This window comes from Rhinolophus sinicus, chromosome 2 (assembly GCF_057876585.1).
Source record: "Rhinolophus sinicus isolate RSI-liver-muscle chromosome 2, RSI-T2T, whole genome shotgun sequence".
In the NCBI taxonomy this organism is placed as follows: domain Eukaryota; kingdom Metazoa; phylum Chordata; class Mammalia; order Chiroptera; family Rhinolophidae; genus Rhinolophus; species Rhinolophus sinicus.
Window position 1 is genome coordinate 102,394,842 of NC_142502.1, and position 71,593 is coordinate 102,466,434.

A 71,593-nucleotide genomic window follows, 5' to 3' on the forward strand; every position below is an offset into this window, starting at 1 on the left:
AATTATCCCAGCACAACCAGGAAGAAAATGGCAGAGCTAACATTTCACCTTCTCCTTTTTCAGCCCTTTGTCAAACACAATGCCTTAGAAAACCTGGTCTACTAAGTCAGAAAACGCATTTCCACTATTGTTCATGATTAAACCCCACGATGAAGATGAAAGGTACTTGAATCAGCAACTAAGAGCAATACAAGTATATAGTTTTTCAGTAAATTTAACAGGTACCAAGGGTACATGCAATTTTACTAGTAGGAGACAGTTGAAAAAAGCAACTGTTTAGCAATAAGGTTCTTTGATTATCTCTAGGCCAGCCAAGTCCAACACAATTTTCTGCAATGATGGAAATGCGCTATAGTTGCAGGGCCACTAGTCACAAGTGGCTATTTCATGAAATGTGACTAGCGCAACTGGGAAATAGCCACATGTGCTGTATTAGTGAAGATCTAGAATTTGCATTAGGAAAAGACTGGAATTCCACTGGGCTCCTCAGGCCATATCTTGTCCACAGGACTGGCCCTCCATTCTTTGGCCATACATTCATTTCAGAAAAGTGACTATCCCAGAAGTCCTACGGAAGGGAACCAGATTTAGGCTGAAAGTTCCTTTTTCCTCCTAAGATAGGATTTGGACACATACAAGTGATCAATAAATGCAATTAGCATGCCTCTGCATGGACAACACTTAGAAACCACAAGTTAAGACAAAAGGTTTTTATTCAAAAAACGCCAAGTATAAAAAAAAAAAAAAATAAGATCTCTTTTATTCCCCTGTACAGTATTTCACTCAGGTAAAACCAGCAGGCTACATGCTGCTCAAAACAGCCCCAGAGAGGATCCGGAAGGCACACCATCCAGAACTGGTTTTCATATATCTATCCTATATACACAAGTGAGTGACACCCCTCCCCCATCACCCTGGGAACCCATGCCCACACTTGGGTAAGCAGACAGGGCCCCTCCCACCCCCACCCCACAGCAGTCAGGGAGCTGCAGCAGCTGTCCTGCCTGAGTCCCATCACCCTAAGAACAGAGCAAGTGTCACAGCCCTCCCCAAAAGGTCCCCAAGTCAGAGGAGGAAAGAAGGAAAGAAAACTATGGCGGCAGCCGTGGAAGCTTGGAGCTGGAAGGGAACCAAATAAATAAATAAATAAATACATAATGTTGACCTCCAGGTTAGAATGCGCATCTTTCAAAAAGAAAAAAAAAAAAAACAGGTAAAATAACTTAAAGGCAAAATTTTTAAAAATTAGACCAACTACAATCCTTTTGTACACTACCGTGCCAACTGTACACACATTTACAGTTTTTCTGTTGATTTGCATTGTTTGTGCATTTTTTGTGTGAGGTCTTGGCTTTGAAACAGTTACGTAAAAACCAAAAAGGAAGACCAGTTCACTGTTTTACTAAAGGAGGCAGAAAAAGGGCAGGTGGCTCAGCGTTTGGCCCTGTAGCCTCTTCCATGGCACCTTTCATATGAAGGATGGGGGGAGGGGAGGGAGAGAAAAATAGGGAACCAAACCCAGGCAGATTTTTGGAGAAGCAGCAGGTAAAAGAGGCAAGTTCAAGTATTTCTCCCAGCACAGCCGGAGTCCCCACAGAAGGCACTCAGAAGAGTCGGAAGAGGTGACAGGGACTTAAAATGGTACTAGTCCTATCCCACCCCAACCCGTTTTCCCCCTACCTGACCCATCGCGCATTCATCAGAACTCATGATGAAGGGAACAGTTCCATGGCAGGGTTCTGACCCACTCCCACCCCCCCACCCCAGGATTTTGCAGAGTCCAACAATGCTGGCTGGACACCTATGAGGAGAGAGCATCTACAAGGAGTTGAGGCCTAGGACACCGAGAGTAGAGTCTCTTCCCCTGTCGGGAGGCACCCTCCAGGGGCCTGGGGTCTGGAATGAGTTGTAAATGTTGTTCCTGTATCAAGCACTGTCCTGCTTGGCGAGAAGTGTCACTGGTACTCGGGAAGCTGGAAACAGAAGCTTCCTCCCCCAACATCTGACAGGAGGGGAGGACCTACTGGAAAAGCTGTTATTTGCTGGGCCCTGGCGACAGGCTGTGGAGATGGATCTCAGCGGTTTCCTGGGGCAGGAGGACATCTTGCATCCATGGATGATTCTGGATTTCTTCGAAGGATGGCCGATCTGATGGTCTCAAGGCCAAGCACCATCTAATGAGATGCTGACATTCTGCAGAAAACAAGACAGAGGTTATGAGTGATTCAACTTGTTTGTGTAATGCAAAGGTCTTCCCAATTTGCTTCCCAGGGGCTCACAAGTCTGGGGTCCAGAGACCACATACTTTCTAGAACTCATATTCTTTAATGAGAAGGTATTAACATCTGGAGTCTGCTTTCAGCTTAAAAAAAAAAAAAAAACCCCAGCTCCCCTCTTAAACCTGTGGTTTTCAAACTTCAATAGCTGGGGCCTTTCCCACGACACCCACTCACCAGAAATAGGAAAGATGATGACAAGGGATTTTGATGAGACATCAGTGAGCATGATGAGGTGATTCAATTCACCTACCAACTTACAAATACGAACACCACCCACAATGAGGTCACTGGAACCGCAATATTTAGAGCCTGCCTTAAGGGAGAAAGAAGGCTCAAAGAGCCCTCAACTTTTCACTCCCTGGCAAAACAGCCAGGGGCTGTGAAGCACCAGGATGGCTCTGTTGGTACTTTAAAGAACCTTTCATCAAAACTAAATGGTCTTTTTTTCTTAACACTCTCCACTTGCTCTTCCTACGACCTCCCAAGGAATGCTCAAATGCTAACTATTAGATTGCTAGGGGCCAGCTCTCCAGGGTGAATCACTGGCCGAGGATTCTGCTAAGCCAAAGGTCGGCTGGCATCTCCTGGAGTCAAGCTCTCCAGAATTCAAAGACTGTCCTCAAAGGACTAACCGCCTTGTGATTCCTGCTTTCTCACCAAGGGGCTTCCCAGAAGTTACCTGAAGAGACCCTCTGCCTGAAGAAGACTTGGCCCCTGATGATCTCCTCATCATGCTCAAAAGGAATATCTCCACAGACCATATCATACAGCAGGATCCCCAGAGACCAGACAGCCGCAGACCTGCCATGGTAGCGATGGTAGCGGATCCACTCTGGAGGACTATACACTCGGGTCCCTGAGGCGGGGGAATAGGAAGGAAAACAAGCTTTTAGAGAAAATAAGACACAAAGCAACTTAGTGGTAAGCTGAGTAACTCAAAAAGCATCACCTCCCTTCTCTCAGGAGCTGGGTGAACTCCATTTTCCCTCCTAGGCTCAAAAGAGTGGATAAGCAGCTTATGGCATCTCTCCAACCCAAAGCATTACCCACCGCTCTACCAGGCCAACCATAAACCGAATTTTTTTACAAACTGCTCCAAGAAACAAACATGGGTGGCCACAGACCCAAAGCCTGAGGCCTGTATGTGGCAGGACCACCCACAATGGGATGAAGAGATGAATGTCTGAACAATCAAGGGAGGTATTCCAGACTATCCTTAAACTGCATTAAAGGTTGCCCAGGAGCTGGGGTGGGATTCTCATCTATGAGCTAGGTGGGGACTGTTGCACAATACCCTAAGTCAGGGTGCCCTTTGGGAGGCCTTCCTCCCCGCCCTCTGAGTGCAGGGGGAAGACACCCACAACCTTTCCTCCCCACACTGGAAAGGTAGACAGAGCTGCAGAGCTGGTTTCAGACCACGTGATTCCTGTTTACAAACTTTGGGTTGTAAAAAAAAAGGGGAGGCCATCCCTCTGGTGCTCACCAGGGGGCAGCAAAGACTCAAAGGAAAAAACATGGGAGGACCCGGCCAGCCATTAACTGTTAAATACAAAAAAATGCAGCCCAACCCAGCGTCCTCCAAGGGCAAATAAACACAAACCACAAGCCCCAGTCACAAGTTTTGAAAGGCTGTCGTTTGTTAGGTTAAGCCGCTCAGATGATGACCCGCCCTACTTTGCTTTGATGTCAGGCTCTCCATTCCATCTTTTCTGAAAGAACCCGCTCCAAGCCCCTCCCTAGGATAGGTTTTCATCCTCTCTGCGGAGACACCCAACTAATTTTCAAACCAGCAAGAGATCTTATTTCACAACATTCATTCTCGACTCCCTCACCGCACAACACACACACAAATTCAACAAAATGAATTATTTAGTGAAACTACTGTTTCTATTTCTTATCCGTCCGTAGATCAAAGGGGTGAAAAAAACTGCAGCTCTAGAAACTACCTTACAGAAAACTCTTAAAAAAAAAAAAAATCACAAAACAGGCATCAATTTTCATCTCTCCCGCTCTCTCCTCCCTCTTCCCCCTCCCGTCCTTTTACTGGCGGGGAAACTGGGTCAGACTTCAGAAATCTGGGCTACGGCCGGTTGCCCACAACCTCTTATTCATCGGGAAAGCTTGGAACCCACTGAATTCCACTTAAAATATAAAATCATGCCAGAAACACTACGGGTTCAGCTGGCTTGAAATACCCGGGTTTACTACGCGGGGAAGCTCTCTTCGCCCCACCCCTGCTAGCATGGAGCCAGGCGGCCCAATGACCTTTACAAAGGGCCGGAGAGGGAAGCTGGCCGGGGCCTCCAGGCCAGGCCGAGTCACCTGGGCAGCTCCCTCCCAGCCTTGGCTCACCATCAAAGTCCGTGTAGACGGTGTCCTTGAGCAGCGCCCCCGACCCGAAGTCGATGAGCTTGAGCTCGCCGCGATTGAGGTCGATGAGGATGTTCTCGTCCTTGATGTCGCGGTGGAGCACCCCGCAGTTGTGGCAGTGCCGCACGGCCTCCAGCACCTGCCAGAAGAAGCTGCGGGCCAGCTCCTCCTGCAGGGCCCCCCTTTCCGTGATAAAGTCGAAGAGGTCTTGCACCGGTTCCGGCCTCTCCAGGATCAGGACGAAACTGTCGGGCCTCTCGAACCAGTCCAGGAGCCTAATGACGCCGGAGAAGCCTGAGCTCACCTTCTTCAGCAGGACGACTTCCATGGGCACTCGGGTGCCATTGGGCTGCGGAGATGAGGGAGCTGCATTAGGGCGGGAGTCGGAGGGCGCCCCCCAACCCACCCACACTGGGGGTCGCTCCCTCCTGGGCACTCACCAGCTCTCCCCAGTCGGAAATCCGGTCCTTCTCCACGTGCTTGATAGCCACCTGAAAATCACCCCAGGAGAGTATCCGTTAGATCCTCCTCGCCGGGGCCAAAACACACCCGTGCGCCCCCCAACAGAGCGCCCTCCCCACAGCGGGGCGCCCACTCACCGGCAAGTTGTCGGCGACACGGATGCCTGAGTAGACCGAGCCGAAGCCGCCGCTGCCCAGTAGCGGGCCCACCTGGTACTGAGACTCCAGGGGCTCCTTCTCCTTGCCTAATAAAGGGGGAAACACAGAGGACTTAGTGCCGGCCCGCGAGCCCCCAGCTCCCACCCTGGGGGCTCAGCCTTCCACCATCCCCGGGTTGGGGGGGACGCTCACCGGGCGCCAGCTTGGTGGCGTGCAGGTCGTTGCAGGGCGCGGCGCGCAGGTGGGCAAGCGAGTTGATTTTGGACAAGAGCATCCCAACCTCCAGGGTGTCGGCGTAGGGGCTGTGTCTGGAGGAGCTGCGGCAGGAGCTGGGGCTGGGGCTGTGCCGGTGGCTGTGCCTACGGCTGGGGCTGGGGCTGCGGGTGGCGTTGCGGCTGTGGCTGCGGCTGGCGCGGAAGGCCGAGGGCGAGTCGGAGGACAACTGGGGGCGCAGCCGAGGCTGGCGGCTGGCCGACTGGCCGGCGAGGTCAGGCAGCGCCGAGAGCGACAGAGTAGGAGGCTCGTGGGACTCGTGTGGCAGGGCCGCGGCACAGGGGGCTTGTAGCTGCTGCTGCTGCTGCTGCTGGTCCCGCCGCCGCTGCCGCCAAGTCCTCTCGGGCCTCCTCCGCCACCGCGGCCGCTGCAGCAGACACCCGGCTCGCCCCGCCGCCAGGAGTAAAGGGGCGGAGCGCGCCGGCGGGGGGGGCGCGCGGGCGGGCGGGGATGAGGCGGGGCCTCTCTGGGAGGCCTAGGCGGGGAGCCGGGCTGCTGGGCCTGCAGAGGGAGGAGAGGGGGTGGGGAAGCGGCGGGATCCGGCAACTCCCCCGGGCCCCCCCCCGCGCGCTCGGTCGCCGCGCCCTGGCCCCGCCCCCGCCGGCGCATCTCCAGCCAACCAGAAGCCGACTGATCTGCATAACACGGCGTGCCCCGCCCACGCCCCGCCCAGCTCTCGCGGTCAGAATGGTCTGACGCCGCCACGACGTGGCGGGAAGGAAAAGGCGCCAAAATGGAGGGGGAGGGGCGCGGGGTGTGAGGGGAGGCGGGAGCTGGGTGTCGAGCCGCGAGGGAGGAAGGATGGGGAGGGGCGTATCGATTCAAACCCAAACAATAACAAAGCCTTCAAAGGCCGCCAGAGGCCGGCTCTGCGGTTCTCCGTTTCTCGGAGGTTTTTGGGTCAAGGGCTCGAGCTGGAGCATAACAAGTTACGCAGAGACGACGGGCGTTGGCGTGTCAGGCGGGGAGGCCCGGCGGCCGGCGCGTCAGGGTGTGAGGGACTGTGTGTGGGGGGATGCCGACGAGGGTGGTCTTTCTGTGTGACTCAGACCCGAGACCTCCAAGTCGGCTTGGGCGGGTTGACGACACACTGTGGGCTCGAGTTGGGTCCTCGGGGGTTGGTGTGTTGGGGGCGCGTGGGGGGCGAAGGATCCGCAAGATGTGAGTCACGGCGTTTCACGGAGGGAGTGGAGGTGGCACAGGCCTGGAATAAAACTGGGCGAGAACTCCGCTTGTTCGGAGGAGGGGTCCAGATCGCGAATGTCACGGCCAGTAAAAAGAATCAGCCCCCAGATTCTCAAGCAGATTTTTATTTTAAAAGTGCAGAAAGGAATCCCGATTCCTAAGAAGTGATGTGTGTCTGAGTACCCGGTGAAGAGGAAATCACGAAACAAATGTTAGTATTGTGATGCCAGATGCTGTCTCAGCCCTTTGCGTAAGGGCGGGAGAGAGGAAAATTCCTCATCTAAAACGAGGGTGGGAGGGTGCGCTTTATTTAATCAGTTTCACGTTATATTGATTCACCTTTTCATCAGCCTGTTGTTACCAGTCAGGCAATACTAGAAATTGTTGGCTACCCAGCCTTGTCTCAAAGGAAATCTCTCTCCCTGTCCCCCCTGGAAATAACACGGAAAACTGACCAATTCGACTTTCATCCTTTGTCCTTTAAACTATGTAGAATTGATAACGACGTGTGAAATGAGTAAATTAAAATTCTATGTAATCCATAAATTGAATTGTCAGTGAAAGCCAACTACATCCCACTTTAATTTTTTTTCAAGTTCTTGCCACTTAAAAAAATAGGCGGTTGAAGGATCTGTGTACCTACAAATCATTAATGAATTTAAATGTTTCATTAAAAGTTTTCTACAGTGCTTATTTTATAAAAATGCCCAGATATTTCACAACTTTTTTTATCTTATAAAATATTACATATTTTCCCTTTGTTTGTGTACTGTGACCTAACTCATTCATTTTTGATGACTAGGACCCAAGGAAACAAGAATTATTCCCTTTTTACAGATAGGAAAATGAAACATAAGTAGAATGACACAGGGTCATACAACAGCTAAGGGAGGAAGAGATGAAATGACCCAAATTCAACTCCAGAGTATTCAAACATTTCCTCTTATCAGGATCTAAAACTGTCCTTGGTATTAAGACATCAAATATAAATGTATGTGAACCCCATTTCCATCTCCTCTGCTCTTTCTTTTCTCAAGCCCTGGTGGACTCTTCCCACCTGTTCCCACTCACTTAGCACTTTCCAGACTTTCTGCCTTTACAGAAGCAGTCAACCTGTCTTGAGAATGCCCTCTCCTCTACTTTATTTAAAGCTTTTATGGCCACCAGGATACAATGGTAGTTCCACCCAGATTGCTAAACAAACTCCAAGTATTCGTTCACTGTCCACTCCACTCCCCTGACAATCATGTATTTGGCAGTTTTTTAATCTTTGTGTTAATGAACTTTTCAATTATTTATAGGTTGTCTCCCTATTCCTTGAATGTATACTTAATCCAACGTTTGGTGATGAAGGGGAAGAGCAAAATGGGTCCCAACAAAAAGGTCATGATTAAAGTCAAATTAAAGTCCAATTTAAATTATACTAAATTTAAGTGAATTAAGCAGGCTTAGACAAAATAAAATAAAGATTAGAAGCAAGGGCTTCAAAAACTAATTTAGCTTGCTTTCAAATCTGGGATCTGGCACCTACTGGTTATGTGATATTCGTCAGGATACTTAACCTTTCTCAGCTTTAGACTAAATGGAGATAATAATAGCACCTACTTCATAGGGCTGTTATAAGAAACAAAATTCTGCATGTAAAGCAAAATTATGCTCATCATAGCTTAGCACAGAGTGAACTTATAAATATTAGCTATATGGCAATAATGCTGATTCTGATTATGACGATGATAAAAGGGAAGAATTTTGGAATAGTCTTGCACTTTGGAGGTTCCAAAGGTGGAATTCAGGATAAATGGTTTGATTTTTAATCATCTCTGGAGAGAATATAATTCAAAATAATTGTCTACATTAAATCAAGTTCAACCTTTTTCACTTTCTCTAGATCTTTGCAGGCCTAAATATTTAATTAGTTAGAGCTAAAGTGATTAACATTTAATATGCCTGCTTTATATGGTGGGTGCTTCACAGCTGGAAGTTGCAAAACATGGACCTTGTTTGGAAAAGAGCTTTTACTTACTTAAAACCGCTTTTAAAGATAATTATTAAACCTTCAAGTATGTTTTGCATTAAAAGTTATTTTTTGAGGGCAGGGAACTTGATGTTTTGATTCACCAAAATATAGTTTAAATAATAAAAACAATCACTACCTGTGCTGTCTCAAAGACTCAGAAAAATCATGCTAATTATTAAATGACAAGTGCTTTTGGTAAGATAAAGGCCATGATTATGCTAACAATTCTCTGGAAAGGGGAGAATGTTATTGTTAACTTGAACAATAGCCAAATTAATCCTTAGATGGTTTCCATATTCTACCTGCTATGGATTTAATCAAGCCATTGTCAAAGGAATGACTTCAGCAATTTCTGTAATCACAGAAGTTTAGAATAAGTTTGAATGGGGTGCCTGTACATTGTTTTTTAAAGTATCTCTGAGTCTAGTTGATACATTTATATAACTAGGTCTGCACTTTAAGTCCTCGTGTAACATCATGGACAGGTTCATGGAATTGCAGTGAAAGGACCGCATAATGAAATCAATTTTACCATAGGTTAATTGATATAAACAAGAGTTAAGTTTAAGAGATAAGTTTTTTAAGGTATCACATCAACGTTATAACAAAACAGCATTGAAGGAAACAATCTTATTGGAGGGCCTGCTGTATAGCTTTTTCTGTGTAAGTCTGTGTAAGCTATTTGCAATTAAGTGGGTAGAAATAATTTGGGTCTGCAGCTCTTATTTCGCTCCGAAAAAAAAAAGAATTAGTAAATTTTTTAAGTTTAAAGTTTAATTTTTAAAAATTCACCATTGGGGTGGCCAGTTGGCTCAGTTGGTTGGAGCGTGGTGCTGATGACACCAGGGTTGCCAGTTCGGTCCCTACATGGGTCACTGTGAGCTGTGCCCTCCTTAAAAAAAAACACACACACAAAAAAAACCACCATTATTTTTTTAATTCTTTCGTTTGGTGAAATAAAGGGAAATTTGGAGAAAGCCAATTGCAATATACTTCTTTCTATATCTTAAAATATTTCCAATTACTTCAACAGTTTAAAAATGTTGGAAAAATTTAAATTTCACATATATTCCATATTCACATATATCACTACAGACTGGAAGACGTGAAACAGTCTAACTCTAAAAAGACTAATGCCTCCTTTTTAAGTTGTAGCAATTGTGGTAGTGATGGACAGCTAGGAAATTCAGAGTGTCAACTTCAGAATGGTCGGGGAATCTGTGCAGTCAAGTTAGAACTGGTTCTTGTCCTTGATAACATGTGACATTTGTTTCAAGTTTATAAATCTCTTTTAATCAGCTTTCAGTTTCCTCAGCAAGGTTGGAGTTTTTATCCAGTAAAGTATATTTAAATTCATTTCCAATTCATTTTTTTTTAAAGAAATAAAAATAACCTAGATTTTTTTTGGAATTTTACACATTCAGTACTGACAATTTGAGTAAAAATAATCAATATTTATTGAAGGCACTGTACACAAAGATTTTATAGCTCCTGAATATTAGTGGATAGGTAAAAACAAAAAGGAGTGGTTTAGGATGTATAAAGGCTACAGGAAACCTGGAAACTTATAAAATATCTTATTAGAAGACTAGGAAAATGTATGCCTCAGATCAAAAAGACCAGGCACATAAACAAAAACCCTGAGAGAAAGAAAGGAATAGAAAGGATATCATCTGCCATCTTTTAAAAAATAAAAATAAAATTGCTTCTATAGATTCGAAAAGCCACAAAGTGCATCTAGGTAAAAGGGGGGAAAAATGCTCAAAAAGATTTTGTGGTACATCTTTCTAGGCACTAAAAAGATGCTAATGAAAACATTTGTTTATTGTGTATCTTGTTTGTCATTTAATAGTATACAGCCTTACTTTTCTGTATTTATTTACTTTCTACAACTAAATCATAAATGTATTGAGGGTACAAACCATCCTTTCATTGAGCATACAGGCTAAGTGCTGAAAATGATTGAGTGAAAGGGGCAAAAGAGACACACTGATAGCACCCAACATTGACTGAGCATCAAAAATGTGCTAGGCATTTTCCTAAGCACTTTATATGGGTCCTCATATAAATTCTATGACATGGGCAGTTTTACTATCCTCACTGATTTACAGATAAATAAAGAGAAACAGAAGTAATTTGCCCCAGGCTATGTAAGTGGCAGAGCTACCTCCTACCCACCATGCCATTCTTCTTTTCCAAGGAACACAAGATGAGTTTAAGGAATTTAACAAGGTATTCGATGATTAAGTTTTAACTGAGAGTATCATCCACAAGGACAGGGTTCAGAGGAGGCTGAAGAAGTCAGGGAAGGATGGAGGATTAGAACTTAGCATGAATCTTAAAGGATGAGTAAGAGATAGGTAGGTAGAAAGGAGAGAGGGAACGCAGTGAGAAATGTCAGGAATTGAAGCAAAAGATGCTCTGTGTTATGTTCTTTGTATTGCCCAATACATGGGAAATGAATGAATAAAGTTTCTTTAGCTATACCAAGACATGGGAACAACCTAACTGTCCATCGACAGATGTATGAAGAATTTGTGGGATGTATAAAAAATGGAATATTATACAGCCATAAAAAGGAAATCCTTCCAATTGCAACAATATGGATGGACCTTGAGGGCATTATGCTAAATGAAATAAGTCAGAGAAAGAAAAATACACTATGATCCCACTTATATGTGGGATCTAAAAACCAACCAACAAACAAAACAAACTCAGAAAAAGAGATCAGAACTGTGGTTACCAAAGGCAGGGGGAGGGGGAATTGTATGACAGTCATCAAAAGGTATAAACTTCCAGTTATAGATAAGTAAGTACTGGGGATATAATGTACAATATAATGACTATAGTTAACACTGCTGTATATATGAAAGTTGTTAAGAATGTAGATCCTGGGGCCGGCCCGGTGGCTCAGGCAGTTAGAGCTGCATGCTCCTAACTCCAAAGGCTGCCGGTTTGATTCCCACATGGGCCAGTGGGCTCCCAACCACAAGGTTGACAGTTCAATTCCTCGAGTCCCGGAAGGGATGGTGGGCAGCGCCCCTTGCAACTAAGCTTGAACACAGCACCTTAAGCTGAGCTGCCGCTGAGCTCCTGGATGGCTCAGTTGGTTGGAGCGCGTCCTCTCAACCACAAGGTTGCCAGTTCGATGGGCTACGCCCCCTGCAACTAGCAACAGCAACTGGACCTGGAGCTGAGCTGCGCCCTCCACAACTAAGACTGAAAGGACAACTTGACTTGGAAAAAAGGCCTGGAAGTACACACTGTTCCCCAATAAAGTCCTGTTCCCCTTCCCCAATTAAAAAAAAGTATATATATATATATATATATATATATATATATATATATATATATATGTATATATATGTATATATATATATATATATGTATATATATGTATATATATATATACATATATATATATAAAAAGAGTGTAGATCCTAAGAGTTCTCATTACAAAACATTTTTTTTTGTATCTATATGAGATGATGGATGTTAACTAAACTTACTGTGGTAATCATTTCACGATATATGAAAGTCAAATCATTATGTTGTACACCTTAAACTTAATCAGTGTCGTATGTCAATTACACCTTGGTGAAACTGGGGTGGGGGAAATGTTTCTTTAAATACATCCAAAGCAGAAAGCTAGAAAGAGAAATCAGTAGGACCTCCAGATGTCATGATGTAAAAGGTAAAGGAAAGAGATGGAAAAGATGATAGACTTTATATCAGTCTTCATTAAAGAAAAAATTAGGAAGGTTGTCTATTCAAATCATCTCTTGAAGCATATGGTTTAGGAATAGTAGCTAACACTGTGGTTAAAACATAGGGTGTTCAGGATTCAAATGACAAAGACATGCATTAACATGATTGGATGAACTCCACTCAATAGTTTGGAAAAACTTCTATTTTCAACATATACTTCCTCTTTCCAACTCTGTTTTAGTTCTCTTTTTAGGTTGGGTGCTGCTAAAACAAACATGGACAGCTCACCACAGCCAGAACTAGAACAACCATACTACAAATACGGAACCACTCGTTATGGTCTTCAGTGTATAACTTTGTCAAAGATTCTTTGAATGTACAATCTTGCTCACTTACAACAACTCGAGAGCCGTGTTGTCCTCTTTATAGAAATGGTGTTAGTTTTCCCTGGATAGGTTAAGCTTGCTTCTGTGTTCAGTGACACTGCTTCATTAGAGACGCCCACTCACTAGATGAGAATCAAATTGTATCATTAGCAGTCATCAAAATTGTCTCCAAGTCACTCTTATGAATGAAAGTTATGCTGGCAAATAGCCAGTCCTCTTGTGCAGGATTGTAAAGACAACACAGATTATATACTTTAGCCCAAATTACATATGTATCACCACATTCAGTCTATTTTTTCAGACCAACTCAAGGCCAAGGCCATTTGGACTTCTTGCAGCGTTCCCTGATCACTCCAGCCAATAACTCACAATAATAATTTATACTAGTACCTGACACAATCATATTCTTTTTGTTAGATCTAAGTGTTCACTGCCATCATAGCATCATCTTTAAGAGCAGCAAGCATTAATTGTTTGCCATAGAAGGACCCATGTTTCCCCAATGAGACCATAAGCTCTTCAAGTACAGAGACTATATTGTGAATTTTTTAAGACCATATAGCTCCCTTTGGGAAGTACTAAACAGATAATTATCTTTAAAAAACTGAATTGAATTAAGTCCAAGAAAGAACATGTCTAAGACCCTGTGAATTTCCCCTGCCTAATCTTTGCCCTTGCCACTTTTATTATATATTATAATGAAGAAAAAAACAAAACAGGTGGCTGTTTGCTCTTTAAAAAATACAGACTGCAGAGCAAAATTTTGCCTTTCTCAGAAAAGCACTTTTATAAATTAAGATTGCCAGGTTCTTAAATCAAAGGCTTAGAGAGGTAGGTACAGTCTAATTTATAGAAATAATATCTCATATTAATTGAGCACTTACTATGTGCTAAGTACTATTCTAATTAATCACATTATGTGCCATATGTATGGCACATACGTATTACATATATGATAGACATTCATATGGCACATACATTTATATATTTTTTTCTTTAATCCCCTTAATTGTTATTATATCCAGGAAGGTAAATAACTTGCCCAAGGTCCACAGGTGAGAGAGGCACAAGCCCTAATACCTGGAACACAGGCTGATTAAGAGATAGACAATGTATGGAGTAGCTCTTTGCACGTTAGAGGTCACACTCAGAGCACAGAGGGCCAAGAGCCAGATTAAATAAAATCAGGAAGCAAGGTAATGAATGGAAAGACAATAGAGTCAGTGGATAATTTCCTTCAGCATTGTGCCCAAGAGAAATGAATGGGGATTGGAACAATGGTAAAAGTTAACTGTGTGAGTGAGTGGTGGTAAAGAGGAATGGTTGCTGAACATGAGAGCTTCTGGCAGCTAAGCATGTGGGGTAAGGATTAGCCTTAGTGTGAGGGGAAGCTATAATCTTTATAGCAATGAGATGTCTTGCATTTGTATTGACTGATTAAGTCAATCAATCAATAAACATTTGCTGGGGTGGCCGGTTAGCTCAGTTGGTTAGAGTGTGGTGCTAATAACACCAAGGTTGCCAGTTGCATTCCCACAAGGGCCACTGTGAGCTGCACCCTCCTTTAAAAAAACAACAACAAAACATTTGCTGAACAGCTATTCTGTTTAAGGCACTGTGTTAAGTACCACAGAGATACACAGAGGCAAAAGATATGGTCTCAGTTTCTGCTTAAAAATCTTTTTATCCTGATAAGACAGGATATATAAAATCAGAAAGATTGAGCTGGAAGGAAATTTAAAGATCTTCTCATCTAATTTCTTTAGTTTTATAGATGACCAAAATCAAATCTCAGAGACAGGAAGTGATTCAACCAAGTTCCCATAGCATTTTCAGAGCAAGGATAGAACCCAGAATTTACTGCTAACAGGCTCTTTATATTTTCTTACATAGATGTAATTAATACCAAAGATAGTATTTGCCAACTAGCAAAGTAATGGTATAGGCAATGCAGTGCTTTTTACCGTAACATGTTTACAAAGTCAAGGTCTCAATGCTAAAACTTTCTGGGGAATTTTCAGGTGCAGAGGGACTTTCCCAGTTGTCTCCTCAGCTGCTTTAGCATGAAAACAGAAAATGGCCCCTCCTCTGTGCTCTCCAAGCACCTGTGTCACCTCAATCATACACGTCACATGTGACTTTGATATGTCTAGCTCACTAGTTCCGAAAGTGTGTGATCTCCAGACCATCAGCACCTGGAAACTTGTTAGAAATGCAAATTCTTGGGCCCACTCCCGATCCACTGAATCGGAAACTCTGGGGGGAGGGCCCAGTGATCTGTGTTTTAAGAAGCCTTCCAGGTGACACTGATGTATTTTTGAGCTTGAGGACCTCTGGTCTCTCTAAACGGCTCTCCAGAGAGATTGTGAGCTCTTGAAGACAGGGACCGCGTCCTCCACAGTTTTCATTTCCTTCGCTTAGTACCAAACCTTGAACAGTAGATATTCATAAATGTTTCTGAGACAACTATAGATGTGAACATGGTAAGGCAAAGCATCTCATTATCCAACTTTCTTAGGTAATGAGTAACACCTGTAGGTTCACTGTAAGTTATGGACTGGATAGTGCCACCCGCACCCGAAAATTAATATGTTTAGGTCCTAACCCCCAGTACTTTAGAATATGTACTTGGAAATAGGACCTTTAAAGAAGTAATTAAGATAAAATGCAGTCATCTGGGTGGGCCTAGATCCTATATGACTGGTATCCTTATAAGGAGATCAGGACCTACGCACAGAGGACGACTATATGAAGACAAAGAACACACAAATCAAGAAGAGAGGCTTCAGAAGAAACCAACCAAGTCGACACCTTGATCTTGGACTTCTAGTCCCCAGAATTGTGAGAAAAATAAATTTCCATTGTTTAAACCACCAGACCGTGGGACTTTGTTAGGACAGCCCCAGCAAACAAACATACCTTGGAAAAATTTTACAAAAATACTGGCTCTGAAATTCAGAAATTCCCATTCAAGTCTATACAAGACAATCCTATTTTTAGATGACTCTATAACCATTTATCGATGTTAACCATTAAAGTGTTTGTTTAAGAAATTATGTTTTCATGTTCAATATGGGCACAGATTTTGAAGTCAGACCGAGGTGGGTGGGTTTGAATCCTGACTCAGGCACTTAGAAGGTATGAAATCTTAACCTTTAAAGACTCAGTTTCCTTGTTTGTAATTTGGGGCTAATAATAGCTGCCTCCTAGACACAACTCAATAATTGGGGAGTAGATCACAGGGCCTCTGTGTCTGGTGACTTAAAAATGATAATTAACCAAATTATTCAGATTGGCCTTCTTGGGAAGATGGAATTACAGCAAAATTTTACTGAAACACTTGCATCAGTTTGACAAACATAGTACTATGGTAACTGTTTAAAAGACTATATAGGGCGGCCAGATGGCTCAGTTGGTTGGAAGGCAAGCTCTGAACAATGGGGTTGCCAGTTTGATTCCCACCTGGGCCAGTGAGCTGCACCCTCCGCAACTAGATTGAAGGACAATGACTTGGAGCTGATGGCCCCTGGAGAAACACACTGTTCCTCAATATTCCCCAATAAAATTTATTTTTTTAAAAAAAGACTATATAAAATGACAACAGGTATTTTTCAGGAGAAAGGAACTGAAGAGTCAAGAGGAAAAAAAAAAAAGAATGTCAGGAATGTAGACTGACTCCACATTCTACAAGATACAACACTCAAGAATAGTTAAATTGTCTCAAATTGATGAATAATTAGTCTGTATGAAGTTAGGGATTGCTGATTTCGTCTTGTATCCCCAGAGCTTAATATGGCACCTGGCACTTACAATAAGCTCAATAACTTTTGGTTGAATGAAAGAATGAATGGCCATCTGCAAGAACAATTATACAAATTATACAAAGAGTGGGTTGGATTTCAATCCAAGTATTCTTACATCAAACTGGTAGCTCTATAGCATTTGCCCATTGTGCAATCAAAACTTTAATTTTAACCTGGGAATTTCACTTTGGGGAAGTAATCTAAGAAAATACCCCAAAGGGGAGGGGAGTATTATTTTTTAAATGTCTTCAATTATAGTAATATTTAAAATAGAGAAATCCTGGAATAGCGTTCAGAGGCTTTCCAACCCACTTTTACATCTCCCCTCTCCTGCTTTGGGCGCTTCGTGCTCTCCCCAAACTGTCCTAACCATCCACACAGCCCCTCACCTCAGTGGCCCAGTGCCCCATATTTCTAACCCTTGGGAATCAGTTTCCCTCATTAAAACTTATTTGTCTTGTGTCTGCTTATCTTTGGGACTCTACTCAATCAAATGACAATTTAATCTGATCATTTGAACTGAGGTGCTAATGAATGCAAATGGCTGAAAATGAGCCCATTCCTGGATAACAACTGTATTTCAGCAGCATCTTATTGTGAAGAATAAATAATACATTTCAGGCATGTGTCCCGGCCATTGGAGGAAGATATTTTAAGCAGGGGGATTTCCTCAAACCCCTCAAATTACACCATGTAGACAGCTGCCTATCCCACATGATCTGGCCAACTCCTCGGCATCCAGTTATCAGCACTCAGGGGACACTAGAGGAAACAGGTCTGTTCCTCTTCTTAATAGAGCTTGGAAGCAATGACTGGATTATTTATGTCACTTAAAGGAAAAGGGCATTTACTCTGGAACCTACCCAGAAAGCACGCACTCCCTGGGCTTAAAGGAAAATACTTCTCTACCAAATCTCTGGGGATGGCTGAGTGACTAGTGCCTAGATTAACCAAAATGAGTGAGCTGGAACGTGTGAACACTGAGAAAGGACTGGTAATATACAGTTGAGCTTTACAGGTGAAAAGATCCTAGGCATAGATATGAATTTATATGAGCACACACATGAGAGCATTGAACCTGATAAAAATAGTTGCCTTTTATTGGGTGTTAACTATATTAACTGTGCTAAAGTATATACCTATTTTTAAAAATCAATCTTCTGATACTGAGGAAACTAGATGTTTCAGATAAGGAAACTGAGGCAAAGATAGGTTAAGTGATTACCCCACAGTCAAAGGGCAAATCTGGGATTCGAAGTCAAGTCTTTGAATTCCCAAGTTCACGGTTTTAACACAAGCTTAACAGCCTTTCATATTTCAGAATCAAGAATCTTAAAGCTGAAGATCCTAGAACATCCATTTTAATTACCTGATTATCACTACTAGAAAGTTTACTACAGGCGGGGGGCCCTGGCCCGGTGGCTCAGGCGATTAGAGCTCCGTGCTCCTAACTCCAAAGGCTGCCAGTTCGATTCCCACATGGGCCAGTGGGCTCTCAACCACAAGGTTGCAGTTCAATTCCTCCAGTCCTGCAAGGGATGGTGGGCTCCGCCCCCTGCAACTGAGATTGAACATGGCACCTTGAGCTGAGCTTCCTCCCGAATGGCTCAGTTGGTTGGAGAGCATCCTCTCAACCACAAGGTTGCCAGTTCAATTCCTCAACTCCCGCAAGGGATGGTGGCTGCGCCTTCTGCAACCAACAATGGCAACTGGACCTGGAGCTGAGCTGCGCCCTCCACAACTAAGATTGCAAGGACAACAACTTGACTTGGAAAAAGCCCTGGAAGTACAAACTGTTCCCCAATAAAGTTCTGTTCCCCTTCCCCAATAAAATCTTTATAGATAAATAAATAAATAAACAAACAAATAGTTTACTACCTTATGAGGCAGCCTGTTCCATACAGTTATACTTGTTGGGAAACTTTTAAATGGTAAATTAAAATCTGTTTCTCTGTCACCTCCCTTCATTTGGTCTTAATCATGCCCTCTGGAGAACTCAAAACAAAGCTACTTCTCTCCATGAAGCCATTTTGATACGGAGACAGAGATCTTGCACTCCCTCTTCCCCCATCTCAGTCCCAGGAGATCTCACTGTTCAGCTCAACTGTTCAACTGTTTGAGTCATCAGTAACACAGAAAAACCTCAAAGTACCACCTATATCTTTCAGAGATCTTGTGTCTAAATTTTAGTAATTGGTTTGATCCCAATTACTTACTCAGGTACCTGTGAAACATCACCTTAGTAAGTCATACGATGCCCCCATAAAAGCATGGAATTAATCTACTGTAGCAAATAATGGCTAACATTTATTAAGCCCTTTTCTGTGTGCCAAAAAGAATGCTCAGTGCCTTATATAACACTCCCCCCACCACACTATGAGGCAGGTACTGTCATTATTCCCAATTTTACAGATAAGGAAACTAAGACCCAGTTATTTAGAGGTCTTCTGCTGATAATTGCATGTCTTTCTTTCCTTATGAGTGAGGACAGCGTAAGGGCAAGATAGAACTTGCCGTCCCCAGAGTGAAACTTACATTTTCCCATCTCTCTTTGCTTTTGTTTCCTTTCCATTTTCTCTCCTTTCTTCATAAACATTTAATGAGCACCTCTCACACAGTTAAACACTTACTCTACAGTGAATATAGTTAGGACAAACTATGCAAAGCAAGCTATGACACCCTCTGAATCTGATCTCCAGGGTCCAGGAAGGCCTCAGAGATGAGGTAGCACCTGATGTGGGTCTTGAAACACAAATAGAAAGACAGGAATCAACCAAAGGATAGGACGGGGAAATTCAAATTTCAGCAAGAAGGAACAGCATGTGTAAACACCCAGAGGCAAGAATTCGCATGGACAGAAAAACCTATCTTATGGTAGTAAGTAGGGTCCAAAAATCTTATAAGCACAAAATAGAGGAAAAGGTCGCATTTTTGTGACGTTAAAGAAAAATTGTTATTTTTCAGTTGTTTCATGCTGTCACAAAAGCACTCAAATTAAGGACAATGAAACTCATCATGTACACAACTGACTGCTCACCTCACGGAAGTGAAGTTCAAATAATCACGAGGCAGTCCTTCTCAGTTGCCCCGCACAAGACCCCCTCCAAAGAGATCTTCCGTTTGCCCCCATTTGAGAAAGGGAGCCGGTGCTCGGTAGAGGATTAATGGTCAATTGTATTACATGTGAAATTCACATAATCACAGACTTTAACCTTGTTGCTGAGTATGGCCCTGTGGTAAAAAAGGAGTGGGGAGAAATCCAATTGAACAGGTAAACATAAATGATCACAAAGAGCTGTGTGTGTCATTCTGACAAGTATGAATTTTATCTGAAGGGTGACAAGAAGCCATAGAAGGATTTTTGAACAGACCCAACTCAAGTACCACCTTCTGTAAAAGCAATCCATGGCCACCATTTGCTGGGGAATTTCTCCAACTCATGTGGTTTATATTATTTGGTCTCATCTCCTCTTAGAGTCAACGCCCTGTCTTATACAGAGGGTGCCAAAAGAAAAAAATCTATACGCATTTGAAAAAAGAAAAAACTATTAAAATTGTAATATTCAATATATACTTATAACAAAAGATGAACACAAGTCACGTTTGACTTCTGCAATTACAAGAGGTGCTCAAAGTGGTTGCCATCAGCATCCAGACTTCTGATTATGGGGAACTACTGCTTGAGCAACGTTGACCAAAGTGTCCACTTGTACATATTTTGGGTAAACCCCCAGTATATTTTTGTACGTTATCCATATATACAATATGTGCTCTAAATACACTTGTTGTTTGAAGAAAAGAAATGGAAGGGACCAAAAAGCCACCCTAAAGCTGCCTTTTGGGATATTGATTTTAAGCTGATTATTAAGAAACAAAAGACTCAGAAAGGACCATTGACCTTTTCCCTTCGCTTCCTAAGAGATTCAGGAGGAAAAACCCGCTTCATGAAGGGAACATTAATAGAATCACCTTAGCACTAGACAGGAAGACTCCAAGCAGGAGCCTGTTGACTAAACCCTGACTTCCCCCCTTTGTTTTCTGGGTTGCCTAGCAAAAATTTACCTGCCACCTGTTTTCTGCTCTTCCTCAATTACCTGCAAATAACCCATTTTCACATTGAGAATCTAAGACCCCACTCTACACCTTTTCTCCTTTGTCCAAAGTTACATATATACCCAATTTTACTTCACTGTCTTTGGAATGTTCATGCTTATGTGAATTCCCCGTACACATGTATTACAATTTGATTTTCTCCTGTTAATCTGTCCCTGTTCGTTTGATTATTAGCCCAGCTAGAAGAACTTAGTAGGCAGGAAGAAAAGCATTTTATTATTTTAGCTCCCACAATAGCAAAGGGAAAGGAATCATTTGGGTTCCTCTTATTTCACAATTCAATTCATCAAAGTGGAGTCCACAGTATGCGTGAACTAATGAAGTTGTATACAGGCAAAACAAAAAATGTGATGTGTTTATAAACGTGAATGTGACTTGTCCAAACACTTATTCACTTATTCAAATGAAACCTTTACGTTTCTATTTGCTTAATTCTATTGAACTCAAAAGTGGAACTATGGAGACATAAAACACATGTATGTGTTCTAAGTATAACGTTAAACACGGATGGACTTGATTTATCAAGTTCGTATTTTTTGTAAAATTGGTGAAAATGTTAAGATTAATTTCTAGGGCTAATTTTACTGTCAAAATCCGAATCATAGCCATTAAACCTCCAAATCTCCATTCTTCATCCTGAGGGAGGGAGCTTAGATTCTACAGAAATCGAACCAAATTGTAGAAAGACTCCACTCTCAAGGCCAGTGGTTATCACAGTGTGGTCCGTGAGCCACCAACAGCAGCACCTGAGAGCTTGTTCAAAACGCTGAGGTGCAAATGATCAGGCCCCGCCCCTACAAGCCTACATAGTCAGAAATTGTGAGGGTGAGGCCCAGCAAAAGCCCTCCAGGTGATTTTGATGCAAGAAGCTCAGGTTTCAGAACCACTGTTTCCGGTTACTCTGGCTGGCTGCCCTTTGCAAGGGAACAGTGGAGATGGGGAGTGCTGGAACCTATTCCCAGCTCTTCAGGGATCCTTATTATCTATGGGTTTGCTTTGCCATTACCCTAATACGGATGGAACGTAAGGTCCATCAGAAAAAACATGAACCAGATCTGTTCCACAGAACTGTGAAGTCAGTTTTCCTTGGCTTTGCCTTTGGTCATTTAAAAAAAATTATTGCTTCATGAATCTCTGGTCTCTGAACTTTTCCCTTTTCTAGTAAAAGTACAAATTCCAGCTGGAGTTCTTGACCAACATCTTTCTACAGAAGTTGCTGTCTCCGATGCTTTGCTGAGTTCCAGAGATAAGATAAATAATTTACCAAATGTAGGTTTCTGATTACTCACTCTATTAGCATTTAGAGCAGAGAGCTCTGGCCCCTAGGGAGTTTGATTCGTTCAGATGCAGCCCATCTGCTTTTGTTTTTTTGTGGGGAGTTTTCTTTTGGGGGGGGTTGAGGGGGTTAGGGTTGCCTGGAAAAGCCAAGGAGCTCCCAGCATCCCACACATACTTTAGGGATGAACTGCCTAAATCTTACGGGTTTTACTGGAAATTCTGGGGAATGCTACTTTCTTGTTATTAAAAAAAAAAAAATACGCAGCTGTTAAGACTTTTTTCCTCTTTCTTGCCTCTTTCTTTTAGAGCTGAGTGAAAACAAAACACAATTCATTTTCAAATATTATATAAGATAACTGAAAGGGTATTTTCAATCTTGTGCAATGTATCCTAAATTCATGCTTCACACTACAAGAGTAATTTCAGGGAATTTTATAGAAGGGATCAAGTAGAGTTTCTCCTAAACCAAGTGACACTGGGGGGAAAAACAGCCTATTACATCAAAGCATCATTCTTCACTCACGTAATTTCTTGTAGTAGCAGTATCAGTAGTGATAGATATAATAGGTTTGTATGTGTAGTTATTCTATGGGCTCTTCGCTTTATGGTAAATATGTCATTATTATTTTATACACATCTTAAGGGTAAACTGCAGTACAGAAGAAATCACTGCAAAAATAGCTGATTCTGTGGATGGTCCATTGCAAACTCAGAGGAAAAGGCTAAAATAAACCCAAGAAGTGATGTGTTGGATATGTAATAAATGTTCTTTTATTTCCTTCAAGATAATGTGATCAACAACGTACATCATCTTTTTTGAAAAGAAATGAACTATGCGTCTGGATGGTATTGCAGAGTGGTGAGTGGGTCTTCTTTTGGTCATCCCTAAGAAACAGAAATTGCGTTTAGTCTCCCACGTAAGATTTTTGTATTTTCATGGACTTTCTTAATGCAAAATCAAGACTGCACACCCTGCTTTCCATGGTGAGCACCCTGTGAATAAATGAAACAATAACATGACATTTTACTACAAACCTATTGTTCTGCTGTCAGTGGTTTAGTAAAAAGTTGATCGTGTCCCAATACCAAGTCACTTGCATGGAAATGAACCTTTGGGAATGTACCTTGCTGAGCAATTAACTTAGATACAAAAACAATATATTAGAACAGGCAATACCCCTAAGAGACTGAGAGGTAAGATGAGGATACACAAGGAATTCCTCGTGCTTCGCAGCGCTGGGCCTGAAGCAATTAAAGAGTGAAAGGTGTAAAAAGGTTACTTGCTACCTATTTTATGTTTCTCTGAGAGATTAGCCTACTTTCTTGGCTCATTTTCTTCTTCCTGTGTCAGTAGGTATAAAAGCTTTGGTCGCTGGCAGCCTCACATGACTTCATCTGCATCTGTTATCATAGTTCCAGGCCTCCCAGGGCACACACAGTCATTTACCTCCATTTCCTTTGCTTTCTCCCCACAGCAGGTAAAAAAGCTGCCCCGAGCTGAGATATGTTCTCCCTTGTCATAAGAATCTGCTAAGCCACGGATGGTGAGTTCATAGTCGAGCGTGCTCTCCTTCTCTCGTTTCCTGTCTTCTGACAGATCCTAGAGGCTGGAGCAGTAAATCTGAGAAAAGCAGCATATAAGTACACAAACACACACTCACAAGGAGACCTCGGACCCAGCCACTTGCTCTCATTTCAGCTTGCCTTATGCTGCATTTTAGAAGGTTTCATATTGCTCTTGCAACATTTTTTTGGTTGGCTGGATGGCTGAATGAAACACAACCTTCCCTGCAGACATCAAAGCCTGTCTCCAGCGCAGCAAACTCTCCATCCAGCCTTTCGTCTCTCCGGCTACATTCCAGTTTCACTGGGGCTGCCTTGCATGATAATCAGGCCTAATTACTGCTTTCTCCCTTGATTGTTGTTCTGAGTTTTGGAACTGCAGAGTTCTTTTCTCAGTTTGGTCCTGCCTTCCCTCCCTTTCCCTCCTATTATTTAGCATACTCATCCAAATTCTCAGATTTTGCCTTTGTAATTAGCAAGTAGGTGAAAAGGGCTGGACTGTGCCTTTGGGATATCAGCGCTCTGCCCACTTAGTAAACTTGAATTCTTTTCACAACTGTGGGAAGACCTTGCCGGGTACAGGATATTCCGAATACCACAGGAGCTTTAAGAGATTTATTACTCGGTTAAAGACTAAAACAAAGGCCGTGAGACAATATCCTCATTCCCCAGAGGTATTTTCCTACCTTCTCTTACCACATATTCACAGACACAAAATCTTTTATAAAATGTTAAGACCAGAAGGAAAGGAATGTAAACTAGGACTTCTGGAAATTTTTTGCCAATTCTTTCACTTGGTAAGATGTTTTTTGATGCCTTGATCTCTTTAACTGAAAAAGGAATCACAGGCAAAGAATTTTAAAAATGAGAGATCAGATAATCTTGTTTACCTCCAGTTTAAGCCATCCAGGTAGATGATAATTTATGTTTTCCTTTAAAATTCTTTAAAATGTACTATTGTACTCATTTACCGAGTGCCTCTGTGTGCCAGGCACAGCGTTGCTACTGGGGATTCCAAGACAATAGGACACGCCCTCAAGGAGAACAAGCTGAACCTTAACAGACTAGCAACAGACGAAGGGAACCGGGAACCAAGAATGGGAGGGTCTAGATGTGAAGGTTTTTTGTTTGTTTTTTGGGGGTGGGTGGGTGGGATGGGAGCTAAACAGCAGACATTCATTTCTCACCGTTCTGGAGTCTGGAAGTCCGAGATCAGGGTACTGCGTGGTCAGTTGTTTGTCTCTCAGGCTTGCAGATATGCAGATGCCTTCTCACTATGTTCTCCTATGGGGAAAAGCTAGATGTGAAGGATTTTTTAAAAAATATAATCTAAGTGAAATAAAATTGGCCTTGAGTTGATAATTGTTGAAGGTGTGTATTGAAACATAATTGCTCATTATTACTATTTTGTATATGTTTGAAATTTTCTATAATACAAAGTTAAAGGAAACACAAATGTGATCTGGGGACCATGATCTGTAGAACCATGGGAGAGAGCTGGCTGAAATGCAGATTCTCAGGCCCCACTCCAGTCCAACTCAGTGCGTTTCTTGATTGGGTTCAGTATTTTTTTTCTCCCCCCACACCCCGCTTCTCCAGCATCCCCCACTTGGGGACAGAGTCCCAGAGAGCAGTTTCCATGCTCTTTGCCTCACGTAGAAAGGTGCTGGCTTAGTTATTAGATGACCATCCGCTGTGGCTGGGTGGCCATCAGCTGTTACCGGTTAGCCATTAGCCACTAATATAACTGCCATGGCTGTGGTGGCAAGGGGGTTGGCAGAAAAGCAGATGGCGGATTGCGGCTAGTAAATGCAGTTAGCAAGTAGATTGCAGCTAGCGAGTGGGGTTGGTTGGTTGGCAGAGAAGCAGACTGCGGATTGCGGCTAACAAGTGGGGTTAGCAAGCACGGATGGCAGTTGCAGATCATGTGGATCCCACTTCCTGTGTCTTGCCCAGCCGCCAGCAAGAAGACCCCTTGTTGGGGTACTGGCTGATGTTTGCTTTTGTGTCTCGACCAGCCTCCATCAAGAATATAGTGGTATGAACCCCCTATCCATGGCTCCTCTGGTATTCCTTTCTGGGCATATCCTGCGTTCTTGTGCGGGGAGCAGGAACTGAGTCACTGTATGACACCCCTCCCCCCACTCCAGTTCAAGCGTTGTTTCTCAGTCTAGTTGTGTAGGACACAGCTCCCTGGCCCATGCTCATATTATGAGCCTTGCGCTCCCCCAGGCTGAGGCAGTCGGTCACCAGTCGTTGGTCCACCGCCCACAGCAACTCATGCGGGCTGCCGGCCACTCACGCCGACCTCCGGCTGCTCACGGCAGCCCAGCCCCAGGGAGAGCTGTTGTTCACAATCTTAGCTGTAGAGGATGCAGCTCACTGGCCCATGTGGGAATCGAACCCGCAACCTCGGCTTTAGGAGCACCGTGCTCCAACCACCTGAGCCAACAGGCCATCCTGAGTTCAGTATTTTAAACAAGTTCCTCATGCAAATCCGAGGTCTATTGAAACTTGAGTTCCTTTGCAGGGGAGAGAGAATGTGCCAAGACTGGAGGTGGAAGAAAGAAGGAAAACCATTTATCAGAGAAGAAAAATTTCCTTGGAAACCACTTAATGAGATCAGCCAATTTCAGAACTCAAAAGAGGACTAGAGATCCCGAGTCTAGGCCAGAGCATCTCCAATTGGAATGTGCACAAGAATCGTCTGGGGATCCTGTTCCTACACAGGAGGTTGGGGTGTGGGACCTGAAATGCTGCGTTTCTAGCTAGCTCCCAAGTGAAGCCTTGCCGCCAGTCTCAGGATCACACTTTGATTAGCAAGGGTTAGTTAGTATTTTATAGGTAAGGAAACTGAGGCCCAGAGAGAATATCTGTCCCAAATTGCAGTCATAAAACCAACACTTTGTGGGGCTTTTGTCTAAGGATGAGGAGCTTATGGAGGAGCCCATTACCAGGTGGCAACCGAGAGCAGGCTGCACTCACTCCCATGAGGACCGCAGATGGCGGCCAGTCCTGGAGCGGAGCTGCAGTAGACTTCTCAGCACCATTGGGATGACCTGGGAGCTGCCATGTGGCCGTTTTCCCACAGTCTTATTTCTTATCACCACTACTGCATCTTCCAGGTCAAGTCTCTTGAATTCTTCTTGGAATTCCATGAGACTTCTTGGGCAATACCGTGTTTGCCCGAAAATAAGACCTAGCTGGACAATCAGCTCTAATGCGTCTTTTGGAGCAAAAATTAATATAAGACCCAGTATTATATTATATTATATTATATTATATTATATTATATTATAGCCAGTATTACATTATATATATAGTATTATATTATATTATATTATAGCCAGTATTACATTATATATATAGTATTATATTATTATATTATATTATATTATATTATATTATATTATATTATATTATATTATATTATATTATATTATACTGGGTCTTACATTACATAAGACCCCGTCTTATTTTACTATAAGATGGGGTCTTATATTAATTTTTGCTCTAAAAGATGCATTAAAGCTGATTGTCTGGCTGGGTCTTATTTTCGGGGAAACACGGTAGTATGACCCAGTGCACTAACATATGCCCAGAGTTGAGCATAGTTTTGGTCCAATGCTAGTGCGTTAAACAAGTTAGCTAAGTATCCTGGTTTGCAAGAACAATATGGATTAGTAATCTATTAAATATACTCCTCAGTATCAGGCTGGGGAGCACTTCTTCATACAAGAAATCCTGTTTCACGCAGTGACTAGTGCACTCAGGGAACTGGTTATCTCAGAGCTGGTACAGATTCAAAGCAGCTTTCACACTCTCCTGAAGGATGGATAAGATAGTTTATCACCCTTAATGGAAGGGGATGCTTGGGCGTTGGGGTCAGAGAAGCTGTCCTTGCCCTCAGTTTCCCTGTCAGTGACAGAACTCAGGACAGGGTGACTCAAGAACCGACCAGAAGCACATTTTGTAGTTGTTAATTTCCAGGTACTGAAGAACTGCAATAGGATATTTCGACTCAAATTAACAAAAATGTTACCAGAACCTCTCTCCACAAACACACAGTCGTATAGGCACCTCCCGCCCCACTTCTCTACCTATACCCTCAAATAAGCGTCTTTTCCTCTGGTCTTAAAACAATTTCTGTTGGAGAGAAATGTTTCTGGGTTAGAATGGCCTATGCTCTTTCCCAAAGCCATGAGCGGGTCTCTTTGAAACATCACATGTTACATTTATCTCTCTTCCCTCTCATCCAACAACACATTTTCCCTGAGCCCTCTTATCTAGAAATGCTAACGAGGGCACGGAAAAATGGTAAACCGAATCTTCTAGACTTTCCAGTCCCAATCAGAGTGAAGTTTGAAAGCATTTCTTAGGATCAGAGTCCAAGGAAAAGTTAATTTTTGGTTCTGGGCGTGTGGACTTAGGCTTTTGTGCCAGTGAGGAGTAAGGACCGGAATGAGTAAAAACCCTTTGGAGGCAGGGGTGAGAGGGTAGGAGGGGAGTAGGGCCTCCCTGGAGCCTCGGGTCATTAGTAATCTGCTTTGTGAATGAAGCTAAAGGGGGTGGGGGGTACACATACTTGGAATTCCTTTATCTGGGTGGGCTCCTTCTCTTCAGATTTTCAGGATGTGGGAAATGGAAGATGAAAGAAGCTGCATTTCCATCCTATCAGGTTACAGTGTGTAAAATGGAGAGGGAATGAAGGAGGGGGGCAGTGTGGAGAGGGATGGGAGAAGGCCTCTGAGGGGGGCCAGGGAAACCCAGTTTGGGAACTGGCTGGGGAGAGTGAGAAAGAAAGAGTGTTGGGGCGTGCAGATCACGTTTCACATCACGTCAGAGCTGTGGAATTTCCTCTCTTCTGGGGGGAGGCCTGTGAAGATAAAGTTGGTTTAAGGTTAGTCCGTGATGAATAATAGCCCAAAGGGGACCGATGGAGGGTGTTACTAAGTGACTGGTGTTTACAAGCAGACATTTCGTGGTGGGGAAGGGAGGTGGGAGTGGGGCCATCTTCAGTCTGAGTTGTTAACCAAATTCTGTGACCCGAAGATGGAGTCCATGTATGGATTTTATTTTCTGTCTGACCCCTGTGGTATGCAGAGCCCTGAACTGCGGGCTGAGAAGGGGAGGGAAAGGAATGGGAAGGTAATTAGAAAAGGCGGGTGGACCTCCTATGTGGATGAGGGATCCCGGACCCTGCGGGCACAATCCAAATTCTGCTTTGTGTCTCCGGCGTCCCCGGGGCGGTCCTGGCAGGCTCCGTTTCTGTTCTGATTAAGCCACGTGCTCCACACCGCACAATTGTCGCTGGCCCTGCTCTTGGGAGGACCTTTCCTCCCAAGAGATGTGTTTATTTTTAAAATTCTACCCAGACAGGTAGCCTTCCTTGTTGTCTGTTATGGAAAAGAGAACACCCACCTCAGAACCGCCACCCCAAGTGTGAAGCAGAAGTGTGAATGGAACTTGTGTGAGGCAGGGTAAGTGATTCCTAAGGCTAGGGACGCCCTCTTTTTTAGGGAAGCATAAAAACAGTGGAAGACGGGTCAAATCGGGACCAAAAACAAAATCCTGCTCTCGCAGAGAGACAGGCCTTAAAGCATAGGGGGTGGAAAAGCATGTTTAGAGAAAAAGTGTATTTATTAAACCTTGATACCAACCTTAATCAGGCAATGTATTGTTCTAATATTATGATGGATAGAAAGTTATTAGATAGCATATAAATCACCACATACTACAGATGACAAAAATATTGCTTTTCAAAAAATTAGAATACAAATACGCTAGTCACAAACCATACCAAGCTTCACTTAATCTTTTTTTTTTGTTTTTTTTCTCCCTGTTTTAGAAAGCTGTTTAAGATTTTACAGTCTATCAGGGCCATCACTTTCAAACATCTATTAGTACCATATTGTAGTCGCGTGAGAGGTTCAGTTAATAAAGATTTCTGTTTGATAGATTGCTAGAGCAAACAGACTTGCACTATCGCCTTTGAATTGCTATTGAGCTATAATACGCTGTCCATTTTTTTATCATTTTACAAACCATACACTCATATTCTCCCTCTCCTTTCCAAATACCCTTCCCCCAACAGTTTGCAAAAAATAAATATTATTATATGTCCTCCTTTTGCATTATCTGCTCTCGGCTACCTTTCCGATGAAAGCTGTAGCCTTGAACCTTGCCAGACTCAACCGAGCTTCCCTAACCCATGCTGTTCCTTCTTAACACCCATATTTTCTAAGTGTGACTTTTTTTTTTTTTGGCAAGGTCTAATAAATTTGGGAGGGGTACTATTATTTGAACTGGTCCTTCTGGACTTCTTAGTGGTTTCCTAAGAGCAGGTAAAGGTAGTAACCCAAATGATATTTCCTGTGTGCCCAAGTAAAATAAGCCAACAGCATGTTTTTCTATTCTTAGTTGAAATGAAAATTAATTTTTGAAAGTCCTATAGTCAGCTTAGGCCGTCATAACCTGCTCCTGACCTTAGTGGTGGAGAATCTAAGGACTTGAATGTTAAAATTAGAACTGACGTGGAGTACTGGCCCTGTATACCAGCTGGGCACCTTATTTTTATTTAACTAACACTTATGCAGCATTTACTAAGTGCCAAGCACTGTTCTAAGCATTTTACAAATATTTGCTTGGCTAATCCTCATAGTAGTGTTATTATTATATAACCCTGTTATGAAATAGTGTAATTATTGTCCTCACTTTACAGATGAGGAATCTGAGACATGGAGCTGTGACGTCATTTGCCAACCTATGAACATGACTTGAGTTCGCCTCGCTAGCATGTCCTCTATTAGGTGGGAGTTGGGGACACCACCTTGCAACCTGGGACAAGTCATTCAGCAGTGCTGGGGCCATGTGAAGGGTGGGAAACCATGGGCAGCAGGGAAGACAGGGCATTACATGGACATGAAAAACAAAAGAGCAAAGCCAGAAGAAAGGGAGATTTCACGGGCTGCTCCTTCCACTCCCATTCCTATTAGAGCAGCATAGCAGGTCTCTAATACCTTCTTATAATTCAATTCACAACCTCAGTCCTGTACCATTTCCGTTTCCTTGAACTGCATCTAGACATGATCTGGTCCCCACCAGCTTCTGACTTCATTACTCATTCTGTTTACAGCTTGGCCTCACCCTTCAGACTGCCCTGATTTCCCAGATAGGAATTTGGCTGCCCTCATTGACTATGATTCACATTTTTGTCCCAGCCACATTACACCAGGGCCTTCTGTATGCAAAGACTTCTGGTCAGATGGGTACCCTGGAACCCCCTCTTCCTTCCATCCTCGAAATCCCTTTCATGGGTAAAGCAGGCTCTGTGAATATAGCCTTCTCCAGAGAGTTAGGGCAGGGCTATGCAGGACCTTGAATGAAATATGGGGGGAACCCTTTGAAAGGTTTGAAGCTGTGGGGGGGGTGATGTGATAAAGGGGGCTTTTAAGAAGATGAGGTGGTTGCACAGGATAGGTAAGGCAGGAGGCAGGGGCTTTTGTGAATAAGGGACAAGTGACAGACGAGAGGGCAGAGGTGAGGTGCCAGTGGCAACAGAAAGGGAGAAGCATGTATGGAAGGCAGAAGAAACATCTCACAACACTTGGCTGTTGCCTGGATTTGAAAGGCAAGAGGGTGTGGAGAGTCACGCACTGTGATTGTCCAAGATTTCCTATCGAAGCATCTGGGAAACTGATGCCTCAGCCCTCAGGAGCAAGTGGAAGGGCCAAGGGTAGTGCCTGGCAATTAGGTAGGCTCAGGAAATGTTTACAGAATATATTTGTGTCAAATCTCTAATCTTGTCATTAAAATAGTAATGCCACCCAGAAAGAGACAACTGGGATCCTTATACACCTTTGTCTTAAGGGAAAGAGAAAGACTGGTCAGGAGAGGCAGAGGAGGAGCACACCTAGTGAATGAGGTGTTTCCTGCCAGGGCTCCTCTGTTTGGGGGAGAGCAGGGAATGAGAGGGACCCAGAAGAGAAGCCTCACCTTTACCCTTATCAGAGCTTCATCTAGAACCTCCCTGTGCCCAGAAGTTTACGATGGAGGGCACCAGGGGGGAAGGAGAGGCAGGGCAGACAGCAGGGTGGGTGAGGAGCAGCCGTCAGTCAGCCACTGACTGCAGAAGTCCGTGAGTGGGGGCTTCGCGGGTGTCCAAGAGGGAGACCCCCCAGCAGCACCCCATGGGTGGGGGCAGGGAGCCACTCTGACCAGGTGGTGGCCGTTGTTGTCATAGTTCCAGGTCTGTTCTTTGCATCTGAAGTAGAGAACTAGTCTGGGGCTCTTTGAATTCTAGAGAAATCCACTGCTCTCTCATTACTCAGTTATTTCAGCCTCCTCCTCGTCCTTGACGTCACTTCATTTTCCATTTACTGTCTCCTTGCTGTCACGGCAGTTAATCCTTGCTCTCTTACCCATGTAACATCTTCTCTTATCTCCTTCTCCCTGGAAACTTAGGCCAGGATTGAAAACAATCCCCCAAAGAGGGAAAAACTAAAACGAATTCAATTTTTTTTTCCTGTGTCCATGTTTGACCATAGACATGTTTTCTATTCTCATCTTTAACTGTGTATTATGAGTTGTAGGGGCCAAGGGCTCTGTCAGGCTTTGAGAAGGTGTTTTATAAGGAATATATAGGACCTTCCCTCCAGATCACAGTTTGATTGATGAAGGTGATAGTCCCGGCAGCTACCATTTATTTTTTCAGTGCTAGGTGATGTGTTAATTGATCTACATTCATTCTCACTGAGTCCTCCCAGCAACCCTGTCAGTTACATATGCCTACTACCCCCATTGGACAGATGAGGAAATTAAGACTCAGGAATTGAGTAACTTGTCCGGTTATAGCTGTGAGTGTTGGTTCCAAGCTGACATTTATTGAGCACTTACGACGTGCCACGCTCTGTACCAGTACTTCCCACTGAATCCTCAGGAAACCACTGTGAGGTGAGTATTCTTATTATCCTCACCTTCCAGGTCAGGAGGCAGGCTCAGAGAGGTTAAATAATGCACAAATATCACACTACTAGAAAGCAGTGGAAGCAGGCTGTCCCCCTAAGCAGTACACTTGTAGCCTGCTCTCTGACCAGTGCATTTAGTTATTAAAATACCAAAAGAAACCCTATGCAATTTGGTTTTATCCCTGAAGTGACCCCAGGGAAGGACCCTCAGGACAGCATTGTATCAAGGTTCCAAGGTACTCCCTGACTGTGGAAGAGAGTGGTGGTGGCAGGAGAGGTCTGGAAGGATGAATTGGTTAATGTGCAAAGGGAAGGGCAGAAGCAGCTAAGTGGGGTTAGGACTGCCTCTGTGCGTGCCCTGGAAATGCAAACAGCCCCGGGCTTGGCTTCCACGGCTGGCCCGGGCGGCTGGCGCGCAGCCTGCTGGAAGGGAAGCCCCAACTGAGGGAGCAGCCGCAGGACCCTACAGCAGTGGCTTCCCCCTCTCTGACCTTTAGCTTGAGCTGATGAATTGGCAGCAACTGTGTGACATCAGGGAGACATTTTCTTCTGTGTGAGTTCAGAGCTTCCATTTACAAATTCCTCAGTCACAAGACGGAGGCTGCAGAAGCCCAGGCACACTTGTGGCGGCAGCAGGTGACGTGCACTTGCTCCAAGTCTTCCAGAAGTCTGCGTAATCCCAGGGATTCCGGGAGGCCTCGGGGATGGCCATGTAAGGTGCGATCGCTGGCCTTACTTATCCCCGCAGGGCTGCCAGCTCTGAGGAGCCCTGCAGTGACGTGAGGGGATCACAGACTGGGCACGCCGGGCAGGCGCCCAGGAGCCGCGTCTCCCCTGGCAGTTCTGCATGACCACCCTCTCTTGCCCTTATCCCTGGTGAAGACTCGCACTCGCTTTAAATTAAGTGAGTTTGAGAGTTACCCAAACATATTTTTTCTTAATTTTTTTTTCAGGACTTTATTGGGGAACAGTGTGTACTTCCAGGACTTTTTCCAAGTCAAGTTGTTGTCCTTTCAGTCTTAGTTGCGGAGGGTGCAGCTCGCTGGCCCATGTGGGAATCGAACCAGCAGCCCCATTTCCCAGAGCTCACGCTCTAACCAACTGAGCTATGCCTCTGCCCTTTTTCTTAACTTTTGTGTGAGATGAGAGAGAGAGAGAGAGAGAGAGAGAGAGAGAGAGAGAGAGAGAGAGAGAGAGAGTTAGTTAGTTGAGGAATCTAATGTCTAAACTTCAGAGTGGTGGAAGAAACCATTACTTTAATACGGCCAAGGTCAGAGTTGAAGGGAACATAGATCTTTAAATACTGCAAGCCCCTTATTTTATAGAGGAGGAAACTGCAGGCTCAGAGAGAAGTGACTTGCCCAAGGTCTCACAGCACATTAGAGGCAGGACTAGAATGATAACATTGGGCAAGTTTCTCTCTGGGGCCTCAGTTTCTTCACTGATGAAATAACATGGTGGGATTTAATGATGTCCAAGATTTTTCTCCAGATCTTAAAATATCAGATCGTAATTAAGTGACTCTCCTAAGTTCCCTGGGGGATCCTAGTCGATCTAGTGGGGCAGGGCCCTGGGCAAGGCAGGAACACGGCTATGAGGGCTGGGCGTTAGATGAACAGATGACTCTCAGATTTCGAGACAGATGATTTCATTACTTTTGCTACCCATCTCTTCACTTCAGTCCCTGCCCCTCCCCTTGCCTTTGGAAACCAACATTTATGTCTGAGCAGCTACCCATATTCCTCTTTTCCCTTCCTTCCCAACCCAGAGACACATGAGGTCAACAATTAAGTTCGTGAACTCATCCTAGAAAAAAGTGCTACATACCTCACTGCTGAATATCACTACGGTCACCTTCGAAGTACTCCCCTTGGGAAGCTATGCACTGATGCCAGTGTCTAGTCCACCCTTCAAAGCAATTTTGGAACTCTTTTTCTGGAATAGCCATCAGAGCTGTCGTCATATTACCCTTGATGTCCTGAATGTCATCAAAACGTCTTCCTTTCAATATTTTATCTTTGGGTAAAGACAGAAGTCACTGGGGACCAGATCAGGTGAGTAGGGAGGGTGTTCCAATACAGTTATTTGCTTACTGGCTAAAAACTCCCTCACAGACAGTGCCGTGTGAGCTGGTGCATTGTCGTGATGCAAGAGCCATGAATTGTTGGCGAAAAGTTCAGGTCATCTAACTTTTTCATGTAGCCTTTTCAGCACTTCCAAGTAGTAAACTTGGTTAACCATTTGTCCAGTTGGCACAACTTCATAATGAATAAACCCTCTGATGTCAAAAAAGGTCAGCAACAGCGTTGCAACAAGTTCACGAACTTAATTGTCAGACCTTGTACACATTCCTTAGTTTCTGCTTATTTCCTGGGCCAGTATTACTCCATCTTACTCATATATCTGTAGCTTTCTACTACCTTTATTGAGGAATCACTGACTATGTGCAGGGTACTACATACTGTCAATGTGAGAAACATCCAAGCCTTTAGAAAATTTTTATTTAAGAGTTTATTTGAGCCAAACTGACATGTGCCAGGGGGCAAGATCTCAAATGCTCCTGAGCATTTTTTTTGCATCTTCTTTTATGCCTTTGAAATTAAGGAGGCAACATAAGGAAGATTACAGGTTGGAGGTGGGAGAAAGTAAGGTGGGGATTGGATTACAGAATAGTTAACAAGATTATGTGCTCTCTTGAGGGTTAATACCTCCTTCAAGGGGCATTACTTCTGGTATTTCAAAGGTGAGTTAACCTAGATGCACGAGAACAATGGACAGGGCTTGCTTAAGGCAAAGACTAACCTTTTACTACAAAAGCTATATGCCTGGGGTGTGACCTGCCCTGTTAGGAATTTATGATCAGATCACCCTGTGAGGTTACTTTCCATAGAACCCTCTTTTTTGGTTCACAATAGGTTTCATTGTCCCATCTAATTCTCCTACTTGCATCCTCTGATTTAGGTTATCCTCCCCATAATGCAGATGTTTACATACTCGCATATTCCTGTAGCTAGTAAGTGGTGAATCTCTAAAGTGACTCAAATCTGATGGGAGACCAGGCTTCATTTCCTATACTACCTCTCTTGTTATCCCATGCATTACCTCTCTGGAGGCCCTGAAGCTCTCCCTGTGGCCCGTCAGTTCACTTGGGTGTCACAGGTGCTCATGTGACTGAGCACCCAATATCCTGTCAAGACCCAATATCTTTGTCCTATTCCATCACCACAGACTTTGACGCCCTTCTGTCATAATGAATACTGAGGATTGAGGCTCAGCGTAGGAAGAAGAATCAGGATCATTGGTGTCTTTCATGACTACTGGACAAAAATTCAAAGCAATCAGTTATCATTTTGTTCCTCTGAGCTTCCTAGGAGCTAAAGAGAATGTAAACCCACTAAGTTGTTAGTATTGATAAACTACGTTACACAGATCCATTTGCAGACATTTCCTAGAACAGCAGTCCTGTAGTTCTGATACTAAACTGTCTTCCGGCCACCCTGAGTCATGTTCCTTGTGGCATCTCCAGCTGGTCAGCAGGTCACACAAGGTGGGGTGGAGGCAGCAGCTGAAAATGCAGTAACACCCTGTTAGATTCCAGGAACCCACCGGTAGTTGTGACTCTTCTCAAACAAGTGTGGGCAAAAGTCTGAGGGCTGAGAGGTTAGATGGGTGGGATTTGGTGTAAAACCATGCAGGTACCCTCAGGGACCAGTGCGTGCGGGAGACCCTGCTCGCTGCGCCATTTGTCGTACGGGGAGCCAGGCGGGGTCTCTGCTCCCGCTCCCCACAAGAGAACGCAGGATATGGTGAGGCCAAAAAGGAGCACCCACGGAGCCATAGATAGGGGAGTCATACTGGTATATTCTTGCTGGCGGCACCATAGTCTCACTGGAGGCTGGATCCACACTGTCCGCAACCAGCCATCCTAACTGCAATCCGCACTTGCCAGCCCAGCCACCATCTTCTTGCTAGCCCCCATTTTTTGCTAGCCTAGCCACAGCAGTTATATTAGTGGCCAATGGCTCACTGGTTACAGCTGACGACCAGCTAGCCACAGCTGATGGCCATGCAATCACAGTTGATGGCCATTTACTACCTGAGCCAGCACCTGTCTATGTGAGGCCGAGAGCCTGGAAACTGCTTTCTGGGGCTCTGTCCCCACAACCAGCCTTTCCTTTGTTCATTCCTTGTTCATCCTTTCCCCAAACACTTACTGAGCATGTGCATGGGCGTGTTAGATCTGGGACTGTGTTGGATGCTGGGAATTCCAAAATGAATACTCAAGAAGTTAATATTCTAACTCTGGAGACCAACATATGCAAGCCATTATTATAGGGCATGAACATGCTATCCTAGAACCATGGTTCCTTAATGGAATGAGGAATTCGTTCTGCTGGGCTGGGGGTTAGGGGCTGGTTTGGGAAGGCCTCACTGGGAGGGCGTCCTTTCGGAGCGGAGTCCTGAGATAAGAGGAGAGGAAAGCACATTCCAGACCCAGAGTGAGCACAGCTTAATCTGGGAACTTGGAGTCTAGCGTGTTCCACAGAGAGCCAGTTTGTCTTTTTATGCAAACAACAACTTTTGCAGGTATCAGTCTAGATCACCATCCTCATCAAAACTAACATTGATAGAACTTACTAGTGCCAGGCAGTCTGCTTAGTGCTTTACTCACATCTTTTTAAATATACAACAACCAGAAGAGGTAGGTATTATTAACGCTATTTTACTGGTGAGGAAACTGAAACTTAGAGAGAAGTTAGGATACTAGCCAAGGTTAGGAAGCACTTACGCTCTTAATCACTGCACTCTATATTCCCAGTTTGTTCTTTTCCCTTTGTTTTGTGGATGCTTGTTATTGTTTTTGTGTTTTGAGGGGTGTGCTTTTTCTCATGTGTGTGTACGTCCAAGCCCCTTCCTGTCCGATGGGGCACGCTGGGAGGTCAGCCTTTGGCTTTGGCCTTCTCTATCCCCCCATAGTGTTCCAGCAAGTGATTCTGCATAAACTGAACCAAGCCTGAAGTTCTGTTTGTTTGGGGTTTTTTCCATGAGAAAATTAAACCCAAAGAAGAACCAAAACATACTCAGCAGAGCTTACTGTGTCACTGCTACTGCCAGAAGCATTTGCCTTGGGACCAGGTTAGCCAAGTTGACGTTATTATTGGAAAGTGGTCTTTTAAATATACGTGTGGGGTGTGTGTGCAATGGGTGATGTTACGGATTGGAAGTTAATTAGGTTCAGATTTTGCAGAGCTTCAAATGCCATTTAGAGAGTTTGGACTTCATTTTACGGAGATATAAAGAAAAGGGAAGGGAAAGGAGTGTTTATTCTGCCCGGGCACTATGGTAGCACACACCTTTTCACCTTCCACCTTGGTGATCAGTGAGGTTTTTGAATAGGGCAGGGGTACATTGAGTTTAAGATGAACCTGTGTTGGATGCAGGAGGCGTTGAGGGAAAGGGTTTAGAAGTAGAGATTCCAGTTTGCAAGTTAGGGTAAAACCTGGGGATGAGGGGTAGGGATACCAAAGGGGACATTTTATAAAGACACTAACACGTGATAAATATATTTTTATATACATACTCTGGTTTATCAGTTTCCAAGTTTGATTTTTGGATATTAGGTTTTTTATGGTGGACCCCACTTGTATAGTTATAACAGGTTCTCTTGCAAATCTTTTCTTTGAGTCCAGGATGTCACTTGTTGCCTGTACCTGAATGAAACTCAGATATATAAAAGCTTGAATCTGAGTCTAAACGTAGCCCCCTGCTGACTTGGAGGAAAATCTAAACTTGGCAAAATGCCTGCATCTCTCTTCAAGCTGCAGTCTAAAAAGTAGCTCTCTACCCCCGCCCCCCCCCCAACTAATGAACTATATCTAATAGCCTCTCTTTAGAGTCCTTTGAGAAAGAGATGGCGTTTGTTTTTGACCTCATTATCCATTTCAGCCTGTCCTTGATGAAAATAATCACCCCATAGGCAGGTGCATTCCTCACATTCCTTTCTCTGCTAGCTGTTAAGACGTCGTTAGCCCCAGTGACCATGGGAAAATGCTGCTGTCTGCTTCAGAGAGGCTAAGGGGAGTGGGCACAAGATAACAAGAGGTGAAGAGGTCAGAGTGGAAGGCCCTTTCATCTTTTCAGGCTGTTTCCAATCCAGACAAAGGATTCCGTCCAGGGGTGCAAGGCCCACGCGGCTTTATTTTATGGTCTGGCCCTGAAAGGCGGTTGGGAGGGCCGTGTCGTATCTGGATATTGTTTGGGAGGCGAATGGCTGGCTCCCAGGAAGTCCTCGACTCCTGGGGGAATGCTAAGTGGAAGGAAGGGCAAGCAGCCCCTGTTTCAGCGGAAGAGACCACCCAGCTACTCAAAGGAGAGTGTGAAGGGTTTGAATGGAATGAGCCTTCCTGCAGGATTTATCATTCAGACTGTGAGATTAAGGGTGTGAGGCTGTTTAGAGGCTTCAGATGGGGTAATTCTAGGATTGGCAGCAGAAGAAAAACAGGGAAGGAAGGGGGTGAAGTGGTGGGGGGAAAGGGAGGCAGGGGTGGTGTGGAGATGGATGGAGAGTTAAGGGCAATTTGGAAACCTGCAGGTGTGAGGACGGAGTGCTCCAGATTTCCTCCTCTTGCCACTAACCTGCTTTATGACTTTGAACAAGTCATTTCTCCCTTTTGTCCAATGAAGCGATTGGAAGGATACCACAAGGCCCTCAAGCGGCTGCCTTGGAGTAAGGGGAGAGACTTAGGCTGCTCTCCCCTCCCCCACCACTTTTTCTCCGCTTGCTTCATTGATTATGTTTTATTAGAAAAACAACATAGCCACATTATCAATAATTGAAAGTCAACAGCTCTGCATCTCACCCAAATCCCCAACACTCCCCAGCATCTTCATGCAATAGTAACTGCCTTTTGGGGGGATTTCCCATCGATCTTTTTTTTTCAAATGGATATATATTCTAACATCTCTGTAGTGCACCTACAATTTTGTGCCCAGATCCCCCTCCCCGCAGTAAATTCATAGTGCTGGCTATCTTCTGTTTGCCCCTGCAGATTCTCTCACCAACTACCTTCACCTACTCTGTGCTCTAGGAGGCTGTTGTGTGCCGCTTTGCCCTCCTCTGGCTTTTGGTTGGGTTTGAGGGATATGTCTTCCTTTCCTCCCTCCCTTCCAGATCACCGAAGACCAGCTGAGTCCCTCCATCAAAGTTCATAGCTCCTGTCCGGGGGCCCTTCCAGGTGTTCTCCTCCATGTCCCAGCAGGGCCCCACTTACATCTTCAGGCCTTGACTGGAGGTGGGAACAATTTTCCTCTGCTTTGATGCTGTTTCTAAACTCTGTCCACACCTTTGTAAATGGCCCCTTTATCAAACTCTCTTCAAATTTCCCAATTTTGATTGTGCCATCTATTTTCTGCTGGGACCCCAACTGTCACAGAATATACCGAGGATGCCAAAAAATGTATACACATTTTAAGAGATGTTATCTATGTATGACTTTTCGAAGTTGAATTGAATTACGGTAGCAATGTGTAGTACGGCATTCACGCAAATGATGGCGTTAATCAAATGAATGCTAGTGTCACCATGTGATAGGCAGGATAGTCAAAGAAAATGGCGGAGGCACAGTTGTCATTTGAGGAGCTCAAGACCATTTTGAAGTGTATTTGAAATTCAAGAATGTTCTCCTGACTTAACACCCCTTGACTTCTACCTATGAGGGACCTTAAAGGATGTGGTGTACCATAGAAAACCAGCTACACTGGCGGTACTTCAGGAAGAAATTGAAACGGCATGCGCAGTGATACAAGTGGACACTTCGGTCAATGTTGCTCAAGCAGTAGTTTGCCGTAATCAGAAATGTCTAGAACTGATGGTAACCACTTTGAGCACCTCTTGTAATTGGAGAATTCAGACGTGACTTGTATTCATCTTTTGCTACCAGTACACATTGAGTATTACAATTTTAATGGTTTTTTCCTTTCTTAAAGTGTGTATACATTCTTTCGGAACCCTCTGTATATTATTAGTATTTTTCAGATATATATACTGTAATTCGCTTCACCATTCACTTATTGACCCACATATAATTTGCTTCCTATTTTTTCAGTACCAAAACCTCAGTGAAATATTCCAAGACAAGAAATCATGGTTTCTTTCTTTTTGTTTTTTTCTTTCTTTTTGTTTTTTTTTTTTAAAGATTTTATTGGGGAAGGGGAAGACTTTATTGGGGAACAGTGTGTACTTCCAGGCCTTTTTTCCAAGTCAAGTTGTTGTCCTTTCAATCTTAGTTGTGGAGGGTGCCATTCAGCTTCAAGTTGTTATCCTTTCAGTCTTACTTGTGGAAGGCGCAGCTCAGCTCCAGGTCCAGTTGCCGTTGTTAGTTGCAGGGGGTGCTGCCCACCATCTCTTGCGGGAGTCGAACCGGCAACCTTATGGTTGAGAGGATGCATTTCAACCAACTGAGCCATCCGGGAGCTCAGCGGCAGCTCAGCTCAAATTTCGGTGTTCCATCTTAGTTGCAGGGGGCGGAGCCCACCATCCCCTGCAGGACTGGAGGAGTTGAACCAGCAGCCTTGTGGTTGAGACCCCACTGACCCATGTGGGAATCGAACCGGCAGCCTTCGGAGTTAGGAGCATGGAGCTCTAACCGCCTGAGCCACCCGGCCGGCCCATGGTTTCTTTTTATTGCAGGAACTTCCTTTCCTTTCTGGGTTTAAGTTCAAGGCAGGTGATTGATCCTTTCAGCAAGTATGTTTTTAGTTACAGACCTTGGCTGTCCTCAGAGAACTTACCAGCTGGTAGCACAAAATTGAGAAATGTGATGCTAGAAGAACAACTGAGTCAAATTATGTGAGATAGCTAGGAATTCAAAGATAGGGGAGGGATGGTTAGCTGGAAAAGGCCTGCTGGCTGGTGGGGCTATCTCAGGAGAGGGCCGTCTAATTATTACCCTGGTTAATTTATCATCGTCCAAAAGTGGGTCCTCATCTGATTTTGTTTGATGAGTATATAAAATAAGAGTGCGGATTATTTAGATTACACAGAGAAACATTTCTGTCAGGTGGACCTGAATCTTTGTGCCAACTTGGTTCGCACATTATGTCTTATAAGCAGAAGCCAAGTGGTGACTGGAGTAGTATTTGGGGAACAGGTTTATTGCAAGGAATGGACTTGAAAGCTTAGGGCCATCAGGCTGGTTAGTGAGACTCACAACCATCTCTACAGTAGGGATGACCTTGCCCATGGGACCTAAATATTCCACGTCTGTGAGCCAAGACCCCCCCCCCCCCCATGCCTCAGTAGTGCTGGGCGCTGCACTGTCAACTTGACCTTTGTAAGTCCACCTTTTCCTTGCCTTTGACCCTTTCTTTAAGGGATGCCTTACAATTTTAATCGGCATTCTGCATCAGAATCACCTGGGGAGGGCTTGCAGTTTTAACAAGCCCCCTGACCCCAGCCCCCACGATGCTCAAATGCCTTCAGTCTAGTACGACGGAGTCTTCTGCAGCCACTGAGTCTCTTTAAAAGAATGTCTTTCTCATCTCTGCTCTGACCCCCATTTTGCGGTCATTTACAATTTAATATTCAGATGGGCAACCTTCAGTTTTAATCTCTGGTTGAGGAGTGGGGCACTTTGTGGTTGTTGACTCCCAAAAACAGCAGTGGGGAGATCTCTGAGGAGGCAGAAGTTTCACCTGGGGGTTGGAGGACTGAAGAGCGACTGGCTCAGACTTCCTGGTTTCATACTGCTCCCAGCTGCCCGGGAGCTGCAGACCGACTACTCATCCTTCATTTCTACCTAAAGCTGGAAAACCTAGTCACCTGAGATCTTCATTTCTCCTTTTAATAGAGGAAGAAAAAAAACCTATATAAGTGTGAAGTGACCTTGCTTGAGCCTTCAAAACCATTCCCCTCATAATTTTAAATAAAGAATTGAATTGAATAGGATGGGGAAAACAATCACAACCATATTAGTAACTCTGCTTTACATTTTAAAAACACTAGACAATTTCCAAATCATTTGAATATCCACAATCTATTTGATCTTTCCAAACAACCCTGAGAGGTAGAGCAGGCATTATCATGCTCAGTTTCTAGATAAAACTGAGCCTCAGAGAGAGACCAAATGACATATCCAGACTCAACCACCTGTTGGGTGGCAGAGCTTGGGTTCAAAGCTCCGAAATGCTCAGCATGCATTCACATCTCTTACTTCATGTACTATCTGCCCCCATCCCTGACATGTACACCACATTTGCCCACAAAATGATTAAAAATTACCCAAGGACCCAGAGCCATATCTTCCCTCTTAGCCTGGGTTGCACGTCTTCTTGATTTTCTACATAAAAATAATTATTGCTAGAGTTGCAAACCTCTCCCTCCAGGTTTTGTAAGATTTGGCCCCGCCATTCTCACTGCTACTACCCCACTCAGGGTTTCATCATCACCCACTTGAATTATTGTCACAGCAGTCACTCTAGGTTATTACTAGGCTATTAAGAGTAGAACAAACACACGTGGAACCCCACTATGTGCCAGGCCTGTGCTAAGCTCTGATGGGATGACTGTGTCCTGGTTCCTGCCCTCAAGGACCTTCCAGGAGATACAGGGACCTGAAACATGTCACTGCAAAGGGACAAGGAAAGAGCAGTGATGGGGAGATGTGCAGGGACCTGAGGAGGTGCTGGGGCAGGGTAGGCTGTTCCTTCCCATTGGTTGTATGGCCTTCGGGTTCTCTTCCACCATAGGCACTGAGTGTTCTGTGTGTCCCCTGGTCAAGATCCTTTAGCAACTTCATAGTGCCAAAACTTCAGCTTGGCATGTAGTGTCCTCCGTTATCTGGCCACTGCATTTTACCATTTCTCAGTCCAACCCTCTGTGCCATTCACAACTGTATCCTGATTGGCCTAGGCGCTTACTGCTTCGTATTCCTATGATCTGATCGAAGAATCACTTATTGCTTGTGTCTCTCTACTAAGCACTTTTTCATGTTATTTCATGGAATCCTCACAACTCATTGTGGTAGGTATCATGTTCCTCATCTTGTATATGAGGAAATCAAGATTCAGAGAGGTTAAGTAACTTGCCCAAGTCACCCAGTCAGAGAACATGGCTGAGTAGAACTCAGCCCCCCAGATCAAACCCAAAGTCGTCCACTCTTGCCATTCCACTCCAGTGAAATGAGGGGCAGACAATGACGTACATTAAGGGTTAGTAACTTTGTCTCCTCACTCTTGTGGCTCCCACACCTGAAATACTCACTTTCTCCTTCAGGGATCTCAATGTCACACTTCTCTCAATACACCCCAGAGACTCTCCCTCATCTTGAATTCCCTCAGTTGTTGCTTGCTCCCTTTCTACCATGCGATCATGGATTACTTAAGCTTCCATTGCCTTGAATTGTTCTCTAGTGATTTCATGGAGGTGCATTTGAGCTTGACTACAAACTACCATTCAGACTGGCTAGACAGCCAACATCCATAATAACAACTAACAATGTTGCTGAAAATGGAGACCAGTCATCAGAACACCGGTAGAGGCATATCAAGAAGGCCTTGCCATATAATTAGTACAGTTATATCTCTGGGCTACAGTTTCCTCACCTATAAAGTGCAGGGGCTCAAACCAGATGATCTTTGGTCTACAAATATTTATTGTCCTCTCTATGCACCAGGCACTCTTCTAGGGAGTGGGGATAAAATAGCCCCAAATCCTTGTACTCGTTCTAGTAGAAAGAGACAATAGACAAAGTAAATACGTAAAGTATAATGATGTCAGATGGTGATAAGTGCTATGGAGAAATATAAAGCAGGGAAGGGGGAAAGGAAATGCCAAGGAGTGACATTATCTGACTTACATTTGAAAAGGCTCACTAGCTGCTGGTGGAGAATAGACTGTAATAGGATCAGCCAGTGAGTGAGCAGGAAGACCAATTAGGAGGTAATTGCAGCAATCCAGATGAGGGCTGGTGGTGTGGCTGGGATAAGGAATAGAGGAGGTTGGAAGTGGTCAGATTTTGGATATATTTTGAGGGTAAAGACAGCATAATTTACTGAGGGATTGTACGTGGATCAGACTCAAGGATGTCTCCAAGGTTTTTGGGTTGGAAGGAAGGAACATCTGGAAGGATGGAGTTGCTATTAAATAAGATGCAGGTTCTGGGGTGGCCGATTAGCTTAGTCGGTTAGAGCGTGGTGCTGATAACACCAAGGCTGCTGGTTCGATCCCCGCATGGGCCACTGTGAGCTGCACCCTCCTTAAAAAAAAAAAAATAATAATATGCAGGTTTTGAGTAGAAAACCTGGTGGAAATAGAGAGGAATCAGGGGGATATATGAGTCTAGAGTTTAAGGGAGAGGTCCAGTCTGGAGATATAAATGTCAGAACGATCAAGGTGTGGAAAGCACCGCTTTAAATCCTCGGCCCCACCTCTTCCTCCAGCTGATGTAATGCAGCTGATGTTGGCCAGATTTGCAATGGGTACCCCTGCCTGCTTTGTATATTTCTTGCTTCCTGCCCAAGGGTGGCTGTGGGACAATGGTGGGAACTCACTCAGCACTGCCATACGTACAACCCAGAATTACTGGGAAGTTGATGCTTATGGGGCCACCCTTAACCAATGGTGAATGGAAGCTGATGGATAAATATGGATCCTCTTGATAGTCAGTTTTGAATCTCCTTAGAAGGTTCTGTGGAGCCAAGCCTCAGTCTCCCATTGTGGTAGCAGCTCAATAATGCATCCTCAAATTGGTTTCCCTTTCTTCTCTGTTTTCTTACCCTCTTCCTCATTTCTGCTCTATAGAATCTCATTCCCATATCAACTATTGGCATGCGAACCTTTTATTACATTTCTGATTCTAGGGGGACCTAGAATTAGACGGGTGGCATTTAACTCCATGAGACTGAATGAGACCACCAAAGGATTAATGAAGATCGGAAACAGATCCAAGGACTGAGCCCTTGGCCTCTCCCACATTTGTCGGTGAAGGAGTTGAGGAGAACCTAGCAAAAGAGACCCTGAAAAGTAACCAAGGAATGTAGTGTCATGGAAGCCAAATCAAAACGTGTTTCAAGGAAGAAGGTGTGATGAGCTGATCCTTTCTGGGCAGTCAAGTGAGATGAAGACTCGGGGATGACCATTAGGTTTGACCACTGTGGAGGGAACTGGTGACCTTAACGAAGAGCAGTCTGGGTGGGGTTGTGGAATGATTGATTGAAATGGGTTTGAGAGAGAAGCTGGAGGGGAAGTAGGGTCAAGAGAGACTTTTTAAAAAGATGGATGAAATTATAGCATATTTATATATATGCATATGCTGATGTGGATGAGTCAGCAAAGTGGGAGAAAAATGATGAAGCAGGAGAGAGAAGGGAGCATTGCTGGAGGGAGGGGACCGAGTGGCGAGTGAAGGTGTTTGCCTTAGATAGGAGGACCAACAGTTTATCCCCAAACTGCAGGAGGGAAAGCAGAATATGTGAGCAAATTCTCACAGCCCATGACTCCCTGGGTGCTTGAATTGCAAGACATCATTAAGACTCTGAGGCTGGGCTTTCCAACATCCCCTTCCATTTTACAGGTGAGATCAGAGAGAAGTGACCTGCCCGAGGACATACCATGGGTTGGCATTAGAATCCAAGTCCCCTCCTGCCTTGCCCAGCACCATTGGGCTCTCCTCTTAGACAGAATCCTGACCATACTCTACCACTCACCCCATCTGTGCTCTGGGTAGTGGATGGATGCCTAGTGGACTCCAGGAAGGACATTAGAAGACGGAAATGGAGAAATGGGCAAATTTCAGAATAGGACCAGTAAGCCACCCAGTGATTTCATTTGAAGGTCTACTGATGAGTTCAAGGAATCTCCCTAAATGTATTTAGGAGTCAACTTAATCCCTCTAAGGAAAGCTATAAACCAGCAGCTCGGGTTTGAGAAAAATCTGCCAAAATGCAGGAGGAGGATATTATAAATCCAAGTGCAGCAGAAGAGCACAATATTCCTTCTGGAATAGATTCCTGATTTCAAATATTCTGTCAAGCCTTGTTTCTCAATTTGGTGTTTGGAAGTATGGTCCCTCTAAGATTAGATAGAGTTGAATGCAGCATGAGGAGTGGGCAGTGAGTTTCCCGGAGGGAGGGGGAGGCCATAACAAAGAAGCACAAACACGCTGGTCCCATGGAAGAGCCACACACCAGGCTTTGCCTTGACCTCTAAGAAACTTGCAAAACCACTGCATTCTCTTCCCCCTAATTCCATTCATTTCACAAACATTCTCTGAGCTTTTGTGCTAAGTGCTACAGATATGCACAGTAAGGAAGTGGGGAGAGGGGATATACAGAACAGATAAACAGAAAGAGGTCCTGACCTCACATTTTATAGTCTTATAATAAGAATGAGCTATTCACACATTTGACTGTGATTTCCTGCCCACTGATCAGTGTCCTGTTTCTGTTATCTCAGTCCTGAACAGAAGCGGGTGTACAGTATGGGGAAACTGTCTTTAGTCACTTCAAAGACAGCTCCCTGACTGTGGATTCAAAAATATAAATTTATAAACTGCTCTTGGGTACAAATGACTCCCATGTGAGTTTGTTGAGCGTGATCCACTTATCTCTCGGCCGATCACTGGTTAAATCCTGCCCAAGTAACTGAAAGCCTGTTTGTTTTACAACAAACAGCAGAGAGAGGCCCTGCTGAAATCTGGGCCTAGGATAGAACCTTAAGTCAATGCTCTAAGATGTTTGTTTGGGGAATGCTTAAGCCAGTACAGTCAGTATGCCTCTCTTCCCCCTTTCCATGAAAACAATATTTGAAGAGACACACGGGCCCGGGTTCTGACTTCTACCACTTGGGGTGTTGAGGGTAGGCTGAGGAGATGAAGAGTTGAAATGTCACCATACACTAGCAAGGAATGTTTCTCTGAAGAAATAATTATGATCTCTTTACGAGGTGTGATCAAAAACTACGGTGAATGTTTAAATAAAAAAAATATATTACAGTAAAACACACATTGCCATTAATCCCCCTCAAAATACTCACCCTCGCTTTAAACACACTTATCCCATTGTTCTTGCCACTTTCTGAAGCGGTTCTGGAAGTCCTCTTTCATGTCTTTAGTTGTGCTGTCATGGCTGCCTCAATGTCCTGAATCAATTCAAACCGTTTACCTTTCATGGTCAGTTTGACTTTGGGGAAGAGCCAGAAGTCGCAAGGTGCTAAATCCGGTGAATTAAGTGGATGAGGACACACCATAATGTTTTTATTTGACAGAAATTGTCATACACCAGAAGTTACTGTGTTTCCCCAAAAATAAGACGTAGCTGGACAATCAGCTCTAATGCGTCTTTTGGAGCAAAAATTAATGTAAGACCCGGTCTTATTTTACTATAAAATAAGACTGGGTCTATAATATATCATATCATATCGTATCATATCATATCATATCATATCATATCATATAATATAATAGCGGGTATAATGTAATATATAACAGCAGGTCTTATATTAATTTTTGCTCCGAAAGACGCATTAGAGCTGATTGTCTGGCTAGGTCTTATTTTCGGGGAAACACGGTATGTGTGACTGGGGGCATTATCGTGATGGAGGATGATTGACAGCACACTTTAAAACACACCTTCTCTCAACCGTAGCACACACCCGACTGACTGCACTTAACAAGTTGAAACTTGTCACACACTGTTACTAATGTTCGATGCGCCGCTTCCCGTAGTGAAGATGCCTGCCTTTCTGCTGTATGGCACTCGGCAGCAGCATTCACCATATTTTTTGATCACACCTTTTATTTCTGTCACCCTTTGCAGCTGTTTTAAAGCACTTGCAATATTAGTGATTTCATCCTCACATCTTCCCCATGAGGTAGGTGGAATAGTTTTTTTTTTTTTAATTATTTTTTTCTGTTACAGTTGACATTCAGTATTACTTTACATTAGTTTCAGGTGTACAGCATAGTGGTTAGACATTTATATAATTAATGTAGTGATCCCCCTAATTAGTCTAGTATCGACCTGGCACTAAACATATTTGTTGCAGCATTATTGACTATATTCTCTATGCTGTGTTTACATCCTCATGACTATTTTGTAACTACCAGTTTGTACTTCTTAATCCCTTCACCTTTCTCATGCACCCTCCAACTTCCTTCCATCTAGTAACCATCATAATGTTCTTTGTATCTGTGAGTCTGTTTCTGTTTTATTTGTTCATTTATTCTGTTCTTTTGATTCCACATATAAGTGAGATCATATGGTATTTGTCTTTCTCAGTCTGACTCATTTCACTTAGCATAATACCTTCTAGGATCATCCATATTGTTGCAAATGGTAAGATCTCATTCTTTTTTATAGCTGAGCAATATTCCATTGTATATATGTACCACTTTTTCTTTATCCAATCGTCTATCGATGGGTACTTGGGTTGCTTCCATATCTTGGCTATGGTAAATAATGCTGCAATGAACATAGGGGTGCATATATCTTTCTGAATTAGTGTTTTGGATTTCTTTGGGTAAATACCCAGAAATAGAATTGCTGGGTCATACGGTAGTTCTATTTTTCATTTTTTTAGGAACCTCCAAACCATTTTCCATAGCGGCTGCACCAATTGGCAGTCCCACCAACAGGGCACGAGGGTCCCCTTTCCAGGTGGAACAGGTTTATCATCACCGTTGTACAGCTGAAGAGACTGAGGGTCCAGAGGTGACATGACTCGACCCAGTTTACAATGGATTCACCAGCGTAAACTATGAGGTCTCATGGCTCAGAAGCAGTTGAGCTGGAACTCCAGTCCACGTCTCCTGACTGTGAGTCGTCGGATGCCCAGGTGACAGGATATATCCTCAGACCCCTCAGTCCTCAGATGAAGGTGTAGTCTTCCCTCCCAGGGTGGCCTGGCTTTGAGTCCCAGCTCTGCCCTCACCATCTGGTTGTTTAAGCGTCTCTGTGACTCTCTTTCCCTATCTCGAATGTGAGCAAACTAATAGTACGTGAGTTCCCATAAGGTATTTGGAAGAGTAAATGAGATATTCGAGAAAAAGCAAAAAACAATGTGTGGCAAGTGCGAGACAGCAATAAGTGTTATGTGCTCCCAGTCCCCAGAAGTCTTTGCCTCTGAGGCACAATCTGAAAGACATTACGAGTTCTGACAATTAAGTTCACGAACTTTCCACCATGTAAGTGCACAGTGGAAAGTTCACGAACTTAATTGTCAGTCTGATCCATTTTCCTCCCTCTTCCGCCCTCCCTCTCTCTGTGATAATGCTACCTCACATTCATATGCTCTTCTTGATTTTCAGAGTGCTTTTCTACCTGCACCTCTTGAGATCCTCCTGACAACCCTGTAAGATAATAGAATCCAAAATCATTAATCCCGTCTTACAAATCAGGGGAAACCAAAGTAAGAGAGGTGAACCGACTGCCCTAAGGCCACGCCTCTGATAGCCACTGAGCTGGGACTCTGCCCCTCTGTGGTTTCAGTACTTGGTTATTGGAAATCTTTTATTGTATGAGTTTCCTTTTCTGCCTTTAGAAGTGGCAGCCAGGGGACCTAACTGAATCTCTGCAAGCTCAGGATGAACTTTGAGGGGGACCAAAGTTTTGTCACCCCCAAATATTTCTCTTCGGATACTGATTTAAGCTGGTTACTAAAAAGCAAAAGACTCAGAGAGAATCATTGACCTGCCCCCCTTACCTCCCGAAAGGAATTCAGATGGAAGAACCTGCTTCAGGAAGGTGGTCTTAGTACATTCACCTTAGCATACGTGCGGCAGAATTTAGTGCGGCAGACAGGGAGTATCCAAGCAAGTCTGTTTGCTGGACTCCCTCTGTGTCCCATTATTTCTAGGTAGCCCAGCAAGAATTTGTTTACCAAATGTTTGCTCTTTCTTATCCATTAGGTTGGTGCAAAAGTAATTGCATTTTTGCAATTATTTTTACCCGTTTAAACAGCAATTACTTTTGTACCAACCTAATACCTATGAGTTACCTGCTTTCCCATTGAAATCCCAGACCCATACCCCTCTTCTCCTTTGTTCAAAACGGCATATAAACCTCGACTGCTCAATGTGTCTTTGGGTCTCATATTCATGGCATCCCTGTATGTACATCCATAATAAGTTTTAGACATTTTCCCCTGTTAATCTGTCTCATGTTAATTTGGTTATTAGCCCAGCTAGAAGAACTTAGAAAGCATGAGAAGAGCTATGTTTTTTGTGTGTCCCTTCAGAATGACAATAGTGGAGAACAAAGTGGTTTGCAGCCTCTGGATGCCCTCCAGCCCTCACAACCTCCCTGCCCATCAAGACCTGGACCTATGGGCTGGAAAGGCAACCCAGGGTAAGGGGCAAATTCCAGCAGACTCCCTAGAAGTGGGTGAGAGTTGAAAAGGTCAAAAGATCGTTGTTCTGAAAGTCCAGAGTCAGCTCTGCCACTTGATATCTGAGAACACCTTGAATAACTCAAGGTGCACCTTCATTTCCTCATCTATAACAGGAAGACTAGATTAGATAATGTCTCAGCTATCTTCCTCATAACCCGAAAGGGATTTGCTTGAGGACAACAGTGACACATTATGGGCAATTTCTAAAAAGTTTTTTATTATGAAAAATTTTAAACAAATTCAATGTTAACAAAATAATTGAATGAACCCCCGTATATCCTTCACTGAGTTCGACAATCATCAATATTGTCTTTCTTATTTCATCCCTACCTTCACCCTACCACCCCACTTGATGGTTATTTTGTGTAGTTCTTTTTCAGGTGAAATTTACAAACATTGAAATGCAGAAATCTTAACTCCGTAATACTGACAAATAGATTCACCAGTGTAAACTATGAAGTGTGATCAAAAACTATGGTGAATATTTAAATAAAAACATTTATTACACTGAAAGACACGTTGCCATTAATCCCCCTCAAAATACTTCCCCTTGCCTCGAGCACACTTATCCCATCGTTCTTGCCACTTCCTCAAGCAGTTCTGGAAGTCCTCTTTTGTGAGTGTCTTTAGTTGCACTGTCATGGCTGCCTCGATATCCTGAATTGATTCAAAATGCTTACCTTTCATGGTGATTTTGATTTTGGGGAAGAGCCAGAAGTCACACAGTGCCAGATCCAGTTAATAAGGTGGATGAGGATATACCACAATGTGTTTGTTTTCTCCACAAATGCTTTATTAGCTGAAATTACAAATACTAATTACAATTTAAAATACTAATGCAACTTAGAGTTTTTCCAGCATTGTTTTATGCTTAAAATTCAAATGTAAGGAAATAATGTATAATCAGTTCCCTAAATTAAAAATATTTTCTAATGAGAAAGTCCAATAAAATTAAAAGTTCTGTTTATTCTAACAAATGTTTACCACTATATACTTTAGAAATGTAAAAACAAAATGCAGCTATCACCACCACATATATGCAAACTAAACAGAACCAAAAGTGAAAACAGAATGTAGTACAAGCCAGCAGACCCTACTACTAGACCAAAATAAGAAAGACATTCTTACAAATGGTAAGAATTTCTGATGTAACAATATTCTACTGTATTTCCCCGAAAATAAGACCTAGCCAGACTATCACCTCTAATGCATCTTTTAGAGCAAAAATTAATATAAGACCCGGTATTTTATATTATATTATATTATATTATATTATATTATATTATATTATATTATATTATATTATATTATATTATTTTAAGACCCAGTCTTATAGTAAAGTAAGACTGGGTCTCATATTAATTTTTGCTCCAAAAGGTGCATTAGAGCTGATTGCCTGGCTAGGTCTTATTTTTGGGGAAAGATGGTATATGGGATTTTTTTTTTTTAAAGAGAACAGAATTTCATGACAAACAAGAAACGTCTAATTAAAAATAAAATGAAATTTTAGGCATAAAAGTACTCTAAATGTAATGTTTTTATTTGACAGAAATTGCTGTACCAGAAGCGATGTGTGACACAGAGCCTTTCCATTGTGATTGAAAAATATGGTGAATGTTGCTGCAGAGCGCCAACCAACGGAAAGGCAGGGATCGTCAATACAAGAAGTGCTGCTTCGAACCTTAGTAACAGTTTGTGAGAGGTTTCAACTTGTTGGGTGCAGTCAGTCAGGTGTGAGCTACGGTTGAGAGAAGGTGTGTTTTAAAATGTGCTGTCAATCATCTTCCATCATGACAACGCTCTGTGTCACACATCGCTTCTGGTACGGCAATTTCTGTCAAATAAAAATATTATGGTGTGTCCTCATCCACCTTATTCACAGTATCTGGCACCATGGGACTTCTGGCTCTTCCCCAAAGTCAAGATGATTCGGCACATGGAAACAGCCATGACAGCGCAACTAAAGACACTCACGAATTGCTTCAGAAAGTGGCAAGAACAACGGGATAAGTGTGTTCAAAGCAATGGGGAGTATTTTGAGGGGGATTAATGGCAATGTGTGTTTTACTGCAATAAATTTTTTTGTTTCAAAATTCACCATATTGTTTGATCACACCTTGTATACATCTATCATGATATAGAATATTTCCATTTTCCTAGAGAATTGCCTCATGTCCATCATGGAAAAATATATAACTGAACTTATTAAACAATAAAATTGAACATAAATGTAAGTTTAGCACACTGAGGGATAGCAAATGCTCTCTTTTCAGGGCTGGCTAGGTCAGAGTCAGAGCTACAGTCTTAAGCTATTATTCTCCTTCCTGCTAATGTCCACTCCTGCCATCCTGTGTGTCCCTGGAGGTTATGGCCTTCTCCTGCATGTATCCTGCGTCCAGCAAATTCTCAGAAGCTCTCTTTTCTTCTTCCTATATACTTATCCTTCTCCAGGTTTTTCCTTTTGTTCTCTTCTGTTCTTTCCTGCAATTGCTTTCTCAAAACTGCTGCTGTTTTCTCTGCTTTAGAGCATTTTCACTTTTCTGTGTTCAGCCCATCTTCTCTGAGCACGCTTGTCTTTGGACTGTTCATATCCTGCACACTAGACCCTGAGCCATAACCCTAAGGTCACTCAGTCAGCAGCGAGAGAGTGAGTGAGTGAGTGAGTGAGTGAGTGAGTGAATGCAAAGGACCGCATGCTCTAGAAACACCTGCAGTCTAGTAACTGGAACACGGTCCACTAAGGAACCCCAACCTGTCAGCCTTGTCATTTCGACCTCATCTTTCTCCCTGCATTTATCTGAAGAAGCTATTTATCTGCCCTTTTGGAAGCCCCAGCATTTGAAAGGAAGAAGGTTGATTTCCTGGCAAAATGTGACCCAAAGGACCATTCTCCCCCTCCCCCTCACCATCATTTAAAAAAAAACCCAACAACAACAACAAAAATAAAACACAGAGCAAGCTGGGCTATCAGGGATACTTCCTGTTTTCCTCTCTTGAAAGCATCCTGGATAGATGAAACTGAGGGATCAAAGGGACTGTCTGCCTCTGGGACTTGGGGACTGGCAGAATGGCTTTTAACCCTCTGCTGTCTCCTACTTGTGAGTGCATAGGCAGTTTATGTCTTATATTTCCTGGGTAGATTGAACTTTCTTAGGGCAGGAATCTTGCCATTCATTCATTCATCAATCATTACTGTACTCTACCAAATGCCAGTTTTGTTTGAGAATCTGGGGATACAGGATGAATATGACACAATCCCTGGCCTCATTCATCTAACAGCACTGACCACAAGTACTAAGTTGACTAAGCACTTTGTTTCAGGCACTCAACTACATGCTTTTCATACTTAGATCCTCACAACAAGGTTATGGGAGCATTATTATACCAGTTTTTTGGATAAGGAAAGTGAGGCTTATGGAGGTTAAATAACCTATCATGGGAACATGACTAGTAGATGGCAGGGCTAAGGTTAGAGTCCAGTGGTCTGACAGCTCAACCTGCCTTCTTAGTTGCTACACTAGCCTGAAACATGGCAGTGATTCACTGCAAGTAATTTTTACAAGTACAATTTATCTCTGGGCTTGGTCAGGTGGCTTCCAATGGCCAGATTTGTTTGCATCCCATTTATTGCACCAGACTGTACTAGAACGGAAATGAGTCTGCCTGCAGCCGCCAAAGGCTGGAAACAAGCCGGAGAAACCAAGAGGCCACGTTTGGGCCACTTTAGGGAACAAAGAGTATGTCAGGCTCCTGCTTCCCCTTTCCCATTTCTGGAACCAATCAGTTTCCCAGGTTTGTTTTATTTTTTCTCCAAAGCCTTAAATGAACATATACTGAGAAATTATTCTAGGCCTCTGCTTATATCATCTCTTGCATCCTTGCAAAAATAGATATAATTTTCTCCATGTTTCTGGGGAGGAATTGAGGCTCAGAGTGGTTACTTAACATACCCAAAATCACACAGCTACACAGAGCCAGGATTTGATCCTAGGTTTGACTAACTCCAAAACCTACATTTTAATTATATTGTCTGCTTCATGCTGAAACTTGGCCTAGAGAGGAAGGAACTCCCTTCCTGCTGAGATTCCTGACAAACCGAAAGTGGCAGGTGAGGATACCAAGTAACCTTGACATCATTGGTTAGGGACGCCTGGCACAAAAGGATCTTAAGGTGCTTCCGACTCGGCAATTCTATCTCTTTAAGACCGAGAACTCCCATGCCAAGCCTGCTCCGTGATCCTCCGAGATTTCAGGGGTGGGGAAACTGGATGGAACGAGCTGACATACAACAAGCAAAAAAAAAGACCTCAGCATTTTTGCCTCGCCTCGGTGGCTCCGGCCTTTTTTTCCCCTCCCTCTCTCATTTATTTATTACTATGCTATTCCCTGGCCCTGCTGCTGTGTCAATACTGATAAAAGCAAATCGCCCCACAAACAGGTGCAGCCGGAGCTGCCCTTTGGACAGCTGCCAGGGAATGTGATCGCTCAGCTGGGGCGACCTGCCCCTGCCCAACCCCCTTCTCGGGTTCCAGCCCAGGGCATGTGTCCTTGGGCAGTTAATGTCGTTCCGCGTGTTCTGAGCCTGGTATCTCGGTTGGCATCATGGACTCAAGCTGGCAGGTGTGGTTGGGATGGGGTGGGCGTGTGCAGGATAGAGGGGGGCCTCCAGGAGTTATCCATCTGTCTGTTTTCTCTTTCGGTTTCTTCTGAAATTCAGATAATATTATGTCACCAAGTCCCTCCTGCAAGTGGAAAATATTTCCTAAGAATATCACTGCCTGATGTTTCTAGGTAAGAAATATTTTTTCCAGGCCTACTCATTTCCAAATTCACAAAAACGCTTGCAATTTAATGATCCAAAGACCATTTCTGAGTACTTCCTAAGGCTTAGCTGAGGGTTTACCTAAATCAACATTTTGTGAGCCAAACACGATATCCAGAATGCATTTTGATGCCACCTACCAAGCCATGTGACTTTAACTCTGGTTTGGAAAATATTATATTTCATCCCCCTCCCATCCCCCATTTCTGTGTTTTGTCCCCAAGCATCATTTCCCCACTTCCTTAGGGCACCAGCCTTCCCGGAAATGCCGTAGCTCAGCGAGCAGCCCCCTCCGCCCCGGGAGGTAGGACTGGGGCCGTAAGGCTCGAGCGCTTGGTGGACCTGGGGCTGCGGCTGAATTGGGCGGAGGGCGGGGACTGGAACCGCGGGGCCAAGCTGCCCACCCGCCTGAGGCCCGAGCAGTGCACAGTTCGGGAAGGGAGGAGGTTGCTATGCAAATGACGAAGCGGCCTGCGGGCCCCCCTTACCCAGGGGCCCTCTGGTTGCCAAAACAGACCATTCCCCAGAACAGTCGCCTAGAAACGGGCGCTGTCATAGCAGCCTCTCTGTAGCGGCGGCGAGCCAGCCGCGCTGCCAGGAGGAGCTGGGTCAGGGTGTTCAGACCTCCACAGCACCCCCTCCCCACCTCAGGGAAGGGAGTGGTGGTTTGAGCCCCTCCTTGGATCAGGGGAGGCCGCTAATTGGATTGGAACACTCCAGAAACACATCAGCTGCTTCTCCCTGGGGAAAAGGCGGATTGGGGGGCCTGCAGACTGTCTTTGTGCGGGGCCTCAGCCTCACCCTCCCTACATCCTCGCCCAGACCTAGTCCTCACCAGTCTCCTCCCACCCAGCGCCTTCCTAGGGCACAATGGCAAGCTCGCTGCGGAGGGGAGGAGGCAGACAGTGATCAGATAATCACCAAAATGAAATTCAGCTATGATAAGGAGGGGTACATGACGCTATAGGAATTTAAGATATGGAATCTGACCTGCTTCTGAGGGGTTAGGGAAGAATGCAGGTTTGTTGTGGCCCTCAAGCCAGTACCATAACCACTTCATCTTTCAACACCCCCTCTTCTCGGCTGCCTTCCCACAGCTCAGCCAGCCTATGCTGACCTGGCTGTCCCCAAACCCTGGGAGCAGGGACATTTTCCTACCTCATTTGGCAGCAAGAGCGCTCCTTGTCATTTTAGTATCTGGATCTTGACTCTTATTAATCAAATTACAGCATACACTTCTAAAAGGCAGACCCCTATAATTCTGCAATGGCACACCTTGACCATAAAGAACACGACAGATTTTAGAGATCCACTTGAATTTAGTGCCAGCGATCTGTATCAATCACCCTGGGCGGCCTCTCACGTTGCCTTTGCAGCAACTGTTTCAGATTGGCCTTTAGAAACTACTGAAACCTCACAAAACTCTCGGGTGGGGGAGGGGAGGAGATTCAGTGACAGCTTGAGTGACATTGAGCCAACAGGTGGGTTACTGAGAAAGTGACTACTCAGAACACAGCATTCCATGCAGTCCAGATGCCGCACGCCATGGGCAGACTTGTTATGTGAGCACGTGTCTCTGATGGGGGTGGGAGGACAGCTTTGTGCTTCCGCTGGGCAAGGGAGTCCCCTTCCTTCACAATCCACAAGAAGCCTTGGGAGTCTTACGGACTTCCACAAAGTCTTCATTCAGCCTGGCCTAGTAAGACAGCATGTAAGTGTGTAATCTCTCCCTCCTCTTTCTCCCTTTCCCTCCTCATGAATTGAGTGCAAGTGCCTACTGTGTGCCAGGCACTGGAGATTCAGAGAATGATTCAATTGGTATTGAGAAATACCATGCATAGTATAGGGGACATTTGCCATGCCTATGGTCACCAGTATCTTTGATCAACTTTCCTGTTTGTGGGTTTTCCCCACATCATAAGTTCCACTTCTTCAAAGTAAAGGCCAGAAATTTGCTTTCTCTCCCAGACTCCCTTGCAACTAAGGTGTAGGCATGTGACCTAGGTTCCACCAATCAGATGAACCCAGATGAAATTTTGATTTGGAAGAGAGCAATTAAGGAACCAGGTATCCTGGGAAAGGGGCTGGAGGAGGCATCTGGCCTTTAGGGCAACAGGAGGGATGTCCTGGGGTCCAATCTCCACCATTGTTGAAGGGGCTGGGGTGAGGCAATATGTAGAATTTGTGCTGATTGATAGCTGCCACGGTGGCCTGACTGGAGAAGTAGCTCTGGCTAGTCAGGGTATCATCCCTGAATACTGAGCCTCTGTCTATCTGGATTCTGAGAGCCTCTTAATATTTTAAAAATAAGTGCCTTTTCTGTTAGAGTAGGTTCTGTTGTTTGCAATTAAGAACTCTGATATAGATTGATAGATGAATGGATGGATGGATGGATGATGGATAAGTTGAAAAGATGGGTCGGTGCATAAAGGATGGATAAGTGGATGGGTGGAAGTGATTTTTGGGGGGAGATGGGATTATAGGTTATTTTTTCTCTCTGGTTCTCTATTTTCTCCTCCTCCTCCTTGTTCCTCTTTTTCTTTTTTCAATGGAAGCAAATTACTTGTATAATAATAAAGTTACCAGAACCCCAGACCTAGAAGAGCTCATAGTCCAGTGGGAGATCAGTGCAGGGAAGACAGAAGCTGACTTTGAACTTTGAGGGTTCTAAGCCAGTATGAGCTCTGGATGGGGCCCTGACTTTGGACTCAGATTCCACTGCTTCACCAAGCCTACCTTGACCAAAAAGCCTTCCTTGTCTTTCTCTCCCTCTTCTGAACTCCACACCCAAGGCTGTGCCCACCACTCAGAAAGCATGCACTTGGCTCATCCTGCCTTGTGACATTATTCCTATAGTTACCCAACCATCCTATTTTACCTTGAGCAAGGATGACACACACATCTGTGACTCATCCCATATTGTTCTGCCCTCTCCCAGCTCTGGACTTCCACCAGCACTGACTGTCCCTTGGCTGGCAAGTGCCATCACCTTGTTCTGCAGCTGTTTCTCACATGGGCATATCCTATTGCCCAGCATAAACTGTCAGCTCCATGGAGTCTGGGATGGCAGCTTACATGAGTTTTGCAAACCCCATTCCCCACAGCTTTCCAGGAAGTAGGATTTTATGATATACCTATAGATGAGGACCATGTGTTTCTTTTCACCTTGATGATTTTCTCCATACTAAAATGATAAGCTTTTGCAGGCAGAGCCCTTTTCCTTCCTTCCTCCTCCCTCCCTCCCTCCCTCTCTCCCTCCACTTCTTCCCTCTCTTTCTTCCTTCATTACTTCCTATTTATTTATTCATTCAGGTCTATGATTCACCAAGTGTTCACCGTTTAATAGCAAGAAACAGATATATAGGCAAATAAGTGGGAAAAAAGTGGTAGAAGAGCTCAGATAGCCAAGTGTGCAAGGGAGAGAAGAGAATGATTGGTTGGGGCAGAAAAAACTTTTTCATGGGAATAATTTTTAGGATGGCTCTCTTCTTAGTGCTTAACATATGCTCATTCACTTAATCCTCCCAACAGCAACAAGGCAACTAGTACTGTTATTACTTCCATCTTAGGTGAGGAAACTAAAGCCCTGAGAGGTTTAGTGATTTCCAGGGTTGCTGCAGAGCTGGGACGCACCCATGCCTCTGGCTCTAACATCAGCCAAGGGTAACTGCTGCCCCATATTGCCTTGAGTGGATTCTGGAAAATTGAGTGAGTGATCACCAGGCACAGAGGTCTTCTACACAGGCCAGGGCATGGAATGGCTGCCTGTTCTCTTCAGCTCCACGTAGGTACACAGTAGAATGGTCTGATGCAACCACCAGAGTCAATAATATGTAGGTGAGAACTCACTACCACAGCCTTGGACTTCAGTTTTTCTCTTTGTTTCTTGAAAGGTAATTTCAGTGCTGAAGAGTGGTGACCATATGTTAAAATGGTGAGGTTGGCAGAATGGCCTTCTCCTCCCCCAATAGGGGGGAAAGCAAAATCTTTGGAGTCCCAGCCCTGCCACTGACAGGCTGAGTGGCCTCAGGCAAGTCACTCAACATCTCTGAACCTCAGTTTGCTTGACTATTTATGGAGAATAAAACCTCATACTGTTGAGGTAAGATTGAGATAATACATATAGATCAGTTGAGAATAAAGCCCAGCACAGAGCAAGCTGGTCCCAAATGGCGCCTCTTGTAAGTCCCAATCTCTTATCTACAACTCCACAAGCCTAAAAATTCTGAAAACAAAACACTTTTAGCAACAAAACCTGTCCTGGACCAATGTAAGGTCATTTAGTCTTTCTATAGTCCCACCTAGTATGATGATCTGTATACTTCATTGTAGAAATATTAATGTGTTTGAACATAGGACACTGTCCACATTCTGCTGGGGGCATTCCAGAATATGTGGTACAGACACTGTTGCTTTTCACAAATCTAAAACACACTGCATCAGATAAGGGGTTTGGATTTGTATTCTGTCCCCGCTAAACCACTCTCTGGTCTTCTGGTCTGCTTCTTACCCCAATGGCTCAAATGGCTCTTGAGCATCTTGAATCAACCTTTCCCCCCAAAAGAAATACATATACAGCCACATATCCCTGGGTCCTCCCCACAGACCTGTCTTCTTTGGCCACGCTCCTTTTCTCCCAATGATTCCTCCACTCTGCTTTCCGCCAATCCCATTGAATTTTTGTGCCCTTTTCCCCCTGCCCCCTGGTCGAGAAGATGGACTCTGGAGACATGTCCTTCTCTGCACTGCTCTGGCGGTGTGGTCTCAGCAAGTTGTTACCTGCCCGTGGACTGAAGGGTTGTTCCAAGAAGGCTCTATGTCTATTTGTACTCCCAATATTGCCTGCCAACTGTATAAGTAATGTCTGCGTATAACTGTGTGTCTCCTTTCCAACTGTGCTGAAGCCCTGGTCCTTTTTCCACTATGAATTTCCCCAGTTGACTAAAGCCCCAAACAACCACTTCTCTCAGCTGCAGGATTACAACGATTTCAACGATTTTCAAAGAGTCCTCATGCTGCAGCAGGTTGGAAACCACGAGCCAGACTGTCAAGGCAGCATGTCATTCCCCTTCGGCAGTCAGGAGTCATGAGACCCGAGGTCAGGTTCCAGCCCCTCCCATGACTGGTGGGATGATCTCGGGAGCAGCCCCGTGTGACTTGGAGAGCTTTGGTTTCCTCATCCTGGAGCAGAGGTCACGGAAATTATTTGGCAGGATTGTCAAGAAGATTCAATGAGATAATGAAAGGGCTTTGAAAACTGTAAAGTGTTACACAAATGGAAGGATTGGTGTTGTCATCTTCTTGCACATATTGTTAGCATCTTAAGGGCAGGGACAGTGTCGTCTGTTTTCTTCTTCACCTCCCACCCCACCACCTCCTGTACTCAATACGGGACTATGAAGATGACCTTGTTAAAACACCACACAGAGACTAGCACAGCGGCAGAGCACGTAGAAGTTGCTTAATAAATGGTTGCTAATACGTACGCATGTGCTATTGTATGGCTTCTGGTCCAAGTGTCCTCTGCCACTTGCTAGGGTATTGAGTGTGACCCTGGGCTAGGTTAGCACTAACGTGCCCTCTTGTCCTCATCTATCACACATGACTGATGAGAATAGTAACTAGTTCATGCGGTGGTTGGGAGAAGTGAAGGAGTTCCATCTACAGAACAGAACCACGCACAAATCCAGCACTCCGTAGGCATCAGCTGTTGTTATTACTTTACTACTATCCACTGAGCGACTCTTCAAGAGGGAGCATGGGAAGATCACCAGACTGGAAAGTAGGAAATCTCGGTCCTGGCCTTTGTTCAGTCAGCAAGGCCTTCACAGACGGTGAGATGCTCAGGCCGGCCTCTCAGGGTCAGCACGAAGAATGCAGCTGTGACTATGTGTGGGTGTCGTGTCTCCCTGGTGTGGGCTGGAGCCCTAGACCAGACGTTGTTAGATGAAAGGTGTGCATATTTAACATTTGGATCAATATCACAGCTGTCCGACAAGCTGCCGCTCCTGTTTGCATTCTCTCCTGTCAGGTCAGATCGAGAGGGCCCGTTTCCCCATACCCCGCCCCGCCCACATTTACCTTTACATTTTATTAATTTTTGACAAGGCAATATTTGCAGAGGATACAAAATTTAAAAAGATACAAAGGAGCATACAGTGAGAAGTCTCCTCATCCCTGACCCAGCCATAGAAGTCCCTCCCCTCCCACTGCTGCCAGAAACACAAACTTTGATCTCAGCCTATCTGATAAGTAGAAATGGTATCTGACTAAATAAATCTCACTATTATTTTCACGTGAAAACAAGCCAGAATATATTTTGGAGTAGAATGTTGCATTTGAATGAACTTTAAGATAAAACCAGAAACTTCAAAGACATTCTATGCTGAAGGGTGGGGTAGGATCAGGAGCTGCTTCTAGATCTGTTTCCCACCTTCTCTGGGGGCAAAAAGTAGGTATAGCTCCGAGTTGGTCTATTAAGTGCAAGCTTGAGCTGCCCCTGCTCCTCTTGATTGTATTGGGGTTTTCCTCATGGCCCCAGTCACCTGTCTACATTCCTTCCTGTATGCCTCTGCCTGCTCTTGACTTGGCCACCATCTTGCCGCCTGATCTTGAGTCAGTCGCCTCTGCTCTGGGCTTCAGTTTTCCTTACTTGTAAAAGAGGCGTTGGACTAGGCCCATTCCAGGTATAGCATTCCAGAACTGATCAACTAATTCACATTAAGGTGTAGATGACTGATAACAGCTTAATGTAGTTCCTCTCCTGTGGGTGGGAGCGTTCTAAGAGATGCAATTTCTCATCCCCAAAGAATGAATGTGTGTGGTGCAATTTAAGGCACGGTCACAGGTGAGTGGGAGTGATGTGGGTGGAGGGGATGCCTCTCCTGGGATTCCTCCAGTGGTTACTGCGGTTAGGGGGAGCGGGGGGCTGTTCCAGCCAGGGCTGCTGTCAGCTCTGAGGGGATGTGCCTATAGGTTTCCCTCCAGAACTCACACCACACTCATTTCTCTCTGCCCGTGGCCAAGAGCAGAGTTTTGTCGTACAGAAAAATACTTCATCAGGGAAACCCACAGGTATGGCCTGGAGAACTACCATGTCCTCTGTAGCAAGGGGTGCATTGGGGGTGGTTAGCAGCTTGACTTCCAGGTTGGCAGGTCAGTTCTCATCCTGGGCGAGTAAGGAGACCCCTGCTGGAGGGTCATCAGCTTTCTGCCAGAGCAGGTGGTCCCGCCACACCTGGATTCAAGACATCTGCTTTTCACCCAGGGAGAAAGGCTGTGCCAAACACTCTCTGGTTTCATTTTCTGTGAAAGGTTTGGTTTGGCTTTTGAATTTTCGGGGAGGGCATGAGAGAAGGGGTGGCTTGCAGCCACTGTTATCCCATCAGAAGTAAGAAAGGCGTTTCTGTGGCTGGTGAAGTCTAGGCAGGCTGTCTTGGGACAATGTGCAGTGCTGTAACCCAGCCCGTCTTCCTCTGCAGCCCCCTCTGGGGTGCCATTTTGTCCCACTGCTGTCTGGGTCTCCGTTTAGTGGAGGCAGCCAGGGGAGTCGGTCTGTGCTCCATGCAAAACAGCAGTAGGTGGGGATGGAAACCAGAGGAAATGTTCAGGGCTCCCTATACTGTTGTGGGAGAGAGTGTGGTGCTGAGAGACTCAGACCAGGACAGGATGGAGGTGCCTTGTTCCCCGTCAGAATCTCCACCATCACATCCCGTCCTTTTCTCCTAAGCAGGGCAGCTTCTCAAGACCTGCTGACGTGTAAACCGGCAGCCTCGTCACGGAACGCGCAGAGCTCTAGACCCTCCCTACTCAGTGTTGTCTGACGGGCAGCACTGGCCTCACCTGGGAGCTGGGTAGAAATGTGGCATCTCAAGACCCCCCCTAGGCTACTGAATCCGAATCTGAATTTTTACAAGACACCAAGTTGATTACAGTAATGTACATTCATGTTTGGGAAACATTGGTCTAGATGCTGCATGCCTTAGAGGGGGAGGAAGGAAGGAAATAGAAGCTCCTTGGCAGGGGTGGGGGGTCATCTGAGGGGGAGACTCACGGACAAGCCTGGTTCAATGGAGGGAGGGAGACACAGAAAGCGCTCTAGGAAAATATGCAGAAATAGGCAGGTGCCTTTAATGTTTTTAGTTTTATTTTAATTTCATGTTTAATAGGTAATTCATTTATACAGTTAAAATTCAAAGAGTATAGGAGGGTATGTCAGACAGTTTCTTTCTTATACCTGTCTTCCAGCCACTTCCCCTCAAGGTCAACCTGTTACTAGGCTAGAGATATGAGATATCATGCAAATAAAAATGCGTGTGTGTGTGTTCTTAGAGATCCCTTTGAAAAATTCAAATGGTAGCCCACCATACACAGTGTCTAGATCTTACTTTTGTCACTTAATATATCTTGGAGGTCATTCTATATCAATATGTAAAGAATGCCTCAGACTGCATTGCCTCAGCTGAATATTATTCCACTCTAAGAATGAGCCTTAATTTATATTGCCAGGCCCCTACCGATAGACTTGCAGGGTCTGTTTGTTTTTAACTCAGCTTCATTTTAAAAACTGGAAGTTCATTTAGCCCAAACTCTTACCCTGCTTAGCAATTCTTTCAGAGCACCCTCCTGCACTCCTGAGAACCACCTCAGCGTTGCCTCCTCTGAGAAGCCCCTCCTCCCTCTCCATTCATCACCCTCGCACATACATACTTTGCCAAAGCCCTAATCACATGATACATTTAGGGAAAGGCGTTCTAACACTTGCTTTTGTATCGTCTCACCTCTGTCCCATCACAGTGCATAGTAGGTGCTCAGCCGATGTGAATGGAATTGAATTGACTACCCTGAGAGGAGAATCCTTCAAATTCTGCTGTTCGAACACTCCTAATGATAGAGATCTCATTTCCTCAAAAGTCCATTCTGCCTTTGAAAGGCTGTATCAGAAGGTCCTTGAATAAAGAAAAGTCTGGTTCCCAGAGGCTTTTCCCTTTGGCTCTAGTGCATCTTCTAAAACAATGCAGAAATGTAGTCCCTCTTCCAGATATTTAAGATAACCATCTTTCTCCAAATCAAATACTCCCCAGTTCCCTGCGGGTCCTGGTTCCAACTCTGCTCCTTCTAGCATTTTCTTCCATACACTTTTTGGTTTGTAATATCACCCTTTAAGAAGTATTATCTCACCACACACACTTATTAGAGTGGTTAGAATGAAAAAGACTGACCATACCCAATACTGGTGAGGATGTGGAACAACTGAAACTCTCCAACTGCTGGTATAAAGCAGTGCAGGCACTTTGCTAAAGAGCTGACAGTTTCTTAAAAAGTTACACATGTATCTTTCAGATGACCTAGCCCTTCAACACCAAGATATTTACCCAAGATATATGAAAGCATATGTCTATTTAAAGGCAAATGTTCACAGCAGCTTTATTTGTAATAAGATCTGAAAACAAGCCAAATGTCGACCAACAGTGAATGGATAAACAAACTGTGGGGTGTCCATACAGTAGGATACTACTCAGCAAAAACCAACAAAAAACAAAACAAAACCTATCGATGTAATGCACAACATTGATGCATCTCAAAATAATTATACTGAGTGAAAGAAGCCAGATGAAAAATAACAGAAGTCCATGCTGCATGGTTTCGTTTATATAAAGTTCTTAAAAATGCGAACGAATCGATAGTGTCAGAAAACACCTTGGAGGTCTCCAGGGGATATAGCGGTAAGGAGGAGCAGGAGGAAAGGTTATGAAGGGCACAAGGAAACGTTGTGGGGTGATGGTTATGTTCATTTGATTCTGGTGATAGTTTCATAGATTAAGATGTTTGTCAAAACTTACCAAGTTGTATACTTTAAACATGTATACAGTTTATTGTATGTCAACGATACCTCAGGAAGGCTGTTTAAGAAAACTTGATATTTGGATCTAGCCACATCCTCTCGATGTCACTGACTGGTGTGTACAGTAGGACAGCTAGTTTCTTCAATTTGATCACTGTACTCCTACTGATGGAGGCCAAAGTTATGTGAGCTTTTTTTAAAAAAATTATTTTATTTATTTATTGAGTTATTTGTGTGTTTTGGATACAAGTTTTTTTTATCAGATTTGTGTTTTGCAAATATTTCCTGTCTGTGGTTTGTCTTCTCATTCTCTTAATAGTGTCTTTCACAGAGCAGTTTCTAATTTTGATGAAGTCCTGTTTTTTGTGTTTTTTTTAAAGATTTTTTTATTGGGGGAGGGAAACAGGACTTTATTGGGGAACAGTGTATACTTCCAGGACTTTTTTTTTTTTTCCCCCTAAGTCAAGTTGTTGTCCTTTCAATCTTAGTTGTGGAGGGTGCCACTCAGCTTCAAGTTGTTGTCTTTTCAGTCTTAGTTGTGGAGGGTGCAGCTCAGCTCCAGGTCCAGTTGCCGTTGCCACTGCTAGTTGCAGGGGGCGCAGACCATCCCTTGCGGGAGTTGAACTGGCAACCTTGTGGTTGAGAGGACGCGCTCCAACCAACTGAGCCATTCGGGAGGCAGCTCAGCTCAAGGTGCCGTGTTCAATCTTAGTTGCAGGGGGCGGAGCCCACCATCCCTTGCGGGACTCGAGGAATTGAACTGGCAACCTTGTGGTTGAGAGCCCACTGGCCCATGTGGGAATCGAACCGGCAGCCTTTGGAATTAGGAGCATGGAGGTCTAATGGCCTGAGCCACCAGGCCGGCCCAAAGTTCTGTTTTTTCATTGATTGTGTTTTTGTTGTATCTGGTAAAGCATCACCATACCCAAAGTCATCTAGGTTTTCTCCCGTGTTATATTTTAGAAGTTTCATAGGTTCTTTTTGCATTTCTCATTTAAATCTGTTATCCTTTTTTTAAATTTTATTTTATTGGGGAATATTGGGGGACAGTGTGTTTCTCCAGGGCCCGTCAGCGCCAAGTCGTTTTCCTTCAATCTAGTTGTGGAGGGCGCAGCTCAGCTCCAAGTCCAGTTGCCGTTTTCACTCTTTAGTTGCAGGGGGGTGCAGCCCACCATTCCATGTGGGAATTGAACCGGCAACCTTGCTGTTGAGAGCTCACTCTCTAACCAACTGAGCCATCTGGCCACCCTTCCAAAAGCTCAGTGGCAGCTCATTGTCTTCAATCTAGTTGTGGAGGGTGTAGCTCACTGGCCCATATGGGAATCGAACCGGCAACCCTGTTGTTCAGAGCTTGCGTTCTAGCCAATTGAGCTATGCGGCCACCCTATGTGAGCTTTTTAAGGAGCTGTATCACTGTCCTTTAAGTTCAGAAAAAATTCCAAGATCTTGATATCATGAATACTGACAAGCCAGGTTTCCTCCAACTTTAACATGAATTGTCATTTACCCCTTCGATGTTCATTTTCTTGGTGTAACCAAGTGAGGGATGGCACACAGTGTGGGGTCTGATTCCTTTGACTAGAAGCTCAGGGTGGGTAAGTTACTTAGCTTCTCTGAGTCTCAATTTTCTCATCTGTAAGGAGGGTCAATATTTCTGATCTCATATCAGTGTGACAATGAAATGACACCTAAAGGAAATGAACTTGCACAGTGCTTGGTCCATCAAGATTCTCAATGAAGACAAGCTAGTTTTATAGCGCCATCACTCCTGCCTGGCACGATATTTTGAAATCTTCGTCCTGTGTATGCCAGATCTCTGATAACATCTGTGTACTTGACTTTAGCAGACCTATATACCTATATTGGAATTTCTAATATAAACATTGAAATGGGTCAGGTCAAAACCAGCTCCATGGCACACCACCACTGAGTTTCCTCCAGACTGATCTGCATTCCTTGGGTTGGAAGCAATGAGTTTGGACTTCCATTGGTAAGTGTGATGGCTAATATGCTGGCTCATGTGAAGCTGTCAGAGGAGCATGGGATAAGAGTAAATAGAGCAGCCACTGTGAAAAATGGAATGGCAGTTCTTCGAAAATTAGACATAGAATTAACATAGGATCCCCTAATCCCACTTCTGAATATTCACCCAAAAGAACTGAAAGCAGGGAGTCAAACAGATATCTGTACACTCATATTCATAGCAGCATTATCATAATAGCCAAAAGGTGGGAGCAGCCCGACCATCTACTGACGGATGTATGGATAAAGTAAATGTGATATATATATTGGAATATTATTCAACCTTAAAAAGGAATGAAGTTTTGACACATGCTACAACCTGGATGAACCTTGAAGACATTATGCTCAGTGACAAAAGCCAGACACAGAAGACAAACATTGTATGATTCCACTTGCATGAGGTATGTAGAGTAGTCAAATGGATGGATGGTGGTGATGGTTGCACAACAACATGAATGTACTTAATGCCACAGAACTGTATATTTAAAAATGGTCAATATGGTATATGTTGTGTTATGTGTATTCTACCACAATTAATAAAAGTAGTGGAACAGCAGGCTGTTCAGTGGTGAGGCAGGCCTGGCCCTGGGCTGACGGACAGCTGAGTCGGGGTGAGCTGGGGAGCAGGCTGGCCTTGTCAGGCCAGGAGTAGACTGGAAAGGAGGCTTAGCATGCCCTGGTGAGCCCTGAGGTCCAGACTGAGGAATGGGGGCTTGAGGTCCTCACTGAGTCACTCCTTGGGGTCAAGCCTTTGTCTCCCGGTTAAAATGAACAATTTCCTGAGGGTGGGGTAACCCAGGAACTCTCTAGCTTGCATATTAAGTCAGTGTGGCTGTATTTGCTTGTCAACCATTAGCACTGCGTTTACAGTCAGAGTGGGGACAGGTGGCCTAGCACACTGGAGGGGTAAATCTTGAGGAGAAAGGTCGGAAAGACCCCTCATTGTGCTAGGTTTGTCACAACTCTGGGCTTGTATAGTGATTTAGCCATTCACTGCCAGTATGCTCTTTACTGTTCTGTGCCTCAGTTTCCTCATCTGTAAACTGGGGATAATAATGACCTTGCATAACATGGAGAAAAGAAAAAAGGTACATGCTAGGTATTTTCCACTTTTGTCTTCTCCTCCCTGCCAAGGAGGAAAGCTGGACCATTGAGATGCTGTTTCAGGTGAGATAGGCAGGGCAAAGGCCAGAGTGGGTCAAATTTCTTTAAATAAGAACAAATGAAGGGGGGAATAGGAGGAAGAGGCCAGTAGAACTATTCCTGGGTGTGGGGGTGTGGGAGGACAGAGGCTGAGCAGCTGTGCTGAGAAGTGGGACTTGGGCAGAAGTCCCCTGTTTTGTTGACATATTTTCCCCTTTGTGCTTCCTCAGAAGGTTTTCAGAAAAGACCTACTGTGTTACTTTCCACACTATGAATCCTGACCTTCTTTTGAATGCCATCATAGGCCTTGAGGTGACCCAATATATCTGGGTCACATTTGCAAAACGTCTGACACATTGCAGGGGCTGAACAAACGCTCCTACGTATTATTCTGGAAGAAGATAGACCTGGGAGCTGGAGAGACGAGGGCTGAGTATCTTCAAAGAGCAGACAGACCACTTTCCTGAGATACCAGGCCACTGGGCTAGGCTAAAGGACTGTTAGGCCCCCCTCCCCTCCTTCTCTCTAGAGCTGCACTGTCCAATATGGTAAGCACGAGATACATACAGTATATAAATTTAAGTTAAAAATTTTTTTTAAATGAAAATTTTAGTTCCTAAATTGCACTTAGCCACACATGAGGTGTTCCATAGCCACATGTAGCTGGTGGCTAAAACACTGAACAGCACAGTTACAGAACATTTCCATCAGCACAGACACTTCTATTGCTCTAGAAAGATGAGGAAAAGGCCCAAGTAGGTCGGGTTTGTTTGTTTATACCCTGACTTGTTCCTAAAAGGATCTGAGGCAGCCGAGGACAGCCCGAGGCCATCAGACCAGTGCCCTCTGGCTGGAGATGGGAAGGTTGGTGTGTGGGCCGAACCAGGTCACGAGTGGAGAAGCAGAGAGAAGCAAGGCCCCAGTGGGCTGAGCTCCAGGGCTCAGATAGGAAGTGGGAGGGAAAGCGGAGGTGGGGATGCTGTGGGAGTGAATGTCAAAGGCCAAGGCCGTGAGCAGTCAGATGTTTAGCAATGAGAGAGCTCCAGGAAAGAGGCTCTTAGCAGTATATGGTTATCTGAGCTGTTTAATCAAGGAGTCCCCTGTGCACTTCTGTTCTCAGATACAAATTCCAAATTCCAGCTAATTAGATGCAATTAAAGGATATTGTTGGCTGGGTGCAAGTTCTGACTTGCATCACCACCGGAAGGATGCCAGGCCTGGATCTGTGCTCCCCGCCAGGCTGGTATGTTGTGAGCAGCCGTCCTGGAGGCGGCAGGGCCGGGCAACATCCGTCCCGGTGGGTGATGTGAGTGGAAAGGCTCTTGCTGAAGGGAGCCAGGCCCAGAGTGCTTTCCTGCAGTACTTTCAAAGCAATGCTAAGCCTGAGGGATGGGTTCTTTCTGAGGGCAAATCAGAGTTTAAAAAATGTTCACTCGATATGACCTTTATGTTAAACAAGTTTCCTGGGATCAAAGGCAAGCCAAACATATACTGAGATGATTTTAATGTAAGCTTTATTGGGAAGTACAGAGACATCACAGGGTGGGACGCGGTGCCAAGGGAAGCCTCTTCTTATTGCTTAATTTGAGATAATATATAAATTTTATTTTTACTTTTATTTTGAGCTATAACAGACTTATAGGGAAGTGCATTAATCTTTAAATGTACAATGTGGTGAAGTTTTACATACGGAAGTACCTGTGTAACCACCCAGATCAGGATACAGAATATTTCCAATGCCCTGGACGTTTCCCTCATGCTCCTTTCTGGTCAATTCCCCTCCCAAAGGTAATGGCCATTCTGATTTCTACCACTGTCAATTACCATGTTTCCCTGAAAATAAGACCGGGTTTTATATTAATTTTTGCTCCAAAAGATGCATTAGGGTTTATGTTCAGGGGATGTCATCTTGAAAAATCATGCTAGGGCTTATTTTCCAGTTAGGTCTTATTTTCGGGGAAACACGGTAGTTTTGCCTCTTCTTGAACTTCACATAAATGAGACCTTACTGTGTATGTATGCTCTGTGTCTGGCTCCTTTCACTTGTAGGCCCATGAACTTTTGAGGAGAAATTTTATAAATACAGATCCACAATCTTTACCTAAAACCACTGGGGCCAGATAGGTTTCAGAATTCAGAATTTTTTGTAAAGTTGCCCTGATGAGTTCCTTTACACTGTGTGTTATAAACTACCCCCCAGCAGCACCTGGTAAACACAAACATTTCTGAGCAAAGGCTATGAATATTCACACGCCAAGTGGTGTAAATAGAAGCTGCAAATAGCATCGTGTCAGTTGCCAAATGAGGTCACATGAGGTCAGGCTTTGCAGTCAAATGCTTTATGATAAAAATGGTTTTATCATGTAGTTTTCAGAGGTTTGGGAATATTGAAACAGAATAAGGAATAGTGGACCTGTTAGTTCCCCACAGGACGTCGGCTCTGTGGGAGGCATGAGGTTCCAGTGCTGATAGAAGGTTACAGAATACAGATGCCTCCACTGAAGTGGGTGCAGAACTGGGTCTGACAGGAGCAGGCTCTCTTAGCTGGGGCTATCGGAGGGTCCTCCTGTGAAATCCTGACACTGAAAGTACATCTTCGCTGTGTACATATGTATCGGGGCATTTTTCTGGGATCCTGTCTTTGCTTAGATTTTCAAAAGAAATATACTACACGAATAAGGCTAAGAGCCCAGTTAGAAGGTGCCGTTGAGGATCAAAGCAGAGCCCCTCAGCTGTGGCCCTGGGTGCCTAAGGGACATGGGATTCTGATATCAGAGTTTCGGTAACTATTGGGGGAGGGGAGAAAGAAGGGGCAA

At 44.3% G+C, this 71,593-nt stretch overlaps 1 protein-coding gene and 3 long non-coding RNA genes across 7 annotated transcripts; 2 read left to right on the forward strand and 2 right to left on the reverse strand.

The window, feature by feature from the left end:
• Positions 1 to 695: 695 nt before the first annotated feature.
• On the reverse strand, positions 696 to 5,963 carry PIM1 (Pim-1 proto-oncogene, serine/threonine kinase). Its single transcript, XM_019738850.3, has 6 exons — positions 5,462 to 5,963; positions 5,249 to 5,355; positions 5,090 to 5,140; positions 4,632 to 4,998; positions 2,959 to 3,135; positions 696 to 2,193 (listed from the first exon to the last, which is right to left on the reverse strand). The coding sequence occupies exons 1-6, from the start codon at positions 5,541 to 5,543 to the stop codon at positions 2,036 to 2,038; spliced, it is 942 nt and encodes a 313-aa protein (XP_019594409.3). The 5' UTR covers positions 5,544 to 5,963; the 3' UTR covers positions 696 to 2,035.
• Positions 5,964 to 22,639: 16,676 nt separating this feature from the next.
• Positions 22,640 to 38,708, reverse strand: LOC141571861 (uncharacterized). 4 transcript variants are annotated; one of them, XR_012496914.2, is made up of 5 exons: positions 34,389 to 38,708; positions 28,181 to 28,471; positions 24,783 to 24,879; positions 23,480 to 23,653; positions 22,640 to 22,917 (listed from the first exon to the last, which is right to left on the reverse strand). It is a non-coding gene; the product is annotated as an uncharacterized LOC141571861 (long non-coding RNA). The 4 variants fall into 4 exon arrangements; XR_012496912.2 differs by having other exon boundaries at positions 22,640 to 23,025; XR_016020344.1 differs by having other exon boundaries at positions 22,640 to 23,653.
• LOC141571862 (uncharacterized) lies at positions 28,380 to 33,046 on the forward strand. Its single transcript, XR_012496915.2, has 3 exons — positions 28,380 to 28,495; positions 28,971 to 29,075; positions 30,317 to 33,046. It is a non-coding gene; the product is annotated as an uncharacterized LOC141571862 (long non-coding RNA).
• Positions 38,709 to 52,473: 13,765 nt separating the features above from the next.
• On the forward strand, positions 52,474 to 53,043 carry LOC148758862 (uncharacterized). The gene is made up of 2 exons (XR_016019774.1): positions 52,474 to 52,700; positions 52,829 to 53,043. It is a non-coding gene; the product is annotated as an uncharacterized LOC148758862 (long non-coding RNA).
• Positions 53,044 to 71,593: the final 18,550 nt, after the last annotated feature.

Bases quoted from the DNA above. Each gene is read 5' to 3' on its own strand.
- PIM1 (XM_019738850.3), bottom strand. From the start codon at position 5,543: ATGCTCTTGTCCAAAATCAACTCGCTTGCCCACCTGCGCGCCGCGCCC. The intron at 5,356-5,461 runs GTGAGCGTCCCC...CCCCTTTATTAG, and splicing joins CGCCACCAAGCTGGCGCCCG to GCAAGGAGAAGGAGCCCCTG. The intron at 2,194-2,958 runs GTAACTTCTGGG...TGTTTTCTGCAG, and splicing joins CAGGCAGAGGGTCTCTTCAG to AATGTCAGCATCTCATTAGA.